The sequence below is a fragment of the Mustela putorius genome, unplaced genomic scaffold (genome assembly GCF_011764305.1).
Source record: "Mustela putorius furo isolate JIRA1106 unplaced genomic scaffold, ASM1176430v1.1 tig00000592_pilon_pilon_pilon, whole genome shotgun sequence".
NCBI lineage: Eukaryota > Metazoa > Chordata > Mammalia > Carnivora > Mustelidae > Mustela > Mustela putorius.
Genome location: NW_025421426.1, coordinates 98,648 through 170,114, shown reverse-complemented (window position 1 = coordinate 170,114; position 71,467 = coordinate 98,648).

The following is a 71,467-nucleotide window of genomic DNA, read 5'->3' as shown; positions in this document are numbered from 1 at the left end:
GCAAACACTGCTAAGCGGAATAGGATTGCCACAACTGCCTTAGATTCACTCCACAGCTGGGGTGGAGTTATCTCTGCTGACGGGCAGATGAGGCAGGGGAGTGTGAACGGCCACAGAAGAGCCAATAGTGTCTGCTGCTGGTTGCAAGTTACAGAAAAACTGCAGAAGCTCGATTCTAGACTAAACAATGGTCGGTACTTCCCGTGTGTCTGTTTTGAGGAGCAATTAGAATCAGTTTACAAAATGGCTGCAGAAGCTCCGGGTGTTACATCCTCACCACCATCCAGGGGAAGAGAGAAATCGTAGCTTCAGCAAACATCTCTATATGCATTACTGACTCTAATTTGACTCACTGGGAGCTTGCAAGTTACCCTCGAAGTAATGAGCTAAGAAAGCGGGAGGGCTATCCCAAAGGCAACTGGAGAGTCTTTATTAGAAGCCAAGAGGAATACATGGGGGCAGCTAGTGATAGATTTCCACTGCAAGCTGACAACCCACTGGCAGGACCAGGCAAGGCAAAGTCTTGGAGACCACGTTGTTCCTTTCCTGGGAGGGGGTCCCCCCTGGATACGGACAGGCCCAGCCAATTCCAGGGGCCAGTGACGGCGCAGAAAGAGAACAGAGGAAGGAAAGGAAATTTGTTTTTTAAATCATGCCAAGGTAGACTCTTCAGAAGTGGCCTGAGCAAGGAAAGAAGAAAAGAATGTCTTTTAGAGCTGCCTTTCAGTGAAGGACCCATTTCTCTGAGTGTTTGTTTGTCTCACCTTTTCTTTAACCAGGAAACTACAATGGGATTACCACTTTTCTGCAAAGAAACTCTTTGGGTGACCTTCTCCGGGAACGAATTTGAGTGGCACCATATACACGCTGCATTATTGTTTGCCTTAATGGATTATGCATGCTGAAAAAAGATGTCTCCAGACCCTTCTGTGTCTGCTTCTTCTGTACCCTGCTATCCCTCTATATCCTGTAATGCCTGTCTGACTGCCAGCCTCTGTTTCTCTGTACTTTTCAGTTTAGCTACATTTCAAACAACCTTCTATCCGTTCACGTGTCCATCCGTCCGTCCGTCCATCTGTCCATCTGTCCATCCATCCATCTATCTAAATGTTCTGTTGTTTGTTTATTATACATTTATGGATTTTCATCTAACCTGGAGGCCTTGGGTGGGGCGGTGGCTGACTTGTTCCCCCGCTCTGCGTCATCCCCGAGCAGACGCTGATTCTTCTCCGTGAGAAATGAGAGCAGACTATGAATCATTTACTCAACCAATATTTACTGAGCACATGCTGGTGGTTGCCTGTCCAACCCGACTCCCACTTTTTCATTTTAATATCTTGTAGCTTGTCCAGGAAGCACCCCTTGGGAAGGTGATCACATTCCCAACTCAGGACTCAGTTCTCATTGTTCGACGCCAACCACAACACAACAGCATTCTCTTTGCCTGCCATTGCTTTAGCCACGGGTCTCAGCTCGTTCTGGCCAATGAACAGCTTGGAGGCTACTGGGGGAGGCTCCCTTGCTCTTCAAGGAGGAACCAGAAGAGAGGTCCTCACTTCTCTCTCTAGAAGTTACTGGATCTAGCAGTGATGCCCAGGGATAGAGCCGGCTGGGGGGACCAGGAAGGCACCAGTCTAAAGACAGACTTAGACCCCTGAGGAGAGCAGAGCAGAACGACAGTTTTTGGCATCTTTAGATACACCGCATCACCTCTCTCTGCAGCTGCCCTTCCTTGGACTTCTCATTTCATGAAATAAGAGTCTTTCATGTTCTTGGAGCTTCAGGGAGATTGTGTGTCTGTTAGTTGCAGCTGGAAATATCCTGTGGGTGGCAAGTTCCAAGTTTCTTTTCTAGAGAGTATAAACTGTGACTTTTTTTTTTTTAAAGATTTTATTTATTTGTCAGAGAGAGAGAGAGAGCGCGCAAGCACAGGCAGAGAGAGTGGCAGGCAGAGTCAGAGGGAGAAGCAGGCTCCCTGCGGAGCAAGGAGCCCGATGTGGGACTCGATTCCAGGACATTGGGATCATGACCTGAGCCGAAGGCAGCTGCTTAACCCACTGAGCCACCCAGGCGTCCCTAAACTGTGACTTCTTAATGTCTTTTTTTTTTTTTTTAGCTTCATACAAAGTCTAGGGGCGCCTGGGTGGCTCATTCGATGAAGGGTCTGCCTTGGGCTCAGGTCATGATCCCGGGATCCTGGGATCGGATCCCGCATGGGGTTCCCTGCTCAGTGGGGAGCCTGCTTCTTCCTCTGCCCACTGCTCTCCCTGCTTGTGCTTGCGCTCTCTCTCTCTCTCTCTCTCTCTGGCAAATAAATATATAAAGTATTTAAAAAATTCCAGATTCCAGTCTCCACCTCTTACTCCATTACAATTTTTATGCCAGAGACAAAAGAATTCAAAGTCTATGTACTTCATTTTCTCCTTCTCTCGCCTTCTAGAGCTTCTCAGAGCTGTCTAAGCACAAACATTTCATGGTGGAGAGAGATGTGATTCTGGTAGAAACAGAAGCTCGGGGTCAGTGGGTCTCTCTAAGAAAGGATGCGCAACTCTTCAGATCAAGAAAGACCCAGAAAGGGGGTTCGGCTGAGACAGGCTTGGCCACGCTTCTAACACACGCTCCCTCCACCCACGCTCCGGCAGACAAAGTCCCAGGTCTCTGCTGTGTCCAGGAACAGGGAGGACGGAACCGCAGAGGAAAGCGGGACATTTGTCAAACACCCTGTCACAGAGAGGCTGGGACCGGGATGGGGGAAGAGACAGTGACAGAAAGTCTTGGAAAGTTGTGCCACGTGATATGCTGAGAAACACTCTCTGAATCCTTAAGAAAGTTCTAGTAAGGCCAAACATGGCTTTTCAAAGCTTCGGGAGTTCAGTTTGTATTTCCACGGAATGCGGCTCCTTGGGGACACCAGCTCAGAGGTGAAGCCAGAACTCCCCACTCCACTTGGGACAGGAATGAGGCACACCTTGCAATCGACATGCGCAATTCATATGGGATTTCCCCTCTGTCCCAGCTCGAAAGCTCTTGTCACATTGACGTCTGCCTTACGATGGACAGCATCTTAGAACCAACGAAATACATTCAGGACTCTCTTCAGATATGCTCAGTCAAATTGATGGGACGTGTTTTATCTTCATGGAAAACGTTCCTTTTTAGGGAAGCAGCTACGTCGAGGCAGGCTCCTCTCCAGCGGCCTCCCCAGAGAGAAGGGAGAAGTCGAAAGCAGGGAGTCCATGGAGCTCTCACGCCATGCCAGGCTCAGGACCGGGACCGCGGGGCACGCGTCTCACTGGGGTGTCACAGAGCACTCAGGCAACTCATGAGTGAACCAACATACAGATGAGGGGTGTGGGGGCTCAGGGAGGGGTGGGGCCTGGCCAAGGTCCTGTGGTCGGGGCAGGAGCATGGCGGGGCTCCGGATAGTGACAGATGTCCCCTGGGGAAGAGGAGGGGCAAACTCCCCCTGGCTGAGCACCACGGGTCTACACGAAGCACAGAAGACAACGGGAGAGTCCATTCTGGGGTTCTGAGCCCGTCACCCCAAAATGCTTCCTCCCCCTGCTCTGGGTGCAGACTTTTCTGAACGCGGTGGTGCCCCCCGGTCAGCCAGCTTGGCGGCATGCCCCCAGCATCGAGCACGGGGCTTTAGAGAGCAGAGTACCCAAATAAACTTGACAAAAAAAAAAAAAAGAAAGAATAGAAACCAAGCTTCCCTAACCAGAAGGCCCCAAATGATAAACACACCAGCAGAGGGAAGAACTGTGACAGATTGTAGTCGAGGCCATAATTATAATAATCTGCGGGTTTCCTGGAGCGGCCATCACAAAGTCCTGTGAGGCTGTAACAACAGACATTTGTTGTCTCCCGGTTCTAGAGGCCAGAAGTCTAAGATCAAGGTGCTGGCAGGACCGCGCTCCCTCTCAGAGGCTCTAGGAAGGCTCTTGGGAAGGATTCCAGGCCTCCCTCCCACCTTGCTGTGGCAACGTCACTCCTGCCTCCGCGTGGCATTTTCCCTGTGGCCAAACTCCCCGTTCTCATAAGGACACCCGTCATATTGGATCAGGCTCCCACCCCACCGGAGCCTGACCTCGGCTTCACGTAACAAATGACATGCAACAGCCCTGTCTCCAAATAAGGTCACATTTGGGGTCCTGGGGGTTAGGACTTAAACAGGTGAATTGGGGGAGGGATCTGAATACAGCCCAGGACAGCCGACCGCTGCTGGAGGCTCTGTGGACGCTCGGAACTCAGAAATGACCCTCATTTCATCCGTGGGACCCCCCGCGTTTGTAATTATGCTTTCCCTTTACTGAGGGCTTACTGAGCTGAGTAAACCGAGGCTCAACAAAGAAGAGCTATTTGTTCAGGGGATGTACGTCACCCAAGGGCGAGGTGTCTGAGCCTCCCCATGCCTCAGTTTCCCCATGTGTAAAAGGGAGATGACAATACTAGCTACCACATTTGTAGGTCTGTTTAGGGTGTTGAATGAACTAAGACTTGTCATGCCCTGAGGTCTTTATCTGGTCCGTGGTAGTTACTCATCACATAATAAATAGACCTGTGTCCCCGACAAGGGGTCGCCTGGAGAAGGCTGTGGCTGTGCAAATGGCCAGGCAGCCCTCTGGCAGCTCCCAGATCCAATGGGAATGGTCAGTGCATTTGACTCGACCCCTCGTGGCGTCCTGACATTTAAAAATCCGAAAGTTTCACACAAGAATGTAGATTTCCGGTTTTGTTTGAAAAACTGGGAGATCTGGCCTGTTCCCAGCCCCCCTCCCACCCCACAACCACCCCTGTCTCCGGGCGCCTGGGTCCTGCTGGGTGCTAACGGGTCAGGGGGTTTATGCAGCAACTTCCTGTCTCTTAGAAAACAGTCGTGACTTCTGGATCCCCAGCCCCTCCAGGGTCTCTAGCCTGGAAAACAGTCTCAGGCTTCAGAAGGGCCACCCTTCCCGGCACGGGGGCGCTGGGTGGTCCCGGGGAACCCCGCTCACCCATCGGCCCCAGGTAAACCCCACACCCCGGGGGCCCCAGGGGGCACTTCCAGCCAGCTGTCTTTTTTCCTTTTTGAGTTTTCCCAGGCTCTCTCTGCTCTCGGTTTACATTTGCTTGATGTTATCTCCTCACAACAGCGAAGTGTACAAAAGCATTTGGAGAATTGAAACCAAATGTGCAGGGAGAGGGGTCACCAGTGAGAGTCCTGCTCCCCTCGCAAAGGCACGAGGTTGCCACCAAGGGCAGCCCCGGTGGGCGGGTGGGCGCTGGCAGCACGGGGTGCGGCCCTGGGTACCAACGGCGGAGCAGGGAGCTGGGATCCAGGCATTTTAGAGGTAACGCAACAATCTCCGTGGGTTTGAATGGGGGAAAAATGAGACCCAGAGAGAAGGTGAGACTTGCCCCATGTCCCTCCGAGCGGCAGACAAAAGAGCCCCAGTGGGATCTGATCGACTTCCTCTAGACCTTCTCCTGTTTGACATGAGACTGGGGTTTCTTTCAGATGCTCTTTATTTTAATCCATGCTTACTGGGACAGCAGGCATACCCATGTTACAACTCCGGCTCTGCTCCCAAAGATCCTGAAGAGATTATTTTCACCCTCCTGAGCACTGGTTTCTCTGGCTGTGAAATGGGACCCATAAAACCACCCTAAGAAGGTCTTCATGCTTTCAGAATGGACGCCTTTGGCTGCAAGGAACAGAGCGGAGTCCCAGGTATGGAGCAGAATGCTTCCCATCGGAGTGCCTGCCACCGTCCAGCAAGTACTTATTGAGCACCTACTAGACTGTCCTAGACCCTGAGCACCCAGGCACTGTCCTACATCCTACTGTCTTGCAATCAAGGAACATGTATTGTGTGCCTCGTGGGCAAAGTACTAGGTGGCCATGGTGAAAACCAGGAGGACAGATGGGGTGGGGCCAGCTGGGTAGGGCAGGTGAGCCCTTGGACTAAGCGAAAAGAAATGTCTTGCCCTGGGGTGACTTTGATCCCCAACCACCTTCCCTCAGGGATATTTGCAATATCCAGAAAACATTTTTGGTGGCCAAATTTTGGGGGGGAGCATTACAGTTGGCATCTTGAAGCCGGGGAAGTGCTAAATATCTTACAGTGCCGAGGACCGCCCTTGCTACAGAGAATTATCCTGCCCTAATGTCCCTAGTGTTGGACGTGAGAAGTCTGTTCTGGGGAATGGCGCTAGGGTTACGGGCAAGGGGACAGGTTGAGAGGTAGCTGCTAGTTGAAGTGAATGGGACCCGGGCTGTGGGGGGCTCTCTGCCTTTGACTGCACTGTGTCCTGTTCACTTGGCTGGCTTGCTTCTTCTCTGCCCGGGCTGTGGGGGGCTCTCTGCCTTTGACTGCACTGTGTCCTGTTCACTTGGCTGGCTTGCTTCTTCTCTGCCCCATGTTCATTTCTTGGTGGAGTACCAGCCGTAGGAGCCGTGGGAAGCAAGCCCCAAGACCCTCCCCTCCGTCCTCTTGCTGAAGTGAGTTCGGGGCTGGAGGGGAACAGACAGCTGCAAATGCTTTTAAGAGTCAAACTCGGGGATGCCTGGGTGGCTCAGTTGGTTAAGTGTCAGCCTTCAGCTCAGGTCATAATCTCAGGGTCCTGGCATGGAGCCCGCATTGGGCTCCCTGCTCAGCGAGGAGCCTGCTTCTCCCTCTCCCTCTGCCTACTGCTCCCCTTGCTTGTGCTCTCTCTCTGTCAAATAAATAAACAAAATCTTTAAAAAAAAAAAAAAAAGAGTCACACTCGGGTCCTGTTTTTCAGGTTAAAAAAAAATGGGGAGTCAGGCAGTTGAGAACTTACTGAATAACCTGATTTTTCTGCTCCATGAAAGGGAGCTTGTGTCTCTCTGGAGATGAATGTGTGCGCCTTTGCTAAGGGAAAGGGGGAAAAATGTCCTGAAACTATATTCCTGGAAACTTTCTTACTAATTCTGCAAAAGACATGAACCCAAGCAACCACTAAATACCCAAAACCAGAACTAAGAAAACTTAGTAAGTGGCTTTTAGGAAAATAAAAATAACTCGGAAAAACCCCAAACAGGAAACACACCCATTCGGTGGAGCATTTTAGTAGATGGGATCTTGGTCTGGATGGAACCAGAAAGCAAGACCCGGCCCTCCCCTGTGGTTACTCGTGATATCCACATCCAGACACATGGCGGCATTCGTCACTCCACGTCGACTTGGTACCATGGAGTCCTGGGGACCAGGCAGAAAACTGCTGACACAGGGCAGAAGTGACTCGTCCCTATCCTCATAGAGCATTTATTCATCTGTCATTTGGCAGGCGTGGCCCACTTATTCCCTCACCTACAACTTTCTGGAATTTTCTTGCTTGCTTATCTACTTGCTTGAGTCATTTATGTTTCCTGTTTGTAAAAGGCAGATCCCAAAATGACCCCCAATGGTCCCCATGTCCTGGTACTCAGACCCTGTGTGAGTGCCTCCCTGTGAGTGTGAGCTGGTTTAGTGACACACGTCCAGCCCACATTGAAGGGGATAGGATGTCACCTCCATGATTAAGTTACAAAACTGTGACTTCAATCACCCTCTTACTATGACCCTCTCACCGTGCCCAATTTGAGGAAACCAGCTTCCATGATGGGAAAGGCAACAGGGCAAGGAGCTGAGACCAGTTTCCAGCCAACCCCCAGAAAGAGTCTGATGAGCTCAGCCCAACAACCCACGCAGGACTGAATCCTGCCAACAACCACAGGGTGAGCTTGGAAGTGGATCCTTCCCCAGTAGAGCATTCGGATGAGATTTCGTCCCTGGCCGACACCCTGATTCATGCCTTCTAAGGCAACCACTCCTTCCTTTGCATCTGTCCCCTCTGCTTGGAAGGCACCCACCGCCTGACTCAACCTTCACTTCCTTAGTGGACCCCTCCTCAAGTCCCCCACTGGGCTCAAATCCCCATCTTAGAGGACTCCTAGCAGGCGCCTCTTGCTGATGGCACACCCTCAATGCGTTTATAGTGTCGTCGTACATGTGGTCCATCAGGATTTATTTCCCACCAGGTGGTACCTTCTGTGAGGGGTGATACAGGGTCAGTGTATCCCCAACAATTAGCCAGATACACAGAATTTTTTTTTAGCCAAAAGAACAAGTGAATCAAACCGTATACAAGATATAAGAATTATAATAAAACATTTAAAAGTCTTCGTAGTCCCTCAGCTGGTGGGGTGGTGCTCCAGTGGGAGCTAGGGCAGAAAGACTTGCTGTAGCCTTGATTAAGGGACAGGGACAGGGACGTATTAGCCGCAGCTCAAGACAGAAGCCTGCTGAGTGCTCTCCGTGTGCTTGTAACCCACAGTCACCAAGGGTTACCTCTATGGTACCCACCCAAAGCTCCCTGCACGTCAGGACTCTGCCCCCTTGAGAGTCTGAAAACAGCACCCGGCCTCAGCCTTGGAAAAGATGGGGAGACCTGCCCTATTGACCCTCATGGGACAAGGTGGAAGCAGTTTCAGGAGGTCCAGAAACCAGGCTCTGGAGTTGTGTTTCTCAGTGTTGACCCTCCTTCTGTGGAGTCTGGGTCATTCTCGGCGGGGGCGGGGGGGGGGCATCCTGTGCACTATGGGATGCATCCTAGTCTCTATCCACTGGACGTCAGCAGCATCTGCCACGCCTTAGTTAAAAATGCCTCCAGACATTTCCAAATGTCCACATTTTTTCTGGGGGACAAATTATCCCCTATTGGGAACCAGGGCTCTGGCTGTCACTCCTTCGTTCCTTCCTGAGCTCCCTCGTGTGCCATCCTCTGAGGAAGCCTTGGGGACTACGAGGTGAGCCCTTCCCTCCGGCTCTCGCAGTGCGGTGGGGGAGGCACAAAGAGAGCGGAGAGACCCGGATGAATCTGGGGTCGCTGGTGCTGGGACATGGGACAGCACGTGCCACTCCAGAGAAGGGGCTGACCGCCCTCCCGAGCGCCCGGCACACAACAGGGGCCCAGTGCACACACACGGCATGAGTGACCACCCGAAGTAACTATTAGCTGCCAAGGGCGGTGACTGTGAGTAGAGCGGGCCGAGACGTGCCTTCGGGGAGGTGGCATTATGGCTGGCGACCCAACACTAGAAGGAGCACCGCGGGGACACGGTGCGGACCGGTGGGGTGCTGGGAGCGGTCCGGGCTGGAGAAGCAGCAAGTGTTTCGTCCCAGGGCTGGGAAGGGTTTGTTCGAGGAGCTTCCTTGAAATGTTCCTGCTCCTCGTTCTCTTGGCTATTTTGCAACCTGCTGCCGGAGCTCCGCTCAGACCTTGCTTCTTCTGAACCCCCAGCCTGGGGGTGACTTGGGCACGACGCCCATGGCGCTCTGTCCTTCCTGATGGCCCTGAGCACAGTCTGAGCTGTTGGTGAGGGAGATGGGGCTGGAGGAGCAGGGGCCGGTCCGGTCTGTTCCTCTTCACCACCGGGCCCTCGCTTCCGAACTGGGTCTCTCGTGCTCAACATGCCTGGAGAAGGAGCGGGGGAGAGAGAAAGGGGGAGGGGGGACGGAGGGGGGCGGGACGGAGGGGGGGGGATTAGAAAGCAAGAAGGTCAAACCAGAGTGTCTGAGAACCAGGAAATCCCACAGAAGATGAGTGCGGGCGCGGAATAAGGCTCGGAGCCTTCCTAACTCAACAGCCTGGGCCCCCTTCACCGACTCGCACCCAAGTCCCGGCCCCACTTCACTGGCCAATACTAAGAGCTGATATTATTTTCTAGAAGAAGGCAGGAAGTTGATGTCATCCTGAATAGGAAAGATTCGGAGAATAAGCTTTCAGTTGCCACGGCAACATTAAGTGTCAGAGCTCTGTCTGTAGACTTGGGGAGTGTGTGTGTGTGTGTGTGTGTGCGCGCGCCCGTAAGTTTGGGGGGCGGGGGCCTTGCCCTGGAGTTCAGACAAACGTTGAGACATTGAGGGGGGAACAGGCGATCCATCTCCTGGATCTCGAAGCCTGGCTGTCCAAGGGTGACCTTGAACATGTTTCCCAAACCCCAATATACTAAATCTAAGGAGATTGGTTTGAGGGCAAATAGGTGGCTTTCAAGCAACAATTTTACCAAAAACAACCTTCAAGAAGGACTCAGAATAGAAGTTAATACTTCCAGCCTGGGAAGGCAGCAGTCAGGCAGGGAAGAAACACTCAGATAAGATTCTAAGTCCCTGATTCCACCTCGTATTACCAATTTGGCTTTCAGCAAGCAACCTGGCTCCCCCAAACCTCTGTTTCTACATGTGTAGAACGGGGAGTCATTATAGTACCTCCTCTCCTAGAGTCAGAGGGAGGGGGTGGGGCAAAGTGCAGGGCGAGGTAACAGCGTGTGCAAAGGCCCTGTGGGGGCTAGAGAAGAGCTCTTGTGAGGAAGTGCAGGGAGGCCAGAGCAGCGTGAGATTCGCTGGGGGGATGGGCAGCAGCTGGACAGAGAGGGGCGTGGGGGGCCTGACGGTGGGGGGTGTCGCATGTTACCTATATCCTAAGAACACAGATCACAAAGTATGGAACCAGGACTAGCATCTTGAGACGTCTTCGAAATGCAGATTCTCGGGCCCCACCCCAGACCTACCGAACAGGCAACTGGCAGTGGGACCCTGCAGGGCCCCTGTTGGAGGCTCACTCAGAGTTTGCAAACCATCGCTAAGAGCGAAAGGAAATGGCTGGTATTTGAAGCCAGCCTCTGAGAGGGTCAAGATTCCACCTGGGAAGCCTCTCTTCTAGAGGACTGAGGTTTGCTAGGTATTACTTTCGCTCAAAAAACAAGACTAGTAAGGCTGCCAATAGAATACAGGACAGGATGCCAGTTCAGTCCGATTTCAGATAAAACAACAAACATGTTTCTAATGTGAGCACGTATTGTATTTTATCTGGCAATCCTGCCACAGCCACCGAGTTTGGATCTCCTGGAGCCCAGCCAGGCCGACTGGGGAATGACTAGTTTCCTTGGAATGTTCTGGAAGGTGGGAGTCTTCTTTGAGATGTGCCCATTGATACGATTACTCAGTGTACCATCACTTCCAGGGGAATGGTCTGAGCTTCTACAAAGTGACTCATACTGAACTGATTAATTTCAGAGAAAAAAAAAATCACTGACTGGTTGTTTATTGCTGGGTTGCACTTCAGACGGCTCCTGTGTTGCAATACTTGATTTATGGCTCTTTTTGCTGGGCCAACCCCAAGCCAGGAGAGGAGGCATGTTCCATCCCCTTCTCCTGCTGGGCCCTCCTCACCTGCCGGGGCACTTGGGAGGCTGTTGGCACAGCCCTTGTTGCACAGAGGTGGGGGGACTTCACGGTGGCTTTGGGTGTCTCAGCAGACCCACGCCAGGGCACTGGGCATGTGCACTCCTTCTTTGTGATCTTTCTTTTCCACTCATCAGCCAACCTAAATACACTGTGTCGCCTGGTCTCCTCACATCAGAGTTTTTACCTGGTTTCCAGGAAAACGTCTCCCTGGGGGCTCTCCTTCAAGCCCGTGCTCCCCTCTGGCTTGGTTCAGGAGAACCAGACCGACATCTGAATGGTGACTCCGCCAACGACTTCCTAGAACCCAACACTGGTTCCTTTATTCCTCTGAGCCTCAGTTTCCCATTCTATAATATGGGGATAAGAAGAAGAGGCCCTTCATCAGAATTTTGTTGTGAGACATGGCTTAGGAGATACCAGTCTTGGGCTCTGTGGTTCAGGAGTCCATCAGGGGCCTGGCGATGGCCTTCTGTGGTGGTGAGTCACAGCCAAGCACCCAGAGGAAGACCAGGGAGGGGAAATAGGCTTTGGGGAAAATGTTAGTAGAATGCCGGGACACCTTGAAAAGCTATTGCAGTTTGTTCTGGTTTCAAACTAGGAGGGGGAGGTAAGAGAAGGGAAGCCTCTTTAGCAAGAAATGGATAAAGTCTTATTTCTGTGCTTTTGAAGATCTCAGAAGGTTAACTGTTTCTTCTCGTTGCCATTTCGTTGTGTGTGCTTTGTGTTTTAATATCTCTCAGGAGCTTGGGGTCATGAACATGGCCACAGCTCCAAAGCCAATCCGTGGGTGCCCGCCATTTCCCCCCGTTAATTTCTTCCCTCTCTGAAGTCGTGCTGCTTTAATGTTACTTCATGTCATGTAAATTCTCTTCTTTCCCAGAAAATACAATGAATCCTACATCCACCCTTCATAAGGGCAGTCGTTTCGTGTTGGAAATTAAGGGCAATGAAAGGAGAAAGGAAAAACCAGATCCTGACCCCTTGAAGGGATACGCCCCCTTTAAAAATAGCATTGTTCTTCCCGAGTATTATCTGAAGTTAAATGTTATTAAGGTAGAAAATGTGGAAAATAAAGATATAAAAAAGAAAATAAAAATTGCACTCACTCCCCGCAGATAGCTGTCTTCACAAATCAGGATCTTTCCTCACCTTCTGGAACACACACACCTACACATCTGAGATGTAATTATATGAGCTCCTTCCATTAGTTACAATTTAGAACACAGTTTCTCATCATTTCATTTCAGACCATAAACGTGTTCCCATGTCAGTGTGTTCCTCTGGAAAAGCATTACCTCTGCAGTTGCACAATTTAACCATCTCCTGTTGGTGGGCACGTAGGTTGTGTCTAGCCTTTCCCCGTGGCGTCCTGGTCACTGCGCTGGCCTGATCATCGGTGCCCACATTCTGACTGTGGCCTAAGGACAGATTTTTTAGACGTCTGGGTCTTCAGAGAATGCAACTATTTTAAAGTTAAAATGAATTAAATATGAATCTTCTAATATGATGTCGATGCAAGTCGAGCTGGTGGGAATTCCCTGGGTGGGGTGAGGTAGGAAGCAAAGGAAGGGAGGTTAGGGGTCCCTCTCTTAAATCTGTACTTTATGGTACTGTAGGCACGGCCGGAAACCCTACGGCTTTCCCTGAAACATCTGTGTCTGTTTCGCAGACGCCAACACAAACAACGGTGCGACGGAGAGCACAGAGCTCCCTGACGATGCCCAACATGAAAACAAGACAGCTTGCCGAGAGATTTTTCTGGGGACATCAGACTCCTTTCCCAGAAAGACAGTTTGCTCGCCATTGCAAAACATCCTCCTGGATTGTTTTTGTGACACTCAGTCTACCCAGGTCTCTACCCCTTCCCATAGGAGCCATAAACTCGACCCCAGTCCAGGGGCAGCGGTCCCGGGATCTCACTCAGTTGCAGTTTGGAATGGGTTGAGTGGCTGATTTTTATCTCGCATGAATAATGCCAGGTTCCCTGGGATGAAAGGGAATTGCAGGGATGAGACTCCAGACCGGGAGTGAGGTGTGGTCGTGCCCCAGCACGCAGAGCCCTGCCCGCCCTGCCCGAGACCCCCAGCTCAGAGCACCTGCGCCTTTCCAAAGACGCCTTACTCAGCAGACGCTCTTCCCAAGCCAGATTCCACCTTCATTCCCGTCCTTGAGAAAACCCCAGGTGCTGCTGTGTGACCTTGGGTAAGTCACCTAACCTCTCTGATCATTCACACTACCTACCTTAGAGGGTTGGTGTGAGGATCAAGTGGGCTAATGTGTATAAAGCCTCTGTAATAGGCCTGCCGGGAAGTCCTGATTTTTGCTGTGAGACTGTGAGCTCAATGCCACAGGCACTTGGGTGTTCACTCCCGCGTCCCCAGTGCCTCCATAAATGGGCGCTGACTGCATGCACACAGCTCACAGAACCCACACTCTGAGCAGAGTACCCGGAACGCCCTGAACGTTCCACTCATCGGCTTTGTTTGCTGCTTCAACATGGGTACCGATAACTGGATCTCTGTTAAAGAACAAAGACAGGCTGATGGTCGTGATATGTTGGAAGAAAGCTCGAGCAAATCTGTTTAATCCACCTTGGCAAAGACCCTTGCTTCCGTCTTTGAGCAAGTACCACGTACCAAGAACCTACCCTCTGTTCTCTAGAACAGCTCTTTCTCTTGTTGACAACAAGCACCTACAGAAATCAATAATATTTAGACGGTACACCAAGGCCAATGAGACAACCTTGACGGCATCACAGAGCCTGGTGGTGGAAAAAATGTGTTACATTAAATTAAACTCTTTAATTATGATGAGGAGGATAAAATACAAAGGATTATGGAGTATACTACTGAGTTTTGTTCAGAATTTCCAAATAAAACTGTGTCACCTTAAAAAAGAAAAACAAAGCCTTGAACTTGCTTCAGTAAGTGCACCTAGCTGATGTCAGCTTTTAAGCTTGGCATGAAAACACGTGATCCCCGGCAAGAATTTCGCCACCGACAGCCTCAAGTTCTTCAGTGCCGCTCTCTGTATAAGAAACTTCGAATAGATAAGGAAGGAAATGTTTGAAACCCCTTTGAAAACAACATTCAAAAGCAGAAGGAAAAACAAGGGGGTGAAATCTCATTTGATGAATCCAAAGGAGTTTTTTAAAATGACACATGTAACTTTGCAGCCTCTCCAGATCAAAGGAGAGACTTCCCCACTGTGCTGGATTTTCCCCTACCACGCATTTCAAAGTCATGTTCAGTCTCCAGTTTTCAGACCGCTGTGTCCTGCCACCTGCTTGCTGGTGCGACAGGACAGCTCCGCTGCAAATAAGCCCAAGTTGGGACCCCAGACTGCCAAGCCCTTGTCCCCCTGGAGCCCCCAGGGGCTCGCCATGCGGTTCTCCACTTACTTGACAAGTAAGTAAAAATACAGTGTGTCAGGTGAGCTGTTCTGTGTTAGAAGCAAAGCATGACCAACAGGTCAGGAGAGCTGAGCTTCTGCGGCTCCTTTAAATAAGGTTGCCCAGGGCCAGTCTCACTCAGAAAGGGACGTTTGAGTCATGACCGAAAGGACCTGAGGGTACAGCCAGGCAGGTAGCAGGACTAGGGCAAGCCATGCAGAGGGAAGAGCCCATGCAAAGGTGCAGAGGCGAGGGTGGCTCATGTAGCAGCAGGACGGTGAGGGGGAGTGGGGAGGGCAGGGGGTGGGAGAGGCAAGGTCAGACTCTCTTCATTATGGTGCTTCTCAGCCAGGGGGAGGTTTTACCTCTTAGGGGACATTTGAAAATGTCTGGAGACATCTTGGGTCGTCACATCTGGGGGAGGGTTGCTGCTGGAGGGAAGGGAGTCCAGGGACACGAACTACCCCTCAATGCCCAGGACAGCCCCACGGGCAGAGAATGACCTGGCCCCAATGATGCAGAAGCAAAGACTGTCTGCTCCAGGGCTTTATAAGTCATTACAGTGACCTTGGCTGTCACCCTGAGCAGGAAGGACTCCACTGCAGAAGTTCCCTGGTGGCAGATCTGACAGGTCTCGGCAGCGCCCCCTGGCTGCTGTGGTGGGGAGGGACGGCAGAGGGACGGCAGAGGGGCGGCGGAGGGCTCAGGTGAGAAGCTGGTGGCCTGGGAGAGGGGACAGTGGGTCCGAGTCCTTTCCTACCTGTGAGCTCACCCTCTCACCCAGTAACTCCACCCCCGAGGACCCACACGAAACAAACACTCAGGCTTTAATATATATATATTAAACATTAATATACATTAATATATATATATATTAAAGCCTGAGTGTTTAATATATATATTTATATATATTTATATATATTAAATATATATATATATTTTTTTTAAAGGGGTTGGGGAGGTTCAGGAGAGACTCAGATAAAATTCTGGAATTATAATTTAAAGGAAAAAAAGAACCAGCCGTGGGGAGCTCCATCCACTTCCAACAAGAGGGCGCAGCTGGGTGGAGCTGAGGTGTGAAGCCCGCAAAGGGACAGCCTGTTGCCTGCTGTGTCCCCCGTGCCTGGAAAGGGGTTCTGTCTCTGCGCGTCCGTCCCCTGGCTGTTCAGAGAAGGACCCCCCGCCTCTGTGGGGTCCCTGCAGCCTTACGCGGGGGGAGCACGGGGGCCGGTCTGTGCGCAGAGGCTGGAGGGACACACAGATGGGGAAGACAGGGTTGCGTGAAGGATTTTCTTTGTTTTGCTATTCCTTCCCGTGGTGAGAACATCCCGCGTACGCGCCCACAGCGGGAGAAAGGAGGGGCGGAGGCCGGCCTCCGGGGCAGAGTGAGGGGCTCACCGAGCCCAATCCAGGTGGGCGGGGGTGTGGGCAGGGGCCCCTGAAGGCCTGGCCCCTGGAGTTTCAGGGTCTCCTCCCCTCCTCTCGCCCCTGCCCCTCCCCCCACCTCTTTCCAAACCGTAGTGGTGTAATTACAGTCAGCAATTTCGTTGTGGGGCTCCCGGGGAACAAGTGGGTACAAGCGCTGCGATCTGGCCTGCCTCCGGACGGGCAGGCGGTGTTTCCAATAAACCTCGGCGTTTTTAATGAGTCCTTTACAACTGCTAAATGATTAAGCGAGAGACTGACAGGAGTAACTGGCAGCCCCAAATCCTGGCAGCAAATGAGAAGAGCGGGGTCCCACCCTGCGGTCCCCTCGGGCGCTCCTGTAAATTACGGCAGCAAACTCCAAGGGAGAGCGGGCGGAGCACAGCCATTTGTGCTGTTTAATTAATAAACTAATAAGCACCATGCATTTCATAGTTCCCTGGGAGACCTAGTTTCCCTTTTCTTCAGGTCTGACGAGTATCTGCGTGGAGAACCACCTCGCTCTCGGGCTGGAGCGGAACCCGGGGGGGACCAGGACAACACCCCCCCCACCCCGAGTTGGAGTGGGGGGACCAGGCTTGCCCTGTGAGGGGCGCCAGGCAAAGCAAGTAAAATATAGGACATCCAGGTAAATCTGAACTTCAGATAAATAACAAATTTTCATATATATATATATATATATATATATATATATATATATAAAGGTGTCTCAAATATTGCATAGAGAAACACACGGAGAAATTATTCATTGTTTATTTGGAATCAATCCGGAATTTTACCTGGCCATCCTGTTTCCCATAAAAGACCTATCTGGGGGAAAAAAAAAAATCCCCTTCCTGGAGCAATCCAAAAAATAAGATCACTCCTTTCTCATCATGACCTTCCAGGGTGTGGAGCATCTATGGGAACCTGGGGTGGGCACGTTATCCCCCAGTTGCTAAGAAGGGGGCTTTGGAGCCTGAATTGCAGTCCTGACTCTGCTCAGTTGTGTGCGCTTGGGCAACGGCTTTAGCCTTTGTGAACCTCAGTTTCTTCCTCTGTAAAATGGGCATGATAGCAGGACCTGTTTCCTAAGGGTGTTCTGTAAATGTCATGATGTATGTCCTCTGAAGCACTCAGCACAGGGTCTGGCCCTTGGCACGCCCCCAACCCTCTCCCCCCCCCGGGAATGAGTATCATTTTTTCTGTGAAATTTCATTCCTTATGCAACCCGTATCCAAATCCTGATGGCCTTTACATCCAAGGGACATGATCAGAATGACTGTGTTGGAAGAAAATATGGCCCAAGGGAAATGGCTTAATCCTAAAAGTTTGGGGCCATTGGCCCTCAGATTCAGAGAGGGCTAACTCGGAAGGTCCTAGAGTTCAGAAAGGATCGTCCCATCACAAGCTCCTACCGAGTGGTTCCCGGCAGCTCAGGGCCTATGTTATTGGGCCTGGGGAGAGCTTCTACTCAGGAGCTGCACACAGGTGACGGGTCACCTGACTTATTCCACGGTAGGCCACCTCTCAAGACACGGGGGACTGATTCCACTTGGGAATGATTCCACTCTCCTGACTTTTGAATTCCCCACGGTGCTGAGTGCCAGGACAAGTGGGAAGTAAAATCAAAACTCTGGCCTCCAGAAGCTGATTCGGTAGAAGGAAAGATAAGCATGAGCACGAGCGACAGGAAATCAGGGGCAGGGAGGGAACTACTATGACTTTTTTTTTTTTTTTTTTTTTTTTTGATTCATGGAGCAACTATTTGTTGCCAACTGTCATTTGCATAGGATGACATTTAATGCAGCTCCAGGAGGCTGTCTGTGGAGGGGACTGAGGCTCAAGAGGAGACGGGAGTTCCCCAGACACCACAACTGGTAAGGAGGGCACTGGGCCTCCAACCTGGATTTGACGAAACTTGATGCATCAAAGCAAAATTCAGGTCTAGAAGAAAAGGAAGTCTGGAAATGGAGGGCAGGAATTTCTCCTGCTTCAAACCCTCAGGGGAAGCTCGAATCATCTACGGAAAAGAAGCTAAGCTGAATGATTCAGTAGGGCTTCCACAAGACACGGCGGCGGCTATTTAAGTCTAAAGTAGCTGAAATTCAGACACAATTTAAAATTCCATTCCTCGGTGACGCTGGCCACATTTCAAGAGCTCAACAATGACATGTAGCTAGTGATTACCATACCAGATCAGCAAATGCAGAAGTTTCCATTATCATGGAAAGTTGTCAGATAGTGGGCAGTGCTGCTCAAAGAGACTAAGAAGAAATTTCTTTTCTTTTTTTTTTTTTTTTTAAGATTTTATTTATTTATTTGAGAGAGAGACAGGGAGAGAGAGCATGAGTGAGGAGAAGGGCAGAGAGAGAAGCAGACTCCCCGTGGAGCTGGGAGCCCGATGCGGGACTCGATCCCGGGACTCCGAGATCATGACCTGAGCTGAAGGCAGTTGTCCAACCAACTGAGACATCCAGGTGTCCCTAAGAAGAAATTTCTTGAATCAGAAGCTGAATTTTCCAAAAATATATCTCTGGCTCCAAATGAAAAATTCAACCCTCAGGCAATGTTTGGGTTACTTAAGTCTAAGGTCAAAAACCTAAGTTCTGGGTTTGTGTGAAGAAGGTTCTAGAATCCTATGAAAAACTCCAGGATGGGTTATGTTTGTATGCTAATAAAAAAAGCATAAGAACCTCAGAGCTCCCATTCCAAAAATTCTATAACTCTCAGAAAGTAATCTAGAGCTCTTAAAATAGAGAATATTTTATTCTAGCCATTTTTTAAAACCTCTTAGTGGATCCTCTGATGAAATGATCACGTTATTTCCATGCAGAAGGGAAATGAAGATAAAACCATACACTGTTTAGAATTATATTTGGCTGCCTCTAACAGAGAACTCAAATAAGTGACTTACATAAGGTGGGTCTGTTTCCTTTTCATTTAAAGGGTGTCTAGAGGACATCAGGCCAGGACTGCCAAGTGACACCCAGTCAGTGGGAGCCCGGCCTCATTCTGGTTTTCTGCTTTTCATGCTTAGTGTGAGACTTCCTTAGGTCTCCTTATGGCCTAATATGGCTGCTGGAGTGCCAGCCATCATGACTGATACCAGGCAAGAGAAAGGAGCAAGGGGATTGCACTGAGAAAAGGGGTACACTTCTTAGCAGAGTCAGCCTGCTTTTAAGAAGCCTAGCAAGCAGTCCCATGTGGTGACTTTCCCTTACATTTCTCAGCTATTTGTACCTACAGGGAGCCCAAAGATGTAGACATTTCACTGAGCAGGGTTCTTGTGGGAAGGAAAGAAAGGAAAGCAGGACAGACAAGACTGGGAGGCACCCAGGAGTCCCAGGCACATGTAATATGGGGCATAGCCATTTTGCCCCCAGACACCAAGGAGCATCGGAGAAATCTGGGCTGCTCCCTGGTGGGGGAGGGCCTGCCAAGCCAGGTTTAACGACAGGGAGGGGACGGTGGCGAACGGGAGGATCCGTGCCCTGTCTCCAGGAGGCATCTGCCCCTTAGCTCTAGCTGATTGATGGGACCAGGCCTATTGGTTCCAGTTTCCGGTTTTCTTTTAAGATGCATCAAGAACTCTAGACTGCAGAGTGTCACCCCTGGTTTTTACATGTTGAATCTGTAACTATGTAAAATTTTTTAAAACTATGTGAGTGACAGATACAATTGGCATGTTTTGACCGGGAAGAGGCTGTGAAGTGTCTCTTCTCTGATTACAGACAAGAAAATAAAATAACTCCATCACACGGAATGATCTGGTGAAATTGTTGTATCAGTGATCAAGGGGGAGGGAAGGAATGAACTACACATAATCAAAGGCACCTGGGTTGAGGGATGTTTCTGACTTCGGGGGCCTGAGGTGGCATCTGAGTAGGTCCCAGGTCTACGTGGGGAGAACTAGGTGCCCAAGCCCCAGAATGTGGTGAGTGTGACGCGTTAGCCCTCTTTGGATGTTGCAAGCACCAGGGTTTCAAAGTCTCCCAGCTTCCCAGATGTGCTGGGCCTAAGCCATGCAGGGGGGGTGGGGGGGCAGGGTGGTCGTGTGGTATCCCTCTGTGCAAGCCTCAGGGGAAGGCAAAACCCCTTCAAGTCCAAGCCTGCCTTCCCACAGGCCGTGCCTCTTCCCAGATGCTGGGTGGATTCCTTTGGGGATGAGCCAGGGTGCAAACACGGGGTCCAGATCTCAGGGCCTGAATGACACGTAGAAGTTGAATTCGGGGAAGGGGCTTCTGGGGCTCTCTCTGGTTCTCTGGCTGTTCCCCGCCGAGGCCAACGCGCCAGGTGCCAGGCCAGCGTCTCGACTTGTCATGTCTTCACCAGCTAAATGCCAGTTGCAGACAGAACCATTTGGTGGTGAGCACACGGGGCTAAGTTGGGGACAAACATGTTTCTTGGTTCCAGCTTCCGGCCCGCGTGAAAGCAGCCGTGAGCCCCGCACAGAGGGTCACTGTTCTCCCCTGTCTGCATCCCAGCGGGGGCTTAGCCTGACTGTGGCATCGCGTGAGCTCCCGAGAAGGAATTAGAGGGTGCTCTCCATCCAGCTGCCCTGTTTTGCCCAAGACTAAGGGGTTCCCAGGATATGGGACTTTCCAATTTGAACTGGGATGAATCGTCGCCCTGTCCCTCCCATCACTCTCCTCTGCGGGCTTTGTGTCCCTCGCCAGGGATGGGAAGGGAAACCTCTAACTCCTGGAAGAATGAAGAGTGCCGGCGTCACCCAGGGAGGCCGAAACATCCTATCTCTCAGAATCATCCCAACGTACAGAAAACCACAAGCCATAAAGGGGCAGGGGCCTTGCTCCCAAGTGAAAATGAGGTCAGTAACATCGAACACAGAGCTGAGCCGGGGATGCGTGTCCTCAGGCTTGCGGCAGCCCAGAGGAGCAGGGCCCCGTGTGCAGTCGGCACAGGGCCCTCTGGGAAGGCAGGATGCAGAACGTGGATGAGGTTGTCCTTCAGTTGAGACTGTCCTGTGTTGCTCGAATGTTCTCTGAGTTTTCAGACTTGGTACCTGCAAGACTTTAACGCTGAACTGTAATTTCTTAAGACTTAAAATGCTCCAGAATGCACACGAAGCAGCCTTTCCCAAGGATGGGTACTGAACGGCCAGGTTAGGTCTTACAGCAGAGGAAGCCAGTTGCCGCTCGGAATGTGTGGTCTGACTACAACAGCAAACAGATGTACACGTTGTGGGTATCTATTTCAGTGTCCAAGAAAGGCCTGGGAGGGACGCCCGGGTGGCTCAGTCGGTTCAGCGTCTGCCTTCGGCTCCCGTCATGATCCCATGATCGAGCCCCGCCTGGGCTCCCTGCTCAGCCGGCAGTCAGCTTCTCCCTCCCGTGCCCCCACCCCCACCCCACCCCAGCTCGTGTTCTCTCTCGGTCTTTCTCTCAAATAAAAAAATAAATAAAATACTTGAAAAAGAAAAAAAAAAGTCTAGGAGGAGTGACACCAAGATTTGAACCCAGGAGCAGGGCAGAGAGGGAGAAACAGATTCCCGGCTGAACAGGGAGCCTGACAAAGGGCTCGATCCCACGACCCTGAGCTCATGACCTGGGCCAAAGGCAGACGCTTCACCACCTGAGTCACCCAGACGCCCCTGGTGGGCCTCCTTTTCAAGCAGAACCCTAGTATTCACAGATCTCTAAGAGTAATAGCTTTCCTTCCTATAGGTGATCTCCCTGGTGTGAAATAGGACACATTTGATACACCTTTTCAAGAACAAATCCCTTGTGTAATTAATTAAGCCTATAATTACACACCAATCTTTAAAAATGTAATTTGTACTTTCCCTACAACACTCATTTCGAGTCTGACTTCTGATGTAGGCTAAATTATACCGGAACCAACTTTCACTACGTGGAGACTCAGGACAAGCCAGGCTTCATCTGTGACCGATTGAGATATATCGCCATTTCCATCTTTATTACTTCGCAGCAGCTGGTATTTACGGAGCCATGGTTCATCCCAGGCCCTGGACGTGGGGCTCCGAAGGGTGAATTTTATTTCAAACTCATCGCTACCTTCTTGGGGCTGGAGAGATACGTTGACTCCGCTCTGGTTTTGTTCCACTTCTTAGTCACCGTTCATGTTCCCTCCTGAGATTAAGAGTGTTCTAAGACAGACCGCATTCTGCTTTGGGCCACTGTGAGACATCTCTCAGGATCCCCTGTGCATGAATAAATAAAGGAGAATTTTTAAAAAGAGCAGTGGGATGGGGCGCCTGGGTGGCTCAGTGGTTAAGCCTCTGCCTTCAGCTCAGGTCAGGATCTCGGGGTCCTGGGATCGAGCCCCACATCAGGCTCCCTGCTCGGCAAGGAGCCTGCTTCCCCCTCTCTCTGCCTGCTGCTCTGCCTACTTGTGATCTCTCTCTCTCCGTCAAATAGATTAAAAAAAAAAATTCTTAAAAAGAGCCGTGGGAGACAGACCGCTTTCCGAACACGAAGGGTCTGACATCCCGTTGGCTGTCTGCTTGGTGGCAAAAGGATACCAGGCTTATCCTTGGCGCTCTGGGCATGCCTGTGGTTTGGGATTCTGTCCCCGGCCGTTTGAAGGATAAGGGTAATGCTGGGGGAACACAAACCTTCTGTAAGAAGATTAAAAAGGGAAATGTTCTTAGGAGGGGGGAAGGGGGAAGAGGGTGAGCAGGGGTGTGACGTCCTTAGTTCTGTCTCCTCCATGGGGCTTGGAGACCAAGCTGCTCCCTTACTGACCCAGGAGAGCCTGGGACACGAGACGTGAGCCCTGTTCCACGGCCTGTTGGGGCGCACAGGCCCGTTCCGGGGTGAGGGAGGGTTGGGAGCCCTTCCTGTCCGTTTGGCCCAGCCTGCGGAGGCGAGGATCCAAGGTCCCCCGTATCCTCTTGGTCTCAAAGTGAGCAGACTGGGGAGTCCCTTGTCCTTTGATTCTGAGTAAAGGGGTTTAGGGAGAGACTTTCTACAAACCCGGGGAAGGGGTCCCTCCTGTAAACACCTTCCCAGAGCGGTGCCTCTACCAAACTTTCCAACCTCCACATCACCTTCTTCTGTACTTTCATCCTGGAGACAGTTTTCTTATTAAATTGCTTGTAATCTTTCAGCAGCATTACTCATTCTGACCAGCGGGGCGAACCGCCCCCCAAATACCTTTTGAGTCATTTGGGGCTTCTATCGCCTTGCATAAACTTTAAATTATTCCTTTTGTTGCAAAGATTATTATTGGGAAAGACCTTTGCCAGCCGCCTGTACATGTCGTCACATTTTCCCAGGAGACGGAGCCACATGAGCTCGGAAAGGCCAGGCTCTCGCAGGTTCAGGGACAAGGTGCAGTCGTCACCGAGGATTCTCAGTGGCCCAGACACCTGGCCACAAAATTCCCAGGGTGGGTCTGCCGAAGACCCAGGCGGGTCAGGAGAGCAAGGGCAAACTCTATGGAGAGCCGGGATGGTTGCCCAAGTGCCCACGGATCACGTGGCAAGGCTCCAGCCGCCCCTGATCTCTTAGCCCTAGCTGGAAGGTTCCTTTGTGCACTGCTGAAGACTGCCCTGAAAACTGAGAGGAGGTCAGTTGCTCCAGGCCACGCACACACACACACACACACACACACACACACACACACACACACACAAACACACACCCCACAAAAACCACTCAGTCTCCTTCTAAAAATATAGACCACCATTTTTTGGATGGCAACTTTATCCAGCAGTTTTCAACCCATTCGAAATGGACCTGGGGGAGGAGAGGGGGAGTGGGAAAGTTCTGGTGCTGGGCGTCTACCCTGAACCAACAGAAGCTGAATTCCTGGGCATTTTAACTGAATTGTTTTGGAGAGCTCTCCCGGTGAAGCTTCCATGGAGCCAGAGCGGTGAACCACTGAGTTAAAGCAAGAAGATGACTCAGACCCCAAGTGCAGAAAGGGATAGAGTCTTCAGGTAAGGTACTAGAATCCCGAATTTTCCCCATAGTAGGGATGTCCCAGGCAACTGAGAGGAAAAGTCATCTCCCAAGTTCGCGTGGGACCTAGCCAAGGGGATGAGGCATTCACGTAGCCCCCTCTGCTGGCCATGAAAATCAATCGCTTCCCCGCAAAGGAGCCTCCTCTTTGATCCTTAGTCCGGATGGGGGGGGGGGGTTCCTCAGACGCTGGACTCCCTGCGGCAGGGAAATTTACAAAGCCAACCGCCAAAACACAGAGGGACGAGGCTTCTCCCACTCTTTGATTTTGCAATCACAGCTACCAACACCATTGTTTCAGGAAAGAGAAGACATTTTCCCAGCAACAAATATAAAAGAAAAGCAATTGCAGAACAGATAATATTTAGCCTTTGGAAAAACCTTACTGCATTTTCTGTATATTTCTTACTTTGCTGCGGGCCAGTGCACGTATCCTCGATCGGAACTCACGTTTGGGGAGCGCTGGCCCGAAATAAGAGCTTTCAATGAAGAAATTACTCTTGGGTCATTATTACAAAGTAACATTTGTCATCAGAGTCCGTTTCATCAGCCTGTGACCAATGGGGACACCCAGGGCCTTGCTCTCAGAAGGACCCTGCCCTTGGTTTAATGCTCTCCTGTGATCCTCTGGAAATTGAGGACTTTTGAACCAGGGCCTCTGCATTTTCATTTTGCTTTGGGTGCCGCAAATTGCCTAGCCCGTCTTGACTTTCACTGCTACGTCCGGGTGACACGCAGCTCTCAGCTCCTCAGTATGTACTGACTGAGCCTCCAGTGCCCGGCACCGAGGTTCTAGTGATGAGCTGCACAGAGAGTGCTTGCCCTCAGAAAGCTCTTTCTGGACCAGGCGCAATGCCACCATTTACAACGGGGAATCAGTGAATGAGATCTGAGCAGATTATGATTCTCTAAAGGATATTTCTGGAATATGTACAGAGGGGTGAAGTGATGACACATTCCAGAGAGGAGACGCTGGGGAAGCTTCCGGAAGGAGGTGATACTGGAGCTGGCCGTGCAAAGGTATTCGGAGGGAGGGAGCATGGGCTGGAGACCAGCAACCCCGGAGGCTAAGGAGGGGAACCCGGGAGCTGAACTGGAAGACCGTAGGGAGGGAAAAGGACCCCAGGGGACTCCCAGCTTTCCAGTTTGAATGGCAATGACAGTCACATCATTTATGCTGAGATCTGGTGAGGACAGGGGAAGGGGTGTCCAGAGATGGGGGAGAGAACACTACAAGTATTATTTCAGCCAAATAGACTGGCTCCTCCCCTGCCAGGAATGGTCTTCTTCACTACTGAGGGCAGCAGGAAGACACCACTCCGGCAGACACTATCATCACCTATTAGGGCTGTGAGAGAACATACAAGATGTTCAGTTAATTTGGGTTTCCTCTAAACAACAAATAATATTTTTACTCTAAGTATTTCCAAATATTGTATGGTACATACTTATTCTAAAAGTTATTTGTTATCTATCTAAATTCAAATTTAACTGCTCATTTTTTTTTTTTTACCTTTTCTGTTATTTGTTTGTTTGTTTATGCTATATCTGGGGAATGCTATCACCGACCCAACTGCCTTTATCCTGATTGGTTCAGTTGTCTAAAACACCACAGGTTTCTCAAAAGGCTCAATCCCAAGGGTGAAACCTGATTGGCCCAAGCCGGTCATATAATTCCATTTCTTGCCAGTGACTGGTTGAGGAAATTGCATGTGACACAGTTCTGGCCAATGAGACATGAGAGGGAGTCGGGAGGTTGGGGAGCTTTGAGAGAAATTTCTCTCCACTCTTGAACAGGCTCATGACAAAGAGCTCTCCTTCCTTGAGTGCTGAGGGTGAGGCTGTGATGGGTGGTGCTCCAGCAGCCACCTTGTAACCATAAGGGAACATGCCTGGGATTAAAGACAAGGTGACAGGGCAGAAAGATATGTCCTCAGTGATGCCACCAAGCCTCCAAATCTGCCAGCGCTGGACCCCCTCCTTTTCGGGCTTCTGGTTAGTGAAGTAACACATTTTGTACTGGAGACAGTGGAGATGGCTCTTCTGTGACTTCCACATGGCCAAGCACATCCCAGCTGCAGCACTGGCCAGCCACCAGCTTGCAGGAGCCCCAAGGCTGAATTTTGTGGAGGGAGATACAGAACGCTGTCATGTCACATTGAGTATGGTGGAGAATACACAATTAAGAATAAGGACTTAAACTACAGATTCCCGGCATCTCCGCCTCACACTCTGCCCACACAGACCTTTGTCAATTTCTTCCAGATTATCTTTTCCAGGATGTTTGTTAAGGAAAGGTCTTTGAAGACAGAGCTCGTGTCTTCCTCTGGGGTGGGCAGATTCGTTTGCTGTCCACTTAACACGATAATATCTCCCTCTCAGGCAGAGGCAGGCGGGTTTGTTCATAACTTGTGCTAACAGACTGGGGTTTCCTCCGCCGTGACACAAACTGCTGTGTCTCCAGCATCTGCCCAGGGCCCCTCCACTTGGCTCCCCCAGGCTCGGGATGCAGGCGGAACCATGCAGACATGTAGACACGAAGCTCGCGCTGCCTGCTCTGCCGAGCAATAACGCCCTTCCTCAGGGATGCAGGAGTCTCGTGTCTTCTGTCAGCATCCATGGAGCTGTGGCGGGCTCTCCCGTCAACTTTAAGCTGGGAAAATCTCAGATCCCTCCAGCTCTTGAAATACCTTCCCGATCCCCAAAGTGTTTCCGGACCCTTGAACTTCTGAATCGTCACTGGTGTTACTTTACCTGCTGTAGATTGACCAACCTGGCAGCAGCTCCGTCCGCGATTAAAAAGCCGGTTCTGGGGAGCTGTGTGCCGAGAGGCCATATTGCACGGTGAGTGACCGAGGGTGCGTCCATCTCCTCAGTCTGCCACACGGGAGCTCCATGGCCGTGCTCAAGTAGCTTCCCACGTCAGAGCGTCCGTTTCTTCGTCTGCAGGTTGGCTGTCAAGGCTCCAGGAAACCCCCTCGGGGAGATTAAGGAGAGCGGCTGCCACAGCGAGGAACCAGGGAGGTTCCATGAACTCCGCCTGGAGGAAATCCAGTGAACCCCAAGATGCCCGGGAGGTGGGGGGATGCGGGGAAGCTGCTCTGTGCTCTTCCTGTTCTCTGTGGCGCATCCGTCCTTCTGTCCCCGCCGCTCATCTGCTTCCTTCCACCCACTCCTCTGTATCCACTGGGCCCCATCATGACCACCCAAAATGGCAGCCTAGGCTCTGACAGGGCAGCCCAGCGCCCTCTGGGCAGCCCAGGCCTTCGGGTGTCCAACTCCCAAGGAACGGAAGCTGATTGACTGAGTTTGGGTCCAGTGTCGTCCTGGGTCCCGTCCTTGTATCTTGAGGACACGGACTGGGCTGCCTGTCAGGTAGAGAACATTCTTTCAGCAGGGAGTTTGGGCCGGCAGGAAGTGACCGATCTCTCTGGAGTAACCAAATTCAAGCGTTTGTACAGAGGTTCGTAAAGAGGCTCACAAAAAGTCCATCCCACCGGGCCTGTACACAAAAGAGGGTCATGACTTATAGGGGGGACGGGGTGTTCTCTGCCAGCCCAGGGCATGGGCCTGAGAAGGTTTGGCCATGGGTTGTGAGGTGTCTTTCTCCCTAAACGCCTGGTTGGCGCAGTGGGTGCTGAACGCTTCTGAGGCCCTTCAGGCTGGGCCGTGGGCTCCTCTCCATCTGTGCAGGGTGACCCGCTGGGGCCTCTGGGATATCTTGCCATGTTTAGTAACCACAGGTGTTTCGGGTTTCGTGTTTGTGTCCAGGCTTTTGTGCACTTGGGGTCCACGATGGTTCCTCATTTAGCTTTTTTTGGAGGAAACATTTACACATATGAATGCTCCATCCAGTTCCATTTTTAAAGGTTTCCTTTCAAATCAGGAATGGACATTGAATTTTATGCAATTCCTTTTTGACATCTATCACAATGATGATATCGTTTTCTTCTCTATCTGACTAATATGAATGATGTTAATGAATTTCTTCCTATGGAAGCCTTCTTGCATTTCTGGAAGGAATGCCACTGTCATTCTGCTGTACGTTTTGGGGATTGAAAGGCCCTTTTCCATTCTTCCCTAACTCATTAAAGTTTTCGCGGCAATGAAAATATTAATATGAGGGCGCCTGGGTGGCTCAGTGGGGTAAAGCCTCTGCCTTCGGCTCAGGTCATGATCCCAGGGTCCTGGGATCGAGCCTCACGTCGGGCTCTCTGCTCAGTGGGGAGCCTGCTTCCTCCTCTCTCTCTCTACCTGCCTCTCTGCCTACTTGTGATCTCTCAAATAAATAAATAAAATCTTAAAAAAAAAAAAGAAAAGGTTAATATGAAAGATCTGTCATTGTTCTTTATCTTTTGTTAAATAATTTTTTAAATTTTTTTCAAGAGTAGGACTATGCCATAACACGGATCTATGATGAACATTTTTCAGTTCAATTGCTGATCCTTTTCCAGGCAGAATATAGCCCTCCGACCCTCCTCATTTCTCTGGCTATTCTTTTGGGGGGAACTTCCTTTATCCTATGGCTGTTTCAGTGTAGAATTTCCCCAGGATTTTGTCCTCAAGACACCACCCCCTCCCCGTCTCCTGCAGACACAGCCTCCGCTCTTCCTCGAACTGCCATCTCCTTCTCTCTCCTCCTGGAATGGATGTGTCCCCTGCCGCTCCGGCCCAGGGAAGCCCATGACCCCAGTCCACAGCCTCAGACCGGAGGGCAGGAGCACAATGTCTAGGTCAGGCCAAGGGTCCCAGCAAACCGGTCTGTAGGAGGTACACCCCAAAGGTGATTCCTTGTGTTCCCTTTGGAGCAGATGCAATCAGTGCACAGAGGAAAACCACATTTTGTTTAGTCTTTTTCTGGCCCAGATGCCTGGTATTTAATAAAGCCTGGAGCCAGCCCTGAGGGGGACTGGCTTTCATGGGCTTCCGGCAGTGCCTCGAGCTCCCAGCCCCAGGCAGGGGGCTTGACCCGGTGGCGGCTGGTTGGCGTTTTCTTCCCAGCCCCACCTGCTCCGATGCCGCCAACCAGACGAAGAGAAACATGGCCTCTCAGGGTCATTCTCCTTCCCAGGGATGCTGTGAGGAAGCTTCTCCAGTTTAAAGGGTTTCCCCCGCGCCAGGAAAGATCCCAGAGGAACTCAGGGTGACCCCTGACCTCTGGTTAAGGATGACACGGTGCAGCCAAGTCACACTCGGGGTCCTGTTACCTGAGTGAGGGCGTGATTTCTGCCCCCGCAGCAATGGAGGCGACGGATCTCTTGAAGACGGACAGGAGGGGTTTTCGGGACCATCCCCCAGTGCCTGAGTCATAGCAGCGTCAAGCTGGCCAGGCCTGGGGTGCAGAAAGGGAACAGACACACCAGGCATTCCCGCCAGTGGTTAGAGTAGCCAACAGGGCTTTTTTCTCTGGGGTCGTCCCCACTCCCCCCAGCAAGCAAGCTCTCGGGAGCTGCGGGCACAAGGTACCAGTGGGGGGAATTCTGGGCAGTAGGGTGGGCGTTGACGGACAGGAATGTTCCCGGGGGTGACAAGACAGGCGGGTTAGCAACGCTCACCGAATTCTGGGTTTCTAACGGCTTGTGCAAGCGCACGGTGGGCCCTTGACGGGTTTGGTTTCACAAAAAGCCTTTTTCTTTTTTTAAATTAAAATAGTATACACTTAGAAAACATTTCCAAAAAATGCAGAGAAGAAAATAAAGATAATCCCAAGTCCTGTCGCTGAGACCCCACACTGCTCTGCGTTGGGGTGGCAGCATCTCTCGGTGGCGACCGAGGATGTACCCAGTGTGAGCTGAACGAGACCCGATGAGACCGCACTTGGCCTGGTTTAACACTGCCCAGGACGCCCTTCCATGCAAATCTATGATGACCTACGGCAACATTTTAACAACTCTGAGCATTGTATCAGGAGACTCCTTGCCCTACTGCCCAGCCGTCTGTAGATCCGTCTGTAGATACTGAAATAGACAAATGAGCAGGGGGAAGACCCCTAACTTCTCGGCTCTCCGGCTCCCAACGTCTCTACAGACTCTGGACCAACCCCTGCAGCATCTCGGACCTCCGCCCCTAAATCAGACACTGTGTTTTCTCCAGGATTCCCCGGTAACTCGTGCCATCGTTACAGATGGAGAGACACGTGGTCAGCAGGGCTTCTACCGCAGGACTGGATTAGCCTAAATTGAGTCACGGCTTTCCCTGGGAACAGGAGCCACTTTCTTCTCCGAGGGGAAATCTGAGACCATACTGGGTGAGCCGGGCCATCCCAGCGCCAGTGCCCCTGGGGATGAGTGATGGAGAGATGGCACTCCCTCCTCCCTCTGTCTCCCTGGAGCCTCCCGGGCTGCCTCCCCCAACCGTGATGCCCTCACTGCTGCCTTGATCACTTCTTGGGAACACGAGGAGACTGAGTGAGCATCGTTGGGGGATAGTGGGGCGGTCACACCGCCCACAGCCCCCAGACCTGCCGGCAACCATCGGGGTTTTCCCTTCCCTATTAATCGCAGAGGCGAAGCCACATGCAAGTTCTACCATATTACTATTGCTCAGCCTTTCATGATGGGGTCCTGGAGCTGGAGGGGTTCACAGAAGGAGAAACTGTGGGTCCCAGCTTCGGTGTGGATGTTCCTAAGTCCTTGTTTGAGACCAACATCTCTCTGTCAAAGGGCAGTGGGGTCCTGGGGACAGTCATCTGGTGGGGACGCCAAGATCCAGTGATAGTGCTCAAGTCTGCAACTGAGTAATAGTGTTAATGGAGTTACATACATTAAATAAAACGTTTCCTCCTCCTCCTAATAGCAATTGAATTGCATGCTCCCCAGATGCCTGACCTATGTGAGGCACTGACCATATTTATGGAAGCATAACACTTTCGCTCAGATCCTCTCTCAATCCCCAGTTCCAAATACAGCGGTTGTGAGAACTCACCTTCACGCCTTACTCTCTATGCCTTTTCCTCCTCCCTGCCCCCCAACTCCATGGCTCAAAGCACTGGGGATTTGCAGCTTTGCATAAACACCCAGCAACAGGAGAGTGGATACAGTAGCTATCGCATTGTGCTGTGCCACACACTGGGTGTTCTGGAATGGAAAGGAACACTCCCCACACCCAGCCATACAGCTAGAGTGGAAATACATGACGATCTAGGGGAGCCTCCTTCCTGGCCCTTCCCGTGTTCTGGGGCGGCTAGCACTCGCTGTCGTTCCTTGGCTGGTAGACCCATCACTCCAATGTCTGTCTCCATGGCCACATGGCTCCTTCCTTCCATGTTTCTGTGTTTCTTCTAATAAGTCGTGGCATCCAGTATCTATCCTAGTCCAGTGGGATGTCGTCTTAACCAATTCCATCTGCAGAGCCCCTATTTCCAAATAAGTTCACATCCGCAGGTGCCAGAGGGAGGGCTTGCACCTGTCATCTTTTGGGGGGACACAGTTCAATCCATAACACGTGCCCAAGACAGCACAATTATTAAGGGGCAGAATCAGGGTCCATGCCCAGATCTGCCAGATTCTGGGGCCCCTATGCTGAACCACAACACTTTCTGTCCCTAATCTCAACCAAGAGAGGCATGTGCCCTGTGGGGCAGGTTCTGGGGCGCTAGGTCCCCTCCTGGCCTCAGGGACCTCAGGGGAGCCACAGAAGGGCAAAGCAACACACACTGTATTCAGTCCTCAAATGCAGACACCCCCAGGATGTCCGACCAGGCACTGTCTGAAGGGGGAGCTGGGGAGCAAGGTCAGGGCAGATGTCTCACCCGTGGACACTAGCTTGAGGCCAGAGGATGCATGAGGTTGTACGGGCCTGGGAGAGGCATTCCAGGCTGGGGAAAGGGTATAAGCAAAGGCCTGGAGGGGGATCCTGGTGGTCTGGGGTGTCTGGGTGGGGCGGGTCCAGGGGGCAGCAGGTGGCCTTCTGTGAATGCACCCAAGTCCTCAGTACCCTTGTCTTCAGAACTGTCCGCGGTGAACCTGGGTGGCTTGAAGCCAGTGCAGTGTGGGTGGGTGCCTGGGGTCGTGGGCATGGTACTGTTGCTGTGAGAGTCACCCACTGTGTGGGGGTGACCACTCTCTACGGGGCGATCACTCTGCCAACCTCAGAAAACAGGACTTGGGCAGCATCTTGGCTTCAAGAAAAGGGAACCTATAAACAATGGCCCAGAAAGAAAGCCTGGACCTGTGATCTTACTTGGAAATAAGGTTTTCTCAGACACCATCAGGGTAAAATGAGGTCACACTGGATTCAGGTGGGCCCAAATCCAATATGACCGACCTTAAATGACAGTGACATGCAGGGAGAAAGCCACATGATAATGAAGGCAGAGGTCTGAGTGATGCCACCAGCTAAAGATTGCGGGAACCATCAGAAGCCCAGAGAGCTGCATCGAACACACTCCTCCATGGACCCCGCAGAAGGAACCCACCCTGCCAACACTTTGACTTTGGACTTCCAGCCACTAGATCACAAGAATGTCAATATCTCTTGTCTTTAAGCCACACCATTTGTGGGACTTTGTGACAGCAGCCTCAGAATGGGACCTAAATTCAAGTGTGAAGGAGGAGAATGAAGCTGGCCATAGTGATGGGGGGTTGACAGGGAGTGACCGGCAGGACCATGGTTTTGGGTAAATTATAGTTTTGGATAAATAAACAGGGTTCACTGAGGGAAGCTGAGTGGGCCATTGGGTGTCCAGGAGAAGAGCATCACAGATGCAAAGGCCCTGAGGCAGAAGCTTGGGGCGGGGTTGGGGGGAGGTTGCCCATGCAGCCTTCTATTGGTTTCCCGCGGTGTCTGAAACTGGCTTAGGTTGGGTTTTATCACTCAAGACCAAGAGACCTGGCAAACACAGTGTGGGTCCACGTTCATCTGTGCTGCCTCTGTCATGGGCAGACACCTGGGAAAGTTCTAGGTTGGCGCCCCGGAGTTTCTCTTCCAGTTGCATTCAGACCTCGTGCCCCATGGCCTCTCCAGTCTGGACTTAGAGCCCGCATAGTACCTCTCAGTCCTCAAGACAACCCTGTGAGATGAAGGATCTGTGTGAGCAGAACTACCCTGTCCCATGCTTGCAGGTGCCAGATTGTTTTTACCTGGATTCTTCCTGTCTCCCAACTTCTGGAAACTTCAAAAAGATAGAAAACCTTTCTCCCATCTTATCTTAAGCTCTTCGACTTCTGAAACAGTGCTCCCTCTTTTGCCAATGCCCACGCTCTGCCAAATCCAGTGCCAGATACCAGGATTGGGCAGGGCTGCTACTTACTGATGCACCAGTCGCTGGCTGGGTCCGGGATGCATCCTGAGAAGCAGGTGTTCCTCCCAGACGCACCGCATAATCAGCGGCGGGGAGGCCACGCCCCCCACCACTCCCCAGGGATTACCTTGGAGGTGTTTGTCGGACCGGGTTCTTGCGGGTTCCCACGACCCAGGCACCACTTGAACCCCTGGGACCGAAATCGGAACGCGGGTTGCCGGTAGTCCCAAGCCCGAGATTGGGCGTCCTGCCGCCAGGTGGCGCCCGTCTGCGCTTTGTGGCCCCAAGACTCGATTTACTTTGCGGGAACATGGGGATGCTTAGCCCTCTCTCTGTGAGTAGCTGCCCGGAGGTCACAGGGACAGGTCGTCCCTGTGAACAGGGCCCCGGTGTCCCCTCTGCTGTTCACTCTAAGTAAAGCTTGGATGTGCTTCCTCGAACATCGAGGTGATGCAAGGAATTCTGTCATCCTTCCACACAGAGTCACCAATGCTGGCGTTTTGTTCTTCCTGTCTGTCTCCATCACTGTCCACACACACACACACACACACACACACACACACACACACACTCACTCTTCAGGATGAGCTACTGCGGAACAAATTGCAGAGATCACACCTACGACTTCCACGCAGGTGTCCCGAGATCAAAGACATTCTGTTCCACACAGTACAACGGCTGGAATCTGGAAACAGCGTGGACACCAGACTGTAACCTACAGACCTCTTCGGGGTCCCACTTCCTTGTCTCAGAAAGAGTCTTTATGGTCCTCCTTCCCCCAGGAGCCTGTCCGGGCACAGGCAATGCCGTCGGTGTCACATTTTTCTGGCCTCCTCCCATCGGACCAGTTCTGCAGCCTTCCTTTGTCCTTGCTGACACGGCCGCGTTTGAAGAGGGCAGGCCGGGGACACAACGGGGGAGCCGCATTGGACTCGCGCGTGTCTCGCTCGTAGCCCTCTCGCCATACCTCCCGCACGGCTCTCTTCGCAGGAACTGTAATCCCACTCCGTGGGGGGGTTGGCTGGTAGCTCCCCTAAAGATACGGCCACACTCCAAGGGCTGGAGCCTGCGAAAGTGGCCTTATTTGGAAAAAGGGACTTTGCAGATATAATTAAGGATTGGAGATGAGGTCATCCTGGATTATGGAGGTGGAGATGGAATCCAATGTCAAGTGTCCTTAGAAGAGACACACCAGGGAGAGAAAGAGAGGAGGAGGCCGTTGAAGTGGAGTGACGTGGCTACAAGACAAGGGATGCCTGGAGCCACCAGAACCCGAAGGAGGCTAAGGAACTTCTTCCCCAGACCTTGGGAGGGAGCTCGGCCCTGTGGACCCCTTGATTTCAGACTTCCGGACTCGAGAACTGTGAGAGAGTAGATTTGTTATTTTAACCCACCCAGTCTGTAGTCATCCGGTGTGCCCGCCCCAGCACCCAAATACAACTCCCCTTTTCACTCAAAACACCGGTCTATGGTTACTTGTTACTTTAATGCCTTTCACGGAGTTGCTGGTGAAAGGTTGATTGACAGCAAACACAGCCCAGCTGCCCCAGTCTGTGGGCCCGCGGTCTTTCAGAGCAGGGTCTTGATGGGGTACGGGAGGGGTCCTCCCCTGTCCAGGGAGTGGCCCAGGGGAAGGGGCGTGCAGGGGAACAGGTGTATTGTGCAGTGAGAACGCTGGCCTCGAGACGTGTCCCCTCGCCATCCTGGTCCCCTCCGATCCCCATTTGGCTGGCCCCTGAGTGAGGAGAGACCAGCTCCCCGCCCCTGGGAAAACGTCTTGGGTGTTAAGTAGGCTTAGGTCCTGCAGGCCTTGGCACCCAGTGGTGGGGGGGGGGGGCTCGGGGGGAAGCCATCCCAATTTGGGTAGCTGCCACCCACCTGGGAGCTTGCTGGTGTTAACCTGAGGCAGAGGCCGGGTCCTGAAGACTTTCCTGTTGTGTCAGGAGGAAGCTGGCTTGGGATGGAGCTGGGGGGCCCGCAGGCAGCGGGGAGCTGGTGAGGCCCACAGTGGGATCAGGTTGTCCAGCCCCCGTGCCCAGACAGGGGTACGGGGGGGACACAGCATCAGCAGGGCAAAGCCTGGATTCACTTTGCCTCTATTTACCACCTGTTTGCCCCTGTTCTGTGTCTGCTGCAGGACAGCTGAGGGGGCCGTGCCGTGCCCTGCCGCACTGCTGCCCTTTCTGTAAAAACCCACATGCTTGCTCTGCTGTCTTTGCAAGCTCTCAGCCACCCACTGACCTGCCCTACAGGTGACTTGAGAGGGCGCCTCTCTCTCTCTGTAATCAGAAGCACACCTGCTCTGGGGTTGAGATGCAAATGCGTCCTTCCATAATTGGCCTTATAAGGCAAAAATTGCATAAGCAAAAATCCCCACCGGGAAGCCATTCACTTCCATACACGTCAGTACCTGTGGTTTTGTGTGGATCAGGCCAACTCTCGGGCTGCAGCCGATTTTCCTTCAGCGTGAAACAGACCGGTGTTTCTTCTACTTGGCACCATACAAAATAAACCCAGGAAAGCCAAGAAAACCATGTGGGGAAGCAGGCAAAGAATAAACTTTAAACAACTTATTGGTCAGGAGACTTTAAGCTATAAAAACACAGATTGTGGCAGAGACGCTCTACATAATACAAATCCTACGGTTTCACGTCATGTGTCTGGAGGAGGGGTGGCAGTGCCACACTATTCATTCAGGGACTTCCTGGCATCGCCAGCAGGATTCCTCTACCTCCGTAGGTCAGTTTTGGTCCTTGGGTTCATCTCCTTGAGACGCAAAAGGGCTGCACCAGCTCCAGCCATCACCTCACCGGCCTCACCCAGATGCAGAGAAGAAAGGTTTCATCTCGAGTCTCTTTTTAAGACTAAAGAAACTCCTTCCCAGAATCCCTTCGGTGGATGTCCCCACAGGGTTTATGAGCCAGAACTATAACCCAAATCCCTTTCTAGCTACTGTTGGCAAGGGGAATTGAGTGTCCTGATTGGCAAAGAGGAGGGGCCGGCAAACTGCAGCCTGGACACCCAATTTGTCCATCACCTGCTTATGCGTAAAAAGCCATACGGTTCGCCTACATGTTGCCGATGGCTGCTTTCATGCTACACCATCAGCGATCTCATGCCCCAAATATCCACTGGATGGTTTTTTTTTAAAAAATTTTTTTCTGCCCCTGGTTTAGACTAACAAAGTGCTGCTGGAAGGCAAGGAACCATCCCCAAGCGCAGAGGTTTGTCCTGTGAGAGAGCGGGTGGAGAGGAGGGCGGGGTGACTTGGGTAGGAACCCAGCAGTGTCTGGTGTGATCCCCACTTTGCCCCAGAAGGGTTGTGCATCTTTGGGGAGCCCCTCGTCATTTCAGGCGAGTTCCCACCCGTAAAAGAGCAAAGGTCTTGCCACAGTGGGTAGGATGCAATGAGGGGATAGACAGAAACCACCTGGCACCAAATAGACCCGAGAGTGTTTTGTGCCCTCGAGAATTTTCTAATGGGTTCTATGTTGTTAGGCTCACCCCGAAAGAGAGGCTGCCAAAGGGATTTGCGGTTTACTAATTGGAATCAAAACATTGCTTCTGCTCTTACAAAAGTCAAATTATCCAAGCAGGATTTGGTTTTAGGAGCTTTCTTGAAGTCAGAAAGAGCTGACAACGAAAACTCCAAAGGAAAAGTTGTGCAACAGGGCGACGGTGGTGGCGGGGATGTCTGTTCTTGGGGCTTTCAGAGGCCAGGGCTGTCTCACTGTCCGTGCTTACTGTTGCGGGCTGGAAGTTGAGGCAGGGGCTGGACGAGACGTAAGGCGGAGAGTACCAAGACATAAAGCTGAGGGTATGCATGGCGACAAGTATTGAAGCCTGGGGTCTCAACCCTGCACGCCCAAGAATCTTTTTTTAAATATCACAGCCACCCCATGTTTGGAGAGAAAATGACTGCCAGACACAATGTTTTCATTAATTAATTTATTTTCATTTATTTAAAAAAAAACAATCAAGAACACATGTATTGGCAACCCTGGCCTTCTGCCGGGACCAGAGACCCCAGGGACATAAGATGGAGAGAACAGAGGCTGTGGGTTTAGACAGTCCCAGATCACATTCCAGCTCTCCCCTCTTGGCTGCACACACCTGGGGCAGGAGACTTGGCCTCTGAGACGCTCGGTTTCCTCCTCTGTAAAATGGAGATCACAGCAGTGCTGTCTTCCCAAGATCTTGCGAAGATTTGATGAGACCCATTAAGATGTAAACGTAGTGCCGGAACTCATAGACAGTATACACTTGACAAATATTAGCTATGATATTAGCTAACGTCCATAGCTCCAACACCACAAGGTGGGTATTTCATTTCTCAGAAGAGGAAACCGAGACTCAGAGAGGTTAAGTAGCTTATCCAAGGACACACAGCCAGGAAGTGGAAGAGCCAGGGTTGGCCCATAGGTCTGCGTGGCTCTAGAAGGCCAGCAAGTAGACCCCAGGCTACAAGACCCCTGCACGGGGACGAGGACGGGGACTGAGTTGTGGTGTGGTCCTTCCTGCCCAAAGCGAACACGAGGGGTTGTTTGCATTTCATTGCGTCATCCTGGCAAATGGCCTCCTACTCTTCACAGCACTCACAGTAGCTCGTAGAGGCACAGGACTGAGCCCACCCCAAGGTGGGAACCCAAAGGAACACCTCAACAGAGAGGGAGAACCAGGGAGACGAGGCCCCCAACAGCGGCGGGGAGCCTGGCAGAGCTCCTCACGGCCAGCAGAGGGCAGCAAACACATTTGTAAGGGAGGACCACCGGCCGGGTGCGGAGGAGGCCAGGGATGGAGGCGGGCGGGGGGGGGGGGGGGGGGGGGGGGGGGGGGGGGGGGGGGGGTGTCCTGACCTGCCAAGGGGGCCAGGTGTCCTTTGTCTGTGCCCTGACATAGTGACAGCAGTAGGAGCCCCCATGGCCTTGACCAGGGGCCAGGGCTGAGGGCCATGCGTGATCACCAGTTCTCCCTTTCTCTAGCAGGCACTATTAGGACTACAGCCCCGCCCAGAAGCCATCTAGCCACCTGGCAGGCAGGTGGCAGGGTGCCCATCCTACCCACACTGGGACTGCAGCAAATTTGCACTTCCAGGAAATTCCTGAGCACAATGACGCTGCACCAAGCTCCCAGGAGCGAAAACCCGAAAGGTGGGCCTTGTTCTTTCTCCTTTTAGACACACAGACACTGAGGTTTGAAGAGGGGACGCAATGTACCCAGGTTGGTGGGCAGAATCGTGATTCCCAGGGAGGTCCACGCCCTGATCCCTGGACCCTGCGGTCCTGTCCCCTTGCACCTCAGAAGGGCCGTGCTGATGTGACTCGGTCCAGGTTCGTGGGAGGTTAAGGTACTTGGGTGGCCCAGGGTCACCACGAGGGTTTTTGTAAGAGTCAGAGAAGGGGACGTGGCCACAGCAGCAGAGGTCAGAGTGACGCAGTGTGAGAAAGATTCTGGAGGCCGTTGTAGGCTTTGACCATTAGGAAGGGGCCCAAAGCCAAGGAACGAAGCCGCTTCTAGAACCCAGAAGAGGCAAGAAAACAGATTTTCCCCTAGAGACTCCAGAAGGAACACAGCTTGGCCCACCCCGTGATTCAGGCCAATGAGACTCTCTGCAGACTTCGGACCTCCAGGAGGATGAACTGTGCCGTTTAAGCCTCTAGCTTGTGGCGATTTCTTAGAGTCGCGAGAGTGACACTCCCGGGCCCCATCCCCATGCCTCCCGACCGGCCTCCACACAGTTACTCACTTACTCATCCAGCCATTCATTCATTCTTTCAGCGCATTTGCTAAGCACCTACTATGTGCCATGCAATACAATAGTGAACAAGACAGTCTGGTGAGAGAGGCAGACACTTGGGGTGGGCTGGGATGAGCCAGGGGCCAGGGAACCCAGAGAGCCTGGAGGCAGAAGGGAAATCTTAGAGGGCTTCCTGGAGGAGGGCAAGTCTTAAGGACTAGGAGGAGCTAGAAAGCCAGTCAGAGGACAGGGGAGATTTTGCTCTCATCCAGTCGGTTAAGAACCACGTAAGCACCTACTGTGCTCCCATGGGCTGGGAGCTGAAGATACAGGGCCGCCCTTTGGGGTTCGGGCAGAGCATGGGTGGCAGGGCAGGCGGGTGGGCAGGGCGTGAGCATGCACAGTGAGCTGTGGCCAGTGCCGTGCCGTGCAGGTGGGACCCCAGGGGTGCATGGGGTGGGGGTGGGGGGTTATCCGCGGTGCCCAGAGGTGCAGCTGTGGCGAAAGCATAGGCTGGGGGTAAAAACCTGGGTTTAGACTCTGCTTGGACCCTCGCCACTATCCTTGTGGAAGTCACTTAACTTCTCTGAGTCTCCGATTTCTTGTCTGTGAAATGGGAGTGATGATAGTTATCTGGGGCGGGTGTCAGGGTCGCCGGCACCTAGTAGGTGCTCAGTAAATCACAGCGGGCTGAAGGAGCGACGGGGCGGGGCGGGAGGGCGTACAGTAGAGTGAGGCTTGCGTGGTCACCCTGGCTATGTGGCGGCAGCGCTGGCGCGTGCAGTGGATTCTGACACGAGCATGAACGTCTACAACCGCCTGCAAAGACTGAGCGTGGACTTCCCACAGGATCCCTGTCACCGCCCCTGTCAACTCGCCACAGCGGTCTCCGCCGGCATCGCGGGGCGCACGCCCACGCCCGACCACCAGAGGGCGTCCGCGCTCCCCGGGGCGCTCCCAAGCGCGCTCACCTCACACTCGCCCGCGCGCTCACACACGCCTCTGCTCGCACACTCACACATTCTCCCCTACACACTCAATTCATGCTCACACGCACACAGACACACATTCACCCTCACACATCCACATACACGTCCATACATCCTCACACACCTGCACACACTCTCACACGTCCCTACTCACACATTCACACTCTCCACACACACTCCGTTCATTCACTGACACCAACACACATTCACCGTCACACACATGGTCCTACTTGCACACTCACACCTTCACCCCACACACTCACATTCATACTCACACACTCACACAAACACACTCACCCCCACACACGTTCATATACCCTCACACACCACACCCTCACACGTGTTCCTATTTGCACACTCACTCGCCCTCACATAAGCCACACACTCGCATTCATACTCACACACTCACCCTCACACACATCCACACACACCCATGTTCGTACTCACCCCCACACCCGTACGGACTCACACACATGTTCCCGCACATCCACTCACACTCACACACACAGCCACACAGACACCCCTTTCGTCGCGTGGACGGGCCTGTCCTGCTCCCCCGACGGGAGCCCCCTGTGGCCCGGCCGTGGGCTTCTGGCCCAGGCTTGATGGGCAACTCAGTGACTCAGACCTGCCGGGAGGGCCCGGGCGGGGGGACTCGAGGCCATCACTGGCCCGGAGACTGTCACTCCCTGAATCCTCACAGCAACCCTGGCCGTCGGGACCGTTCCCACCCTCCCTTCACAGGAGGGAAACTGAGGTAGCGGGAAGGTGGGGGACTTGCCTAGAGGAGGAAGTGGCGGAGCTGGGCTTCGAACCGGAGCAGCCTAACTGCAGAGTCGTTCTCTGCTCGGCTGACCCCAGAGACACAGGCAGCAACAGCGACCGCACGAACCCCCTTCCCCGGGGAGCCGAGGTCCCGGGGCGGCCGCCTGCCCCGAGCACTTGACACTGACCGTGCCCTCAGAGCCGGCTGCGGCCCGATTAGCTGCCTCTTGCACTCCCAGCTCTACAGGTTCCCCGTCTTGTCTTGCGGTTCCCGAGTCAGAAGTCCAACTGCGCTGCCGCATTTTCCCTCTTTCTCCGGTTTTCTCTCGGATTCTTGGCCTCACTCTCTGGGGCTCTGTTTCTGTCGCTCCTTCTGTCTGTCTTGCTCTCTCTCCACGTCTGTTTCCCACTGTGTGTCGCCGTGTCGGTGTGTCTCTGTCTCTCTGACGGTCACCCCGTCTCTCCGCTGTGCCCCGTTTCTGTCCCTCTGGGTGTTTCTCCCTGTCCGTGTGTCCATCTGTATTTCTTCAAGCGTGCTGCGGTGTCTGGGCCTCTCTCCATCACCGCATCTGTCTATCCCGGTGCCGCATTCCCACACGCGCCTCTGTGTCCCTCATCCCGTGGGGACCGGGCAGCGCGGCACCCACACGGCGTCCAGTGGCCATGCTTTGCAGTTCCTCGTGGAAATTCGGTATCTATAGGCCTCTGAGCTTTCCCTGCGCTGTGGACCAAGTCCAGGGCCTTGGGGGAGGGCAGGTAGGGGGCCCCCTGTGTAGCCTGAAGGACACCGCTGGGCTCGCCTGAGCTGAGGCCCTGCTGACGAGCAGTCTCCAGAGCCTCCCCAGCCCCTACTCCTTCTCAGGTTCCCAGGGGGCCACCGCCACCCTCCCTGGAAGCCCCAACTCTTCCCTTCCGACAATGGAGAGGAGGGGGCAAGGGGAGGCCTGGAATCAAGGGATTGTAAAATCGTGCCCTGGAATGTGCTGGAAGCAGAAAAGCCCCCCATAAAAGTCTTCCAATCCCTCAGATTCAATTTCACAAGCTGGTCGTCTAGGTAATCGTGGAGAGCAGTCCCTATACTCCCCAGCCGTGTCCTGGCGGGTGGTCAGGAGGGGGACAACAAGGCCCAGAGGGCATGTTTCCTCTGCTTGCAGATGCTGGGCGCTAGAGACAATGTGCTGTCCACAGTGACTGTTGGGGAGAGGGTGGCCCTCTTGCCAGGTCCTCATTAGTGATGTGGGAGCCAGGAGGGCAGAGATCACAGATCCTAACAGTCCTCCTGAAGCTTGGTCAGCACCCTGGTCTAGGCTGCACTCCCTCATTTCCCTCTACAAAAGTTCTTCCCTCTCCAGGTTCCCTCACCAGAATAAAAGTCCCTACCACTCAGATCAAGTGGCAGCTCCTGACAGTTGAGGGCAGGATGGGCTGAGGTGGGAGGGCTTGGGGTTGGGAGTGGGGGTCAGTGAGCAGGTGCTATACTTGGGCAGAACAGGCTGTGAATCTTGGCTAAACAAATTCGTTCATTCAAAAACTATTTCTTGAGTGCTGACTGGGAGCTGATGTGCAAGCCTGGGCTGGTGACTTGGCTTCTCTGACTCTTGTTTTTCTCGTCTGTGAAGTGGGGATATTACCGGCCTCGTGGTTTGCTGCAAGGATTAATTGGTCATGGGAATCAAAATCAGCTCAAGGTCAGGGCTCTCAGGTCTGCCATTTACCAAATGGGGGGTCATGGTGGTCAATTTGGTGTGTCAACTTGGTGAGACATAACCCCAGTTATTCAACTGATCATTCATTGAGGTGCTTTCAGTGTGGAGATGTTGTTGAAGTAATTACAGTCCAAAAATCAGGTAACTTCCAAGAAGGGAGAGTGTCCTAGAGGATCTGGGTGGGCCTGGTCTAATCAGTTGAAAGGCTTTAAGAACAGGACTGAAGATTTCAGGAAGAAAAAAGTTCTGCCAGCCTCAGCAGGTGTCTGAGAATCCTAGCCCCTCCTCATGACCTGCCCCACAGATTCTGACCTGCTTAGCTGGCCCCCAGAGTCTCCTACACCAGCTTCGTATAATAAAGCCCTATTATCCATCTCCTACTGGTTCTCCTTTCTGCTTGGACCCTGACGGATACAGGGAGTCTGGGAGTGTTATTCTGCCCATTTCTTCAGCCGTAAAATGGGATCTCATACAATTGTAACAAAGATTAGAATGTAATCTAATCTAGTTCTTTTCTAGAACACACTAAGCGGCTTCCTTCCTCTGGGCCTTTGTGTTGTGTTCATTCCACCTGGAATGCCCTTCCCCTGCTTTCTGCATGACAGGCTTCTACCTTTAGAACTCACTTCAGAGTCACCTCCTCCCAAAAGACTTCCCTGACCACCTTGGCCAGAATGGTACCTTGTGTTATTTTGCTCAGTTGCGTCACCCTAATTTTTTTTTTTTTTTCTGCACTGGGCACAAATTATTTCACTGATGAATAGATTGATTTCCTCAGATCTCTTTAGCTAGTTGGTTAGTTTACTGTTAGTCTCTTCCACTAACCCAGTGATCCTCAGCTTTTAAAAAATTAATACTCTCCCTGGAGGCTTTTTAGACACTTTTTCTAGTCATCGCCTCCCCCTCCCCTGCCCCCATAGCATCTTTAGACGTTACCGACCCCCACTCAGAGCCTGGTACACGGGCCCTCAAGGTAAGTGTGTTTTCTCTCCAAATTATCTTTCTCCACCCCTCACCTCCTGCACTGCCACCTTCTCTAACGAAGGGTTGGCTGCCCGGAGCCTTTCCAAAGCCACAGAGAGGGCAAGAGCATGGACATAGGCGTGTGAGTCGCCCACAGCCCACAGCACCTGTCTTGAGGCTGCGGGCAGGAACATCTCAGGGCGGAAAAATGGGCCCCCTGCCCTTTCCATGGGCAAGTTGGAGGCACCCATTTCCCCTCAAGACCAATGTTATGGAAAGGACAAAGCTGGTCTCTTTCTTTTTCTCCCCTGGACTCAAAACTTGATAACTGCTAGACCAAGATCACAGCCACGCCCCTTTGTGTCACTTTGAGGTGATGGACGTAAGGTTGCCAGACAAAATACAGGGTACACAAGTAAACTTCAATTTCAGATAAGAGACAAATGAAAGTTTTTAGTGTAAGTGTGTCCCACATATTGCATGGGATATACTTATACTAAACAGTTAGTCTCTGTTCATCTGAAAATCAACTGCAACTGGGAGTCCTATGTTTTTATTTGCTAAGTCCAGCAACCCTAAGTGGGCAGGGCTGCCTCCATAACAAAGTATTAAGAATTTCAAGATGGTGACAGGAAGTTTGAACCCAAGCGTGGGGACCTTTTCCTGACTGTCCAAGTCGCATGCATGCCCCCGAAGAAGAGGTTACCTTGAGCGGTGACCATCCCCTTCCTGCCACATGGAGGTAGTGTTTCGGCTACTCGCACTCTCTGCCAAGCAGGGCAGGGGGTATGGCCTTGACGGGTGACAGAATTCAGGTGACCTCTTAGAGCCAAGGAGCAAGAAAGGTGAGCTCTAGCCCATTTATCACCTGCTCTGACTCCCTTCTGGTCTGATAAGTGCGATTCAGGGTTTAATTGTATCTGTGCTTTCTTTTTGAGCTGCTCCAAATCCCTCAGGAAAGAGGCTTCAAATGACAACAATTTCCTAAGGAACCATGGGCATGGGGCTGGGGAGGGGGCGTGGAGCTTCACCTGTTTTCATAACGATTTAGTTCTTTTTCTTTCTTTAAACTACTTACTTGTGAGAGAGAGAGAAAGAGAAAGTGAGAGGCAGAGCATGGGGGTGGGAGGGGCAGAAAGAGAGGGAGAAACAGACTCCTGGCTGAGCAGGAAGCCTGACGCAGGACTCGATCGCAGGACTATGAGATCATGACCTGAGCCAAAGGCAGGCACTGAACTGGCTGAGCCACCCAGATGCCCCCGATTTAGTCCCTTTTAAAACAAATCTGGGACAAAGGTGGCAGCCAGTATGCTGTCTCTGACCAAGGCAGCTACCAGGAAAACAGATATTCATAATATTAGTATCGAAAGTGTTCTAAAAAGGACAGGTGTGAGCCACACACGTGCTTTCCCAAGTCCTGCTCTGTGGCCCAGCTGGCTGACCAGACCCAGGCTGGGCCTTGATGATGGACAGCTTTCCTTTCACACCCCACTGGATGGCCACCTCCCTAGAGGAGCGGGCAGCGGAGCTTCCCCTGATCAGTTTCTAAATATCACCATGGGTTTCCCAGGGCTAGAAGTGAAACACTGAAAAAAGATCAAGGATCCGGACTCTACAAAGAACTCCTACGAATCAGCAACAAAAAGACCAACAACCCACACTTAAACTGAGCAAAGGATATCCAAGAAGATGCACAGATGGCCAAGACACAACACGGAAGGATACTCCATCCCGTTTGTCATTAGGGACGTGTGAATCAAAACCACACATTTGCGCTCACTAGGATGGCTCTAACGTTTTAAGGATGGAAAATTGCAAGGAATGGCCAGGACGGAGAGGGATGGGAGCCCTTGCCCATTGCTGGTGGGAATGTGAGACGGTGCAGCCATCGTGGAAAACAGTCTGGTGGTTCTGCAAAAAGTTAAGCGTGGAATTACCAGGTGAGCGAGCAGTTCTCCGTTGGGGTCTATGCTCCGAACAACTGAAAACAGGGACTCAAACAAAGACACGCGCCTGCGAGTTCAGAGCAAAGCTGTTCACAGCAGCCAGACGGTAGAAACAACCAAGCGTCCCACTGCCGATGCGTGGATAGATAAATCGTAAATAAACGCAGTTGAATACTTCTCAGTCGTAAGAAGAAATGAAGCCCGGAGACACACTGCCATTTGGAGGGACCTCGAAAGCGTGATGCTCCGCGTAAGAAGCCAGAGAAAAAAGGCCACACGTTGTATGATCCCCTCTATATGAGATCTCCAGACTCCAGAAGAGGGATAAATCCATAAAGCAGACTGGGGTTTGCTAGGGGCTGGTGGGAGAGGAGAAGGGGGGGCATCTGCTAAGTGGGTACAAGGTGTCCTTTTGGGGGTGATCACAATGTTTTAGAACGAGACAGAGGTGGCGATTGCATAACACCACGAATACACTGAACACCGCTTAATTGTTTAAGATGGTTCATTTTCTATGTGAATTTCCCCTCAGTTAAAAAAAATAAATATTAACTGTTGCTTGGTGAAAATCAAGACAATGGATTTTTTAAGTCTTCATCAGGAATTCTCCATCCGTGCCCTCCCTGGCCCATCCTACCCGCCCCGAACGGCCATACCCCAGTTTTTGGTGAGCTCTGCGTAAATGTCTGGCAGCACTTGTCGGCTAGAGATCAGAGATAGGGAGTATCTGGGTTTTACAGCTTTTAAAATGGTGCCGCTACTACACCCCAAAGCAGAGGGTACTTGCGTAATCTGTCTAGAGTTCCCAGCTTTCTTTTCATCTTCTTATCATGTAAAACAAAGTCTATTCAGAGAATATGAGAACAAAATACGTTTTCCTATTCACAAATTCTTTTCTGGCTCTTTCTTTGGGTCCCCTGGGCTGTTCACGGGTTCTATTTAACAGGGCATTTTGGGGGAACAGAGTGCTTCGTTCCTCCAGTTCTCTATTTGAGTCGACATCCTGTATTTTGAACAATCGTTTTGACTTTGAAGCTTAGATTCTGAGAGATGATAAAATTACAACCAAACGGAGATGACTGTCCCCTGCCAGACCCTTGTGATCGCAATATAGAAACTTTAAAACCAAAGTGAGCCATTGCAAAGACTTTGGTGATTGAAGGTTTGCTGCTGGACTTTCAAACCGAGATTAAGAACTGCACGCTGAGGTGACAGAGAACGGGGCTCCGGATATCAGTAACTAGACTTTACAGGTTGGCTGGAATCTGAGCAGCTGTGGCTCACAGAGGCCAGGCCAGGATGTGGACCCGGATCCCCGGTGGCCCCAGATGACTCTTTGTCCACACCATTGTCCCACCTCTAGCTGCCACTAACATGGAACTAATCGCTTGGCCTTGGGGGGCTCAATTTTCCCTTCTATGATATGGGCATTTCATTCTCAAAAACCCCTTTACTCTTGTTTTCTTCCTTCCTGGATCACATGTCTTGAAGGTGGGTTTATCAGTCTATATAATAACCCACTTCCCTTCTTCAGTGATCAAAAATTTCTTGGCAAGTCAGAGGGTTCTGGATTACCGGGATTAACACACAAGGCTGAGTGTCCCTTCTTCTCCTATAGCTGATCCAACTTCTGATCCTCTCCCCCTTTTGCTCTATGAGCTGACAAAGCTAAAATTTCACTTTCCCAGGCTCCTCTGCTGCCTCATGCCTCAGTCTCGGCCAATGAAATATAAAAGGAAGTCTTCTGGAGTCCTGGGGAAACTTCTGATTTCTTGCTAAAAGGAAAAGGTGTCACTGGCCTTCTTTTTTCCTGCCTTGCCTACCGATGTGATGGTTGGTGCTTCAGCAGCCATCTTGTGTCCTTGAGGAAAAGGCCAAGAGAAACACAGAAGCATCAGCATCTGACATCACAGTACTGCTGAACTACCCCCCTCCAGTTCCTTGTCTTATGAGCAAAAAAAGATCCTCTAAACTGGGGCTTCTGACCCTTGGAAGAACGTGCTAGCCCAGCTGATTTATAAACTGTTCCTTAGCGTTCCCGCAGATGCAGTGACCGGTGTATAATTTGGGATTCTTCTGATTTTGAGCCATGAGCCAACTCATGGCTTAAGCACAGAAAGGGACTTCTCTCTTCCATGTCACTGGGATGTTCAGGGAGTCGGCATCTGCCTTCAGATATGGTTGGAAATGAAGGCTTAGATGGGGGTTTCTCCACATTGGCATTATTGTCATTTGGGGGCTGGGTAAGTCTTTGACGTGAGGGCTGTCCTCCACCTTGCTGGGTACTTAGCAGCATCGTCGACCTCTTCTCACTAGATGCCAGTCCCACCCGCACTGCCCACTTCAGATGTGACAAACAAAAATGTCCACGGACATTGCTCCACATCCTCTGGAGGCAAGACATCCCTGTTGGAACCCCCGATCAAGATCAAGTCTGCCAGGCTCTGTCCAGCTTTCTGTCTCTCAGGGTCCTTCTTTGTGTTCAGCCTACCGTCTATTCCCGGAAGCGAGCTTCCTCCAGGAACTCAAAGAAGGATCACTGGACTTCCGCTGCTCTGCTGAAAAGAGAGCTGCTCCTTCCCCACACGCTCCTAGCAATCCCAGGGAAGGATTCTGATTGGCTCTTCTAGGGTCACATGGCTTCCCCTGAACCAATGTCTGTATGAGGAGAAGTGGGAACTGGGACGTCTGCCTTTATCTGACCTGTTGTTGGGGGTGGGGCAGGCTCACTAGGGCCAAGGAGAATGGCAGAAGTGTAGTTTCTCAGAGGAAAATGGGGCACCATCACAAGAAAAACAGGGAAACAGACACTGGCCCATAAAAGGGTTGATATCTGACTCTCCTAACTCTAAAACAGGCAAAGAAGGCTATAAAACCAAGGAGACTGACATTTCTTAATGGAGGTATAATTCACATACTGTAATATGTGCCATTTCAAAGTGTACAATTAGTGGTTTTTAACCTGTTGGCCAGGCTGTGCAACCGTCACCATTATCTGATTCCAGAACATTTTTATCACCCCTCAAACAGTCCTTGTACCCACTAGTAGTCACTCCCCATTCTTCCCTAGCCCCTGCTGCAACTTAACATTTTTTTTCTAAAGATTTTATTTATTTATTTGACAGACAGAGATCGCAAGTAGGCAGAAAGGCAGGCAGAGAGAGAGGAGGAAGCAGGCTCCCCGCGGAGCAGAGAGCCGGATGCGGGTCTCGATCCCAGGACCCTGGGATCATGACCTAAGCTGAAGGCAGAGGCTTTAACCCAGGCGTCCTGCAACTTAACATTTTAAGTAGTGGTAGATGTCACTGTACATAGTATATAATTTCCATTGTGCTTCTGGAGGGTGGAAGATAGCTTAGGAACCCCATGACCTCCATCAGGATCGCATAGACACATTCTCCCTTCCTGATGGAAATCACCACCTAGGTAATTTCTAGGGTCAGTGCCATCCATGTAGACCTGGTAATGTGCTGTAAGGTGTGTCCCTTTGGGGCCAGCTATTTATAACTAAAAGCCAAGCCGACTGAATTTCTGTTCAAGCCAGATGTGGTGGTTGACCAGATCTCTGCCCAGAGCCACATGCTGAGCTGACCCATGAAGCTGGGAGGAAGGGGCTGAAAGCTGAGTAGCCCCCTCACCCCCTCCGGGGGCATTACAGAGAGGGCTGTAAGTGCCTGGTCTTAGGGTCAGGTTTACCTGGATTCAAATCCGCCCCTTGCCTTCTGTGTGACGTTCATTTCTTTGGGGTTTTGTTTCCTCCCCATTGTGTAACCCATCCTGAGGGATGGGTTTGGAGCAGACAGGCTCACACATGGGCCTTGAACCTCTCAGGTCCTCAGTTCACATCACATTCTCAAGTCTATTTCACCTACAGGAAACTGAGGCTCGGACAGGGAGAAACTCACCAGAGATCGCCACCCATTTCACTCCCCCATCTCTGCAAGGGCACTGTCTTGTCTTCGTAGAGCTGGTGTGGCTATGGGATTTGCTTCCACCATATTCTTTTTTCCCTCTGGTTTGGCTACTGGTCCCACGCAAGAGGGTGGGTCTCTGAGTGCCTGCGGGGAGCACTGCCTCTCCACCAGTCTGGGATGCATGCATGGTTTTGGTGAGAAGGACCTCTTTGTTGTTTTAAGCTATCAAGCTGTTGGGATTATTTGTCACCGCAGCATAATCCAACCCACTGTGGCTGAGACGGTCACGTGACCAAGGATGAAGACTAATACCCAGGTCTGTCTCCCCGGCTGCCCCTAGCCTCCTGCCTCAGTGGAGAGTCTGGGGCTTTCTTGAGCCCCCAGCCAGTGCTTTTGAAGCCTGGCATTGGCAAGGGGTTCTGAATGCCTAATCATGACCATGACGAAAGACACGGCAGGCAGAATTCTAGGATGGCCACTCAGTGATCCACACCGCTGGATAATCCTCTGTATCCAAGTATGAGAAGAGCCTGGCACCAGGTGCGTTATATGCCACAATGGACTTTCAGAAAGAAAAGGATTCTCGGTGGGCCTGACCTAATCAGGTGAGTCTTGAAAGCCCTCCCTGGAAAAAGAGATTCAAAACATATAAGATATTTAACACGAGGGAGATTCTCTGTTGCTGGCTGGCTTTGAAAATAGGAGGGACCATGGAGCAAGGAATAAGGCCATTCAGAGTGATCACACCACAAGCAGATAGGACTTGGGTCCTACCACAAGGGACGGGAAATGGCCACAACCATGTGTGTTCTGAGGAGAACCAAGAGCTCCAGAGGAGAACCCAGGCCAGCCCACACCTTGATTCCAGCCTAGTGAGACCTTTAGCAGAGAAACTGGTCACTCTGTGCTTGCACTTCTGTCCCATGGACTTGAGAGAGAATAAATGGTTATTGTTTTAAGCCACTAAATTCGCTGCAACTTGTTACACAGCATCGAAAGCTAACACAAATGGAAAGTTTTTCCTGTATCCACTGAGCTGGGAGGAATCTCTCTGAAGACCCAGCTTCCCCCACTGTCCTTGGGCTCCCGTTCTCCCAGAAATCCCTCCCCGCACAGCCAGACATCTCTCCACCCCGCTTTTATTCCTACTGCTGTCCTAATTCCCCTATTATTCCCTTCAGTACCTGTTTAACAAATGGGCCATGTGACACAGAGCTCTCCCTCACACAGGGTGAAAAAATGACCTTAAGCTCTCAAATGTAGGCTCCTAGTCAGAGCTGGAAATACCAGGCCGACTTGGCATGAGGAATGCCAGCTCCTTGCCAACGTCGTTGAATGAGGTTTTTTAGACTCGAACAAAGCTCTCCCTTTGAGGATTAACTGCCAACAGGGAGCTCTTTGTTTTGAGGAGAATTTAAGATGATTGCTGGGCTCGGAAAGGGGAGAAAGGTGACACCATCAAGATCACACTGTGTAAATCCTGGATCATACGAAACATAATTTTTTTAACTTGTTGGCAAATATGGACGCATATCACGCTGACACTCTGTAACATCCGTTTGATCTGTGGCCCCGTCCCTGGTCTCACATTTCGTGGCAGGTGATCCCTTCAAAGATATGCATGGACATCTGTGGGGCCTGGCACAGAAGCAAGGCCTCTTCTCACTTGTCAGCTTTTTATGCTTTTGGAATAAAAGGAAAAGAAAGCAAATCCTCTGGATACAGCCCTGGTGTTGTTTCCCAAGGTAGAAGACTTTGAAGGCGGGAAGGAAGTGTGGATGACTCTGACACAGGACTCAGAGCTTCTGTTGAGAAACAAACCCAGCCTGGTGTTCATGGCTGTTTATGACACACCACCCTGCACCTGCCATGCTCTGCACAGAGCCTGCTGCGGTGAAGAGTTCTGGCGCAGCTCAATCACTCTTCGAAGCTTGGCCCCTAACTTACTCTGAATAAATCCCAGAGCGCTCCCCTGGGATCAGCGTCCTTCTGGTCTGGCTTCTCTGCTACGTGTGACCCATCCCCCAGCTCTCTCCTTCCAGCCATTGCTGTGCCTGGAAATGGTAGGCACATTTCCACCCCAGGACCTTTGCACAGCCACTCCCTCCACCTGGGATTCTGTTTCAGATATCCACCTGGTTGACTCCATTTCTTCTGGCTGGTACTCAAGAGTGTCTTCACCTCAGGGAGGCCTCCCAGAACCATCATCTCTCCTCTCTGTTGACTGGCTTCACTTCGTAGGTTGTATTTTTAATTCCCTCTCCTCCCCCTCGGGAATGTGAACTCCACGATTTGATTTACAGTGCTCCTGGCCTTATCGGAGAGTTCAGGGCAGCGGAGGGATAACTGCATACACAAAATGAACCTGGCCACCTGCCTTCCTGGGGCTCCTGCTTGAGGGCGGATCCTGGGCACCGGGCTGCAAGACAGGGTGTGAGGGTCAGCAGGCCGGATGGGGAGCTGGTCCATCCCCCCCACCTCCCACCTGCATTTGCCAAGAGGTCCCTGGTGGTGCTAGGGTGCCGGCAAGCAGCCCGGCAGCTGACCTCCCTCCCGGTAATGGTTTTCAGGCAGCTCCGTGTGTTAGCACTGCTTTGTGCGTCTTGCAGGCATGGACTCCAGACTGCGGGCGCTCCTCGGTGATCTCAGCCCAGGGAAGGGAGTCGTGACACAGATAATCCGAAGCAGCTGTGAGGCTCGGCGGCTGTGCTGATAACGAGAGCTGGTGCGTGTGATGGCACTCGGTCCCTGTGGCTGTGCTCCGACCTCGAGACTGTACTCGGGTCCAAACTGTACGGCTGCTGGCAGACCACTCGACATCTGTTCTCCCCTCTTTTCTAAACAGATTCTTTTGTTTTAATGAGTCTGTCTTTAGTTGTATGTAGGGCTTTTCTCCTTGACTTGCAAAATGAGCCTACTACAGCGGAAAGATGTTCTTTAACTTTGTTGGTGAGCTTGAATAGCCTTTATGCACTGAGTTAGAACAAGCACCTAGTGGAGGAGTTCCGTGAGTTCCGACAGACACCTCAGCCATGTGACCGGCCCGCCGTTCAGACGCAGAGTGCCCTCCCATCCAACTCTTTTGGTTGAACGGGGTCTTCTTTAGTCCTTACAGCAGCCCCGAAAGGCCCCAAGCTGTAGCAGCAGACAGGGACTCTGTGCTCTTGTGCACCCCAAGATCCATGGCCTGGCACAGTGCCTGATATACAGCAGCTGTTCAACACATGTAGTCAAATGACTGAGGGAAAGACACCAGCATTACAGGTACACCAGGTTTACGGACAAGGAGAAGAGTTCAGGAGAGCAGGTGTGCCATGGCTGAGCAATAGCAAGCAGCCGGAGGCTACTATTTGCATCTCCAGCCTCCTGCTCCAGTCTCGGGCTCCCTGATCCACAGTTCCCTTCTGTGGGATGGCCCATCGGGGGCCGGGGTCACTGCACAGCCTCATGCAAATCCAGCCTAACTACTAACTCTGGCTTTTCCGATTCGTGGACATTCACGTAAAGAAAGCTTGGTGGGCAAGAGTGAGGCCAGCTGACTCTCCTCACTGCAGGGCAGAGAAAGGAGTCCTAAGCTGGGACCAGTCTTGAATCTGGCACAACCTGCTGTGTGACCTCATGCAAGTATCGTGGCCTCTCTGGGCTTTTGTTTCTCCAGCTGCAAAATGAAGGCAAGGCTTAAACCTAATGGAGTCAAAGAATCCTTGAAGCTCTGCCATTATGGCTCTGTACTAGTGAGGACTTTCTTGGCTGCAAGGGACAGAAAACCCCACTCACACTGGGTTAGGGAAGAACAAGGGAGAGTCTTCCTGGCTCATCTAGGAGTTGTGGTATATAAGGAGTCAGGTATGGCTCCATCCAGGGGCTCTAACAATGTCATCCATTCTCTCTCTCTCTCAATCCATCCCTTCCCTCCCACCCCATGTTTTCCCCTCCACCCCTCAGCTCTGCATTCCTGTGTGTAAGCTCCATTCTCATGCAGAATCTCCTTTAGAATGGCAAGATGCGGCCAGCAGCGCCAGGCTTCCATCCTGTCCTCCCCGAGGCCCCACCAAGAAGAGCAATTCCCTTCACCCCGGAGCTAGAGCAGAGGGCTCCACGTTGGCTGTGATTGGACAAACCTGGGTCACGTGGTCATCACTGAACCAATTCCTGCGGCCGAGGATGTGGGACTCACTGATTGGCTGAGCCTGTGTCACGGGTTCACCTGCGGCGCAGGCGTGGGTGATGTGACAGGTGTGTTCGGTGGAGTGGAGCTGGGGGAATCGCCGCTCCCCAGACAAAAACCTACAGGTGTTTTCAGCCTGAGCGGAGCACGTGCCGGACCGCGAAACATGTTTACAAAGTCCATTACAGAGTCTATGGGGCGCCTGGCTGGCTCGGCCTGTAGACCACGTGACTTAATCTCAGCGTTGTAAGTTTGAGTCCCACGGTGTAGAGATTACTTAAAAAAAAAAAAAAGAAAAAAAATGCATTGCAGAGTCTGAATTACGGACAATCAACCACCAAGGAGGTTCGCCTTCTGTAAAAGTGTCCGGAGAAACCCCACAGGTCCCCAGAGCCAGCCAGGACTTGCCTGCCCTGACCCTGCCCAGGTGGCATGGCTCCGTTTCCTCTCTCAGCTGCAGTGTCTGGAAAGTCGCCTCCCAAGCCTCAGGCAGCCCGCAGGGAAGAGCTGTGCGTCGACTTCCTCAGAAGTGGGGTGTGCACGAGGCCCTTATCCACGGTCCCTAAGGTGGCACCAGCTGCTGGCGAGGCCTGGGAGACACCCAAGGTACTGTTCACTAAAGCAAGTGGTTAGAGGTGAGGGAGATACCTCCGGCAGCTGTAGCGAATCACCGCAAACCTAGTCGCTTGAAACCACACACATCTCTTACTATATTAGAGATTGGAAGTTTGAAATGGAAAGGGGAATCCGGGCTGGGTGTCTTTCCAGAGGCTCTCCCGGAGAGTGTATTTCCTCGCCTTCTCCAACTTCTAGATGCTGCCAGCATCCTTTGGCTCCTGCCCCCTCCCCCGTCCTGAGAACGAGCAGCACAGCATCTTCCAGTCTCTCTCCTGACTCCAGACCCTCCTGCCTGGCCCCCATAAGGGTCCTTGTGGTTCCACGGAGCCCTGGAATAATGGTAATCCTGGGTAATCCGGGATCATCTTGCCATCTCAAAATCCTTATTCACATTTGCGAGTTCGCTTTCTTCAGACAAGGTTGTATATTCCCAGGTTTCAGGGACTGAGATGTGGGCGTTTTGGGAGGCCAGTGTTCCACGTCCCACAAAAGCTATTCTACTCAGTCCCCTACTGAATGGTCCTCCATCCAGGCTCTACTGAGTGGGACAGACCCAGTTCCTATCCCTGTGGAGCATCCACTCTGACATGGAAGACAGTCACTGAAGCGGGTGGTGGCCAGGAAGGTTGGGTAGGAAGAAGGATCAGCCCGGATGGAGGTGCTAACAGAGGGGAAGGGGAGGAGGGTGTGTATCAGTGGCCCACGGCTGCGTAACAACCCGCCCAACACTGAGTGACTCACACCAACAACCACTTATGGTTTCTCACAAGTATATTGGTCATCTGGAAAGTTCTGCTGATCTAGGATGGTCTCCACTGATCGAGGCTGGGATTGAACTTGGGTCTCTGGTCAGCTGTAGACAGAGGTTGAGGGCTAGCTCAAATGACCCCACTGACATCAGCAGTGGGGGCTGGGACCCTACGTCTCTCTTCCCTGCACCGGCCAGCCCGGCCAGTTTCCCAGCAGTGGGGGGTGGAGTGGGGGCCGAGGGGGAGCAGAGGTGTGCACGGCCTCCCGTGGCCCAGGGCTGGAACGGATCAGCATCACTTCTGCCAGAGACTATGGTCAGAAGCAAGCCGCACACCAGCTGGCTTCCAGGAGGACCGGACAGATCCCTCCCTTCGGTGGGAGGCACGATGCCGTCCCAGCGCGAAGGGGGACACGTGTCAAAATTGAGCGCAAGGAAGATGAAGGCACAGCCCGCTGGGTACCGGGTCTCTCTCTGCACCTCCAGTCTGCAGGAGAGGTTCCCCTCGCTCTGGCTCGGGCCGGTTCTGCCTCCGTCAAGCCTTCCTGTCGCCGCCTTTGTCGCCATCCTTTCTCATTCCAGCCTGGGTCCCCTCTGCAAGGCGAACCTGCCTCGTGGAGCCTTGCCAGGCTCGTGCGTCCCCAATGCCAGAGGCTCCCGGCCATCGAGGCCAGCATGCTGCCGACTCAAAGAGAGCCAGAGCAGTGCTTGGCTCGGCTCCCCATGTTCTGCCCACCGAGTCATAAAAGCTTCCGTGAAAATGGCCAGGAAAGCCCCCCATAGTCCTTTCACAGAGTTGGTTTCTGGGTTGGCCTGACCAGCAGGATCTTTCTAGATCTGCAGTAAAACCTGACCTCTGGTTCAACCCCATTTCATGAGTGCGTGTGGCTGACAAAGGCCCGGCACGGTCCCCAGAGCGGCTCTGGGGTGAGGCCTCCAGCCCCAGACCGGCCCTTCCCTGTGATCTCAGTGCCCCCCTCCCAATCCCCACAGAGCCAGCAGGGGCAGCTGTGAGGCCACAGTTTGGGAAACAGACTGCAGCTCCTCTGGAAGGCCGTGGAAATTCTGGGGTGGGGTTGGGCCGGATGTCCATTAGGGCCCCCGGGCTTCTGGAAGGCCTGCGGTGGGCTTGGGCAGGGTCCGAGGGTCTGTGAAGCCTCCTGGTGGGTACAGGGCACTGTGGCTGTTGGAGGTGGCTCCCGTGTCAGACCCCACCCTCGTGTGTGGATGGGTCACCTGCAAGAGGGGGTGAAGACCACCCAGTGTCCAGGTTGCCATGAGGAGGAAGAGACGCGTGGGAGTGCTTTGCACATACTGGCTCTAGTTGTTCTCGTAGGCTTGGGCGCACCTCGGTGACTCGGAAGGCGAGCGCAGGCCACACCCAGCCCCTCCATGAGAGAGCTTGTGTTCTAGCTCTGGTTCGGGTTCTGAGAGACTCAGGAGACACGCCCTGGAAAAGAGGGCTCATGCCCTCTATGGGGAAGGAGACCCCGCCAAGAGAGGCCATGGGCTGTGCCCAAGGCCACCCAACGAGAGGGTGGGGCCTGGGCTCTTGACCTGGACAGCGCCCTCTGGCCGCCTCCCCGCAAGGGCTGGGCACGGGGCCGGACGCTTGGCCTGATGCTGCACCTGCATTAGCTCATCTGGTCGTCTCTGAGGCCTCCTCCCTGTAGATGGGGAGAGCGGGCCCAGCAAGGAAGGGCCACCCCGGCGCCTGGGCCCCCCAAGGTCTCCGTGCTGAGCAGTGGGCCGGTCTGCCCAAGGGGAATGGACACTGAGGGTCAGGGCTGCTCTGCTCCTGCAAACGGAACCCACCCTCCATCCAGAAGAAAAATCCCTGAGAACGGCTGCTCCCGTTTAGGAGGCCCGTGGCTCGGAGCCGACCCCCAGAACAAGCAAGGGGCCCACTGAAGACAGCTCGCATCTGACCGGCACTTGCTTGAGAGTCTTGGTAGCATCAAGAACGGGCATCCCGGCCGCCACCTGCCGGGAGCACCTTCTAGCCAGTGCCTGGAGTAGGCCTGCTGCGCGCTCCCACGGCCCCCCCACCGCAACCACCGCATGAGGCCACGTTTTTAACGTCCCTTTTACAGAGGCGGACACTGAGGCCATCGACGTAGCCAGCGAGGAGGTAGCAGAGCTGGACTCAGACCCAGGCCCCCCCAGGCCCAAGGCCCTCACGCCCCTCCCCCTGCTGACCAGGAGGCTTTCCGGGCGCCGTTCTGCAATTCACGGGTGCCGGCCTCGGAGCTGGGGTGCAGATTAGCGAATCAGGGCCGGGCTCTCGGACAGGATGGGAGCACATGTTCGGGAACCAGGCTGCCTGGGGTCCCGTGAGTGCCATGCTTCGGGGTCTCCAATCTTCCATTTCCTGAAGGACGTCACAGAGGTGGCTGAGCCGTCGTGAGGTTTTACCGAGAGGATCCACGCCGAGTGCTTAAAGAACTGTGCTCGGCCCGTGGTGAACGCTCCGCAGATGATGATCATCTCCTCTGGTCTATGCTCCTCGAAGAGGGACATGCGTGGAAATCCTGGAGGCCAGACAGAACCCAGGAGGCACCCGCAGCAGGGAGCAGGTGAGGCGGTGGGGGGGGGCAGGGCACCTGCCGGAGTTGGGGTGGGGCCGGGGGCAGGCAGGCCAGCTCTCCTGCATCCTCAGCCCGGCAGTCATTACCTCAGGGGCCAAGATGAGTCCTAAGAAGATTTGCACAGGGTTGTGATGGGGCCCACCTGGCAAGGCCGGGGCCAGGGGACCTGAGGGAAGCTGCTGGGCACATCTGGGAGAAAGCATGGTGGCCAGAACCAGGCAGGGGCAACAGACTTTGGAGATGGGGGGGTGCAGAGGAAATCCACGCCACGTCTTCGAAGGGGAGCCAAGAGCCCTCGCTGATGCGTGATCCATGACGGAACAGGGCTCGTGGAGGGTTCAAAGTCTCTGGTCCCAGGAACCAGGAGGAGTCCCCTCCTCTTCCCTCCTCACTCCCCAAGCCACACCTCTGTGAATGTGACCAGGAGCACAGGAGACGCGGACCTCCTGAGCCAGCTGGGCTCCTACACGGTGGCATGTGAGGGGTCCCCCCAAAGTGGATCTTAGCAGTTAAGCTTTCTCTCGTGGACGTAAGGACTCTCCCTCGGAGAGATAGCTGGGGCTTGGGTCCCGGTGAGTAAGTGACTTAACTGCTGCGCCTTCAAAACCGGGAGGATGGATGAGTTTGGACGTGGGACGCTCCCAGTCCCCAGGACATGGTAAGGGCTCCATTCACGATAGCTGTGTTGGTGCTGCTCTACTCTTGCTAGGAGCGGCGGGGTGATGGGGGGAGGCTCTTTGCCACGGGGAGTGGGGGCGGCATTTGTGTCAGATCCCCACAACCCCCAAGCTGTGGCTCAAAGTTGGACCTCTTCCCTGCCCCAAGTTTACCTTCTCGGGGAGGTGATTGTGATTGGCCCAGCGCGGGCCTGGGGCCACCAGAGCTGGGAGGGGCTCACGTGGTGTGAGCACAGCTCCTGGGGGCCACCAGTGCGGAAATTCCCGCCACACTGGGGCACCCGAACCGCTTCTGCTACAACATCCCTGCTAAAAATAAAGTGTTATTCTCCACTTGTAAGGATCGTCAATTTACACTGGAAAAGCAGTTTAATCAAACACTGAAAGCTAAAAAAGCAATTTTATATGTTTAGATTTCCCACCCATTTGGCGTCTCATTCTCTCTCTACCTACTTATATATTTTTGTAATACCTGTGGAAATACATATATAGAAGTACATTTGTTGTACAAAACAGAGCTCCTGCTTTCTTTATTGTTTAATAATTTGCACTTTTACTCATATTACCTATAGAAATGAAGGTCTAAGTTCAAACGGCATGACGTCACAGTATCCATCTCTTCTGATCTAGAAAGCGGCAATGCTGTAATGTTTGACCAAACACATCTCTGGTTTTCAGTGACTGGCTAGCATTCCAATTTGTGACTTTGATCCCTTTCTTTTCTTTTCTTTCTTTTTTCTGCGGTGTTTTCAGTCTGGATCTATTCTGAGCCCCACTACGCTGAATGCTGTTATTGTTTTAATAGCATCTTTGCGTGACAGTCCCATTATTTCCAGCACTTTCTTTAACCACGTGGCTCTGCTGGGGCCCCCAGAAAGCAAGGATCAGCCAGGGATACAGACTGATTCCAGAATTTGAGTGAGTTCCTGCTCCTGTCAAGGAGAGGTTGGGGATTCTGATCGATTCTCTCCCAGCGAGGGATCAGTCGCACCCAGCCGGCGAGCCAGCTGGGGCACCCCTGCCTGGCCCAGGTCTGCAGGAAGCTGAGTGTTTAATCTCTGCCCAGGAAGGGGCAGGCCCCCGTGTGACAGGGGCAAGCAGGGGCTGGCAGCCCTAAAGTTCCAGTTCCAAGTCCCCCCGAAGGACAGCTCCCTCTCAGGAACCCTCCGTGGCTGCACTAGACAGGGGCTCTCCGTAAGGGTAACCGCGAGGGGCCTCTGTCCACCCCCCACCTCCCTCCCTGCCCTGCTTCCCCAACCCCAGCACCTGTGGTCATTGCACATGTGATCCGCGCCCGGAAGGAGGGGCCTGAAGGCCACACCCCCAAAGGCCAGCTGCCAGGCCGGGGAAGGATACGCTGCCTGCTGCCCAGCTGGGCTCCCTCACAGCCTGGGAAAGGTGCCCACACACCCCCAGGCACACCTTTCACCCTGAGCCGTGGGGGTGCCGAGAAGCCAGTTGCAGCTGAGCACCTGCTCTGAACAAGGCGGGGCTTTGCTGCCTCAGACGCAGCCCATCGTTCTAGTAGCTTCTGAGCAGGGACCCCCGCGAACTGGAGGACTTTGGGTTCTGAGTGCCTTTGGGGCTTTGGGTGAGAGAAGGCAGGACCTGAGCTGGGGGGAGCTCTGGAGAAGCTGGGGAGAAGGTTTTGGAGCTGGGGGTCGGGGACGGTCAAGGTAGGAGGGGTGGAGGCCAGGATAGGCAGGGATGGGCAGGAAATGCAGGCGCTGACCATTCCCCGGCAGGACCGGACCCCCACTGATCAGAAGCCCAGAGGCAGACACAGGCTGGGCGGTGCCTGGGGGGAGCGTCCTGGTCCCCCCACATGGGCTCTTAGTAGAGACATGCATCCAAAATGAGCAAAATTTACATTTTCGCAGAAAGCTCCTGTACACCTCCTAATGGCCCTGGACCAGCCCCACCGTGAGTCAGGCACAAATGTCGTGCCCCAGAAGGAAATGTGATGCTCTTTTTCCATCACTCCACCCACGACTTCCCGGGGCCTCTCGCTCAGTTGGTGGAGGAACTCTGTATCCGCCCTGGACGCGTGTGTCCCAGGCCATGTGTGCCTTCCCGAGGCCCTTGTGGGCACACCATCAGAGCTGGGGGCACACCGGCCATCTTCACTGCAGACTGGTACCCACTGGGATGGACGACATCTCGCCTGTCCTGGGTCACGGGCTCTCGAAGGCAGCTTCTGCAGCATCCTTCATCCCGTGCGTCCAGGCTTCGTGTCTGCAAGGCTGCTCTGCCCTCCGCTACTTCTGTGCCTCAGCTGGAGACGCAGGGGAGAAGGCGGCTCTCTGCCCCCAGAGCTGGGCCAATGCTTTGGGCAGAGACGAGTCCGGCGGCCACTTCTCACCTGCTCCGCGCAGCGGGAAATCGCCAGGGGCTGCCTCTGTGCTGGTCCCACCCAGAGAGCAAGGCTTAAGCCTCCTCTGGCCTCCAGTCCCACCCTGAGCCCCTTCCAGGCCTCTGATGCTCTGTTTTTAAATCAGGGAACTTGGAGCTCCTCCAGGAGGCCGAGGCTGGCTCAGGGCCTTCTCAGGGGCTTCCCACCCTCAGATCCTGCCCTTCCGTGTCCTCACATCCTGTCCCTCCTGAGGGGCACGGAGAACACTGGCTCATGCACCCGTATTCTTCATTCTTTGAATTCTGTTAGGTTGAAAGCTTTAAAGGAATCTTGTTCCAGATAAGTTTTTGCAAATGGTTCCGTTTACTGCTGACATTTTAGGAGGACAGGAAGCCAAAGTGGCTGACCCGCAGGCAGGTGGTAGCACTCTACAAAAAAGAGAAGTCTGGAACCCTGCTTTGCACACAGAGCCCAGGCACAGTCGTGTTTTCCCATCACACTACAAAGTAAAAGGATTTTGATGAAGTTGGCAGAAACTCCCCACAAGTTTTTGAATCCATACTTGAAAAACAGAGTCAACCGGCTGACATTCTGTTAAAGTAGGTGTTCCCGAGTCGCCCGGTGGGACTCTCGATCCCCCGCAAATATCTCAGTCAATGGCTGCTCCGTCTCGCGGTTGCCCAGGCGAAAAACTTAAAGCGATTCCTGACGTTCTCCTTCTCTACACCCATATCCAATTAGCAAATCCCGCCAAGTCTTCCTTCAAACTGTATCCCGCAGAATCAGTTTGCAATTTGGAAATACCATTTGATGGTAGCCGAGATGCATCTGACGGCTCCTCCCAAAGGGCTTCTCACCCACCAAGCACGTTTTTGTTCGTCTCCCTCATGTAGAAGTTGGAATGCCTTTGGCTGTAAGTGACAAAGACCTTGATCTGGCTTAAGAAAAGAGTACTGCCTCATGTGATTGAAAAATGGAGGGTAAGTCTGGAGGAGAAGGCTAGATCAGGAGCTTACGTAACACCGACAAGATACAGTCTCTCTCCCTCCCTCTCTCTCTGTCTTGTTGCTCGACTTCTGCCATGTTTGTTCTCTTCTCAGGCTCTACCCTCATAGCAACAAAATGGCTGCCAGCCGCTCTAGATCCTGCCGCCTCCTCACGCTCTCACTTCCAGCAGAACAGCCCCTGGATCATGGGCTCTGCTTGGGCAGCAGTCACGTCCCACGGCCAATCCCTGTGGGCAAGGAGCACGCGACATCTCGGTCATATGCTCAGCCTTGAGAAGAAGGAGGGGGCAGACAATGAGCTTTGCCTAGATCCTGTGAACTGAGGTTGGGGGAGACACAGGGTCTGCAGACAGAAAGTGAGACACAGCAGCCCACAGAGGGAGCAGTCTGGAGCGGGGGGAACCAAACATCCAAGGGCTGTCCCACTGAGGACATGGCCCACCTGCCTGGGAATAAGAGACAAGAGATGCCATGGTCCCTAGAGGCCCTCTCAATGCAGGACTGGAAACATTCCTGAGAACAGCTTTTTTTCAGAGATTTGCAGATTATCCCTGCGCCTGTCCCCTGCCCAGGAATCCTGCTTCCCAGCAAAGGTGACTGTAATTTTAGCCTTTAAGGAACAACTCATGATAAGCAGGAGAGAAAAACAGTGACTGTGACAAAGAGCTAAAATGTTTCTCCTCAAGGCATCACGTGTGGACCCAACAGGGTAACGATTCTTTGGCATGCTGGTGCTGCTTCTTCTTCTTCTTTTTTTAAAGATTTTATTTATTTATTTGACAAGGAGAGATCACAAGTAGGCAGAGAGGGACGCAGAGAGAGAGGGGGAAGCAGGCTCCCTGCTGAGCAGAGAGCCCAATGCAGGGCTCGATCCCAGGACCCTGAGATCATGACCTGAGTTGAAGGCAGAGGCTTAACCCACTGAGCCACCTAGGGGCCCCTGGCATGCTGCTTCTGAAGTGAGAGTCCTTTACTAGAGCTCTCAGCAAATCTACCTGAGAACAGTGACATCGTCTCCTTTCCAAGGAATGCTAGAATATGCGGCTCTTTCAGGAGAGGTGTGTGTGTGTGTGTGTGTGTGTGTGTGTGTGTGTGTGTGTGTGTGATGTGTCTGTCTGTCTGCTTGGGGTCCCAGGGGACTCTGTGGCTAAACAGAGAGGAGAAAGGTGGGACTCCATAAAGACATGAATATCCTGAGAATTCAGTGTCACAGGGGTTTGTGTGTCTCTTTGAGGGGCACAGAGTGGGGGATCCTGTGAGTCACCACACCTCTGGGTGTGGTGTGGCTCCGGGTGTTGCTCTGGTCCTCTTATTCTCTGCAAATCAGGGGTTTGATGTGAAGATCAGTGTAGACGACGGACAATCCTTAGGTTAGTGCCTGAAACATAGTATGTGCTTAAGAAACAGTGTATTTTCTAAAAAAAAAAAAAAATCATCCTTGTGGTGAGAATTACATTTATGAATATGAAAATGTTTCTGCCCCGGCTGCACCTTGACTTCCCCCAATTATTTCAAAATGATATGTTTGTCAGATATTTGGGAATGAGAAACAGAACAGTGGGACAGGAAACCAGATCAGAAAGGTGGGACAAAAGTGGCCACAACCTGCTGAGAAAAGCCATCAGTGCACATGAGGAAGAGCCACAGGACAGGGCCGCAGGGAGAGGGATGGGCTTGGCACGTCCGCAGGTGGGTAGGGGGAGGCTCAGCTCGGCTGAGTGGTGCCGGGGAACGGGGAGGGGGGGGCGGGCAGGGGAAGAGCGTTGAGAAGCGAGGTCATGAGTGAATTGGATACTTATCCATGTTGCTTTAGAGATACCCGTAGACATCAGATTGCCTTGTTAGTAACTTCTGGTCCCTGGACTAGGCTTCTCTGTATGAGGGTCCGTGCTGAGACTGGCCTCGTGGCACCCAGCTGGTGCTAGGGCTACGCTGCTGATTCCCTTTTAGGGTACAAGGAACAGAGGTGGTGGGGTCATCTCTGAGAATGGGGATCTGTTTTCAGGACACTCGGGGAAGTGAGAAATTCAGAAAGGAATCTGGAAAGCCAGGCGTCACAGAGCAAGAAGCTTCCTGGGATTCCAGATAACTCTACGGTCCCAGTTCTATATTTTCCGCCCAGAAATGGGCTTGTCATGACCCTGCTTTAAGGGGTCGCCATTTCAAGCCATCCACTGACTTTCTCTTTTGAACATTCTGCTTTTGAGCTCCCTGAGACAAGCTGATTGTTGGGCCAACTCCAGCAGCACTGCCTGCCCCCGGCGGACACCACTGTCCCGGCCAGGCCACCGACAGCTTCTTTAGAGATAATCGCTCCAGCCTGTAGTACATGTCATGTGTCGGGGATCCTCCCTCTCGGGCTGTTGGGGGTATCAGTGGCTGACCTTCTTAGCTGGGTCCCTCTCCGGGAATTGCCTTCAGCCTCTGACAATTACAACCCCATAGTCGGGCCCCCTCTTGGGCGTCCAGTGTCCAGTGACCAGGTGAGAGAAGGTAGAAAGGCCCAGGCCCATGGCCCCGTTCCTGAGCCCGATGCAGGGGTTCCCCACCCAGAGCTCCCCCGGGCATCAAGGCGGCCTTCCTCGGCACCACTCACAACCCAGTCCACCTTCTCCTCCCGTGTGCACATGTGTCCCCAAACACGCCCCGTGAACCTCCTGAGAGGTTCTGAGACACTAATTTTTCTCAGGGTCTGCTTCCTTAGGACGCCAACCTGTAAGGACCCCTACTCCAGTTTAGAGAGAGAAGAGTGGGGTTGCCAGAGTTAAAAAAGAAAGATTCAGGATTCAGTTACACCTGGATTTCAGATCAATAGTGAGTAACATGTTAGTATGAATATGGCCCCTGAAATATCTGGGACACATCCATACTTTGACATTATTTATTGGTGATCTGAAGGTCAAATATTCTGTATTTTATCTGGCAAGCTTAGTGGGGCTGTGGAGTTTAGAATACGGAGTCTAAGTCCATCCGAGAGGGTCAAGGGCATGGCATGCACTCAGAGCCTCACAGACTCATAGTCTGCCTGCAAGTCAGCTTGGGTTTCTTTTGTGAGAAATATATTAACTCAAATATAAAATATATTTTATATTTGAAATATAAAATCTCAATTTTGTTTAATGAGTAATACAAGTAGTAACCACCACATATCGAGGGCTGACTGTCCAAGACCATGTATTAAACATTTTAAAGCTGTTAATCTCTCTCTGAACATGGCTAAACTTCAAGACAGACTTTTGAAGTGGATGTATCACTTGGATCAAGTCCAAAATGAGTGACAGGAAAAACTCAAACTATGAGTCGTTTAGTAAAATTTTAAAATTCTAAAGTAAGCAGTGTAAGAACTGGGATTGGAGAACGGCCACCCCTTCCCTCTTGGTTTGCCTTGTATGTGGCCTCCATTCCCATGGTCACCCTCATAGGCCAATATGGCTGCTGGAGATCCAGGCATTACATAAAATTCCAGCCAGCAAGAAGGAAGACGTAACAAAGAAGAGCACACACCCTCCCTACCGACATTCTCTATACATAAGCATATTGGTTTTTGCCCCTTTTAACAGAATTCAGTCATGGAAATTTGGTGTTAAAAAAACACAAAACTATAAAATACAGCTTCTATTTGAGCTGTCTACAGGTCCAGGTAAGAATCATGGTTTTTCTTGCAAAGAGAGAAGGGAGGAAGCAAAGTGAGGGGTAATTAGCAGATTTTCCCACAAATAAATGCTACTATTGTCCTCATATTTGGATGGAAGTGAGGCTCAGGAAGGTATAATAACTTACCCAAGGTCACACAACTGACAGCCTGCCCCCAGAGTCTGCATCTGTAATATCCACTATCATATAATTCAATTTAATTAGACTTCATACATACCAATGATGCAAGCAGGATCTGATCACTGGCAAACCCTGTCTTTAAAAATATAGCATTCAAGGGGCACCTGGGTGGCTCAGTGGATTAAGGTTATGATCTCAGGGTCCTGGGATTGAGCCCTGGCATCCGGCTCTCTGCTCAGCAGGGAGCCTGCTTCCCTTCCTCTCTCTCTTTGCCTGCCTCTCTGCCCACTTGTGATCTCTGTCAAATAAATAAAATCTTAAAAAAATATATAGCATTCAAATAAATCATGGACATTCAAAGATTGGTACTTTGCAAAACACTCTAGTGATTGTGACCAATGCACAAAAATGGCACAGATGACACACACACTGAGATATGAATGAGGGAAGACCGTCTTCGCACAGCTCAGCCAACCTGCCATGTCCCAGAGGTCAGTGTGAGAGAGTGACCAAAAGAAAATATTAAAAGCACTGAGGTGCCTGTGGTCTGGGCAGGGGGTGCTTGAAATCAGCACCAACACAAGTTGGAGCCCTTGGGCTGGATTGAACATTGAGTGGGCTCTGTGGGTTTAAGAAATACAACTCAACATCACCCAGCAATGTCTTTGAACTCTTGGGTCTCAGGGAAATGGCCTTGGGAATGAAAAACGTCTCCAAGAGAAATATTGTTTGTATTGTACGGTTGTAAAGTGACTAGCCCTCCCCCGTCCTGAAGCAGAGGAAGGGAAATTTGAACCGTGTAATTTAGAAGCTGGGCTACGCATGGGAGGGCCTGACTCCCAGGGGAGAGCTGCCTGGGGCCTCCTTAGGCAGGTCTCGAGGCAGAGCAGCTCTCCCTGTTAGGAGAAATGTTCTCCGACTCCACAACCGGCTGGAATTTGGTTGCTCACAAAACCACAGTTTCACAGAATGCAAAAAATGAACTAGAGCCTTGAGACCCTCCTGGCCTCCAAATTCAGTGGGGTCTCATCGTGGTCATTTCTGAGCAAGTGCTGACATTCAAGCCGAATTGACTGAGATAGTGGCTCTGCTGTGATCGATTGGTGATGTCTGCTACAGGCACAGAATGGTACGGGGGAGCCCACGTGCCCTAGGTTTTCTGACCCTGAACTTGGCAAAGTCTTTCATTTTACAGAGGAGGTCAGTAAGGCTCTCTGGGGGAAAGCAAACTGCCCTGAGTATTTTGGTAGCTGAGTGGGAATGAGAGTACTTTCTCCTGAATTCTAGTCTTGTCTTCCTTTTACCGTTAGCATCCGAGGCTGGAGACCAGATCGCTCTCTAGAACAATGCCACGTGAGCATCCACACTCCACTCAAAGAGGAATCTGTCCTTCCGAGACAGTCGATTTCACTTTTCCAGTCTGAGCCCGGCTCCCTGACAAGATAGTGGTTTCTGATTTTGGTAGTCCCCTGGACATAGGTAAGCGTAATCCTGTTTCCTCCTGGAAGAACAGTCCCCAGATCACAGTGGCTAAAAACAGTATGACAGACTGAAGTAAGGGCCCCTTAAAGATGACCATGTCCCAGTTCCCAGACCCTGTGAATATGACATCTTCCACAGCAAAAGGATTCCGTAGATGTGATTAAATTAGAAGTCTGGAGATGGGGAGATGACTCTAGATGATCTGGGTGGGACCAAGGGTGCTCATCAGAGGGAGGTGTCAGGGTCAGAGTCAAAGGAGTTGTGACAGTGAAAGAAGGGGGCGTGTTGAAGATGCTGTGTTTCTGGTTTTGTGGAAGGAGGGCGGAGCCGAGGCGTGTGGGCGCCTCGAGAAGCTGGAAAACACAAGGAAGTAGATTCTCCCCGAGAACCTGTGGAAGGATCGCACACCAACCAACACCTTGATTTTAGGATTTTTGACCTCCAGAACTATAAAATAATAAACTTGTGTTATTTGAAGCCATCGGATTTGGGGTTGTTTGTTCCAGCAGCCACTGGGAACGAATGCACACAGTGAAAGTGCACTTCCTGCTCCTATCCGAATGCGTGAAGGGAGGCAGCCTTTCCGGATGGCTCTCCTCCAAGGCATGATCAGGCCTCCAGGACCCTCCCATCATGAGGCCCTGTGGCCCCTAGGGCCGACGTACCGAGAGAGTGAGGACAGATGTCTTGCAGATGTCCCAGGCACCAGGCATGGACTTGCCTCCCACTTGCATTGGACAAACCAGTCACTTCCACACAACGAGCTGCCCGTGTCTCCTGGGATCTGAGAGGATCATCAAGGGTTTGATGAGTATGTGGCCCCATCTCTGTGCTCCCCCTATCACCTTCCTCCTCCTCGCAGTCACCCTTCTCCTCAATTTTAGGTCTCCGAGAGTCATGCAAATCTGGCTCTGTCCCAGCTTGCCACTCAATGACTGTGAGCAACTCGGCGGACCACTCTGACCCACTGTGTCCTCTTCCATAAAGTGGCGGTGGTCGGGGAGGGGAAGCACAATTATTGCAACAGTGAATATATTATACAGTTATTATAGGCATATTATTATACAGGTCTAAATGTTAAATTCGATGATAGGGTACAAAATAAAGATGTTTTCCAGAGGTTCTCAGTCTGGGGGGCCTCCCCAGAATTACACGTAGAGTTTTAAACCCACAGACATGGATTGGGGCGGTGTGGGGAGTCTGCAGCTGGATCACGACTGCTCAGTTCACAAGAAGTGTCAGGAACCTAATAGCCACTCTCAAGCAAGGACTCGATATCCGTCATGGAAGATGCCGCCTCACCAATCCCAGGAGCCCTGCCTTGTAAATCCGAGCTCGATCCTCAAAAACATCACGCTCCATGAAAGAAGCCAGCACACGAGGCCATGAGGGGAGGATTCCATTTCTATGAAATGTCCAGAATAGGTAAGAAGACAGAAAGTCTTCACGAGGGTTCAGTCCGCTCTCTCTCTGGAACTGAGGGGAGCCAGCGCTTCTGAGCCGGGCAGAGGGGGCGGAAGGAGGGAAGGTGGCCGGAGGGAGGATTTGTGCGGAGGGTTCGAGGCCGAGCACACGGGGTGTGCGTCCAGCGAGCTGTCAGTGCTACTCTCCCCCGGTGAAGGGCTTGTTGTTGCGCTGCCAAAAGCTAGGCTCTGTGTTAACCTGTGACCCCCAAGGCATTTCTATTCCCTCAAACACTCTCTTTTGATCATCCCACCAGAGCTGCCTCTATTCCGAGGCCTGAAAATAAGCTGTTATTTTTATGGGATTCGTTTTACTCCCACCAGAAAAGAAAACAAATGCATGACATTGTGTTTTAGGAAACCCGTGCATTTCTCAGAGCTCCTCCTCTGTAAGGATCTGCGGCCACTTTCCACTCGAGCCAAGGCTTCCTCTCTCCACCCCCTCGAGCGGCCCTGCTCCCCCGTGCGCCGTTCCTCGTCCGGGTGTCACTCACAGGAACGGAAAGCAGTAAGCCAGAATCTGGGAGCATGCCCCCGGACCCACATGCAGGGAAAGGATACAACATCGCTTTTTGAACCAAAGAGAAACTTCCAGAAATCTAGAAGATACCGCTCTTGAAAGAGAGGTGACTGCACATCTCTTTATGCCAGAGAGAAAACGGAGATGGTCAAATGTCGAATGCCACCGTGTCGCAGCTGTTATGAGCCCACAGTGGACGGCCTGACAATGAATGCTGAGGAAGTGTATTCATTAACCCAGAGAGACATTTGTTTTGTGTCCAAAGGGAGGCGGCTGCGGGATTAATGAAGAAGATTCCAGCAAACGCTGCCAGGGCCCCACGCATTTCCTCTGGGCCTTTACACTCGCAGGCATGTCACATCTTCCTACTCCCCCAACCCCCCCACCCACCCCCACTCCAGCCCCAGCTTCAAGGCTAGTACTTGCACACATTCCTGGAATGACCTTCAGGCAGTGACCGTGGGGGGGCGGGGGGGCAGGTGGGTAAGTGATCTGGCTTCCTCACAGGTAACGCTATGGCTTGTCAGACACGGTCTCCCAGAGACCCCAGCAAGACCGGCCTCTAGGAGCCCCCGGCAGGAGACTGCTCACTTCCACCCAGGACATGGGAAGGAGAAATGCCATTCCTATTAGTTTCCTATTGGTCCCCAAACAAAGTACCCCCAAATTAGTGGCGAAAACAGCAGTCATTTATCCTCGACAAGCTGCTGCCCCTTCCGCAACTCAGAAGCCCTCCCCTCGGGGCCCACAAGGTCAAAATCACAAGGTGTTGGTGGAACCGGGCTCTGGGCTCAGGGCTCCAGGAAAGAATCTGCTTCCAGGTCCCTCTGGGTTGCTGGCTAATTTTGTTCATCGCGACCGTAAGGCTGAGTTCTCCCTCCATTCCCTGTTGACTGAGACCCGGGGACAGGTCTGTGCTCCTCGGCGCTGCTCATGTTCCTTCTCGTGCTTTCCACATGGCCCCTTCTAGCAACAGAGGATTGAGTCCCTCCTGCTTCAGACCTCTGTCTCCTTGTCTGCCACATCTCTGACTCCAGTCTGAGAAAGTTCTCTGCTTTTAGGGGCTCTTGGGATTAAAGTGAGTTTACCTGGAAAATCCAGGCTAATCCCCCTCTCTTAAACCTGTAACCTTGACGGGGTCTGCAAAGTCCAGTTGGCCAGGTAACATATGAGACTCACAGGGTCGAGCGATTAGAACAGGGCCTCATCTCTAGGGGGCCCTCTGCCCTTGACAGGGCTGGGTCCCAATACAATTCCCCCTCTCCTGTCTTGACTCAAATGATTCTCCACTCAGAGCCTCTGTGCTGAGAGCAGGAGGCAGAGGAATCAGGCCTACAAAGACTTAAGAGCCAAGATATTTCCTCTCTGACAAGAGCAAGGGAGGGGAGAAGAGGCTGCCTTATTCTCCTGCTCGGGATGCCACTGGGAGACAACACCGAGTGTGGGGATGGCCGGCCGCGAGGAGCCCACGAGGCCACTGCCGACTTGAAGGCCTCAGAACAGCCCTGGAACCATCTGTCTCCAGACGACTGGTGGGATTACTAAATCTACCATTTAAACCACGTTGAGATGAACCTACTGTTCTTTGCAGATGAAAGCCCTCCCAACAGATGGCACCGTGGTTGAGATGACCGTTGATGGCTTCTTGTTCGGCCTCACACCCCTCTCCTTCAACCAAGGGAAGACTCTCCCTCCCCACCCTCTTCCCTGTGGACTTGGCTGTGGCTGTTGCTTACTCTGACCCATGGGCCTTAGTGGATGTGATACAAGCAGGGGCACCTTTGGCCTGGCTCCCGTGTCCCGTGATCTGTCCTCAGAATATGCCCGGGACCAAGTGCTGCCCCTTTGGCCTGGGCCTCGGACTGGACACGCCTGGGTCTGGCAGCCCAACCCCGTCCTGTAACCTAGCCCGGCAGCCCCTCAGCCTTGAAGCACAGACCCCAGCAGAGCCCAGCCTACATCAGCCAGACCACTATCCACCCCTCCTGGGGTGCAAGCCACGGGCTTCGGGACAGGGTGTTACATGGCATTACTGTGTCGATCCGTGACTAACACGATAACGAACTTACACAAGGTCCGCACCCTTCCCTTTCCCCAGGACTCCCCAAACAAGGCAGAGGTGGGTGATAGAAATTCCTGTCACTCTGGGGATCCAAGAGTACAGAAAACCCGTGACGACCATTCGTAGAAGGGGGTCCAGGGAACTAGTCAACTCCCAGCATTTTCCCAAGACACACAGAGGTCCAGCCATAGAAGAAATGTGTTGGGTGTGCTCAGGGCTCCACGGTTTCCAAAGAGAGCTCCCGGCGGGCCCTCAGGCTGCTCTGCCAGGTGTGGCCCCGGGACCCAGCCCCCTTGGAGAGGCTTTGCTCCTGAGACACACAGGGCGAGGGTGTGGCTGGTGAGCATGGAGAGGAAGGAGGCGGACGCAACAGGTGCCGGGGGCACTTGCGGAGAGCCTGGCCCGCCTACCCCAAGCACTTCTGAGGCTATGTGGTCTCCCTAAACAACACTCCGGAGAGAGGAGGAGCCTAAATTCCTAAAGTTAGGCTTCTGCCGCCTGGCACTGGAGGTTTGAGAGAGACATTAACTTCAGTTGGAGTGACAGCCGCTGTTCGCCAGAGACAGTAGGACCAAAGTTCACAGCCACCAGAGAGAGAGAACTGATTTAGTCCCTGGGTAAAGTGGCCAGCTTGCTCCAGTTCTGCGTCTCCGTTCCCACTGGGCTAAATCAGGGTTGGCAAGCTAGGGCCTGCGGGCCAAATCCAACCTACTGCCCGTTTTTGTAAATAAAGTTTTATTGGAACAGAATTGCCCATTTCTTTACACA